The 72,089-nt window shown below is 37.7% G+C and overlaps 3 protein-coding genes across 5 annotated transcripts in view; all 3 read right to left on the reverse strand.

The window, feature by feature from the left end:
- Positions 1-8,992: 8,992 nt before the first annotated feature.
- Positions 8,993-15,197, reverse strand: LOC127969555 (pancreatic secretory granule membrane major glycoprotein GP2-like). The gene is made up of 11 exons (XM_052571607.1): positions 15,070-15,197; positions 14,258-14,344; positions 14,136-14,162; positions 12,994-13,056; positions 12,631-12,744; positions 12,359-12,543; positions 12,082-12,236; positions 11,743-11,988; positions 9,646-9,805; positions 9,388-9,490; positions 8,993-9,272 (listed from the first exon to the last, which is right to left on the reverse strand). Exons 2-11 carry the CDS (start codon positions 14,301-14,303, stop codon positions 9,163-9,165), a joined length of 1,209 nt encoding a protein of 402 aa, XP_052427567.1. The 5' UTR covers positions 14,304-14,344; positions 15,070-15,197; the 3' UTR covers positions 8,993-9,162.
- Positions 15,198-15,299: 102 nt separating this feature from the next.
- On the reverse strand, positions 15,300-53,488 carry LOC127969286 (IgGFc-binding protein-like). The gene is made up of 54 exons (XM_052571137.1): positions 53,440-53,488; positions 51,992-52,369; positions 51,819-51,890; positions 49,791-50,183; positions 49,243-49,629; positions 49,031-49,129; positions 48,381-48,761; positions 47,490-47,897; positions 44,514-44,903; positions 44,359-44,427; positions 43,137-43,523; positions 42,945-43,034; positions 41,352-41,591; positions 40,394-40,660; positions 40,271-40,282; positions 40,129-40,194; positions 34,695-35,090; positions 34,141-34,542; positions 33,455-33,576; positions 32,917-33,195; positions 32,630-32,725; positions 32,389-32,542; positions 31,947-32,200; positions 31,692-31,838; positions 31,032-31,611; positions 30,337-30,920; positions 29,655-30,219; positions 28,967-29,565; positions 28,278-28,833; positions 27,976-28,172; positions 27,678-27,813; positions 27,454-27,501; positions 27,189-27,233; positions 26,987-27,108; positions 24,572-24,850; positions 24,060-24,393; positions 23,713-23,966; positions 23,399-23,545; positions 22,739-23,318; positions 22,042-22,625; positions 21,358-21,922; positions 20,664-21,268; positions 19,981-20,536; positions 19,687-19,883; positions 19,400-19,535; positions 18,972-19,019; positions 18,805-18,852; positions 18,415-18,528; positions 18,136-18,320; positions 17,877-18,031; positions 17,545-17,790; positions 17,213-17,375; positions 16,826-16,925; positions 15,300-16,568 (listed from the first exon to the last, which is right to left on the reverse strand). The coding sequence occupies exons 1-54, from the start codon at positions 53,486-53,488 to the stop codon at positions 16,465-16,467; spliced, it is 14,370 nt and encodes a 4,789-aa protein (XP_052427097.1). The 3' UTR covers positions 15,300-16,464.
- Positions 53,489-59,630: 6,142 nt separating this feature from the next.
- LOC127969356 (cholesterol transporter ABCA5) overlaps positions 59,631-72,089 on the reverse strand; it is a 22,879-nt gene continuing 10,420 nt past the window's right edge. Inside the window, exons 20-39 of one of the 3 annotated variants that reach the window (XM_052571239.1) lie at positions 71,959-72,089; positions 71,740-71,867; positions 71,394-71,531; positions 71,199-71,312; positions 70,460-70,630; positions 65,140-65,181; positions 64,754-64,891; positions 64,588-64,656; positions 64,413-64,504; positions 63,979-64,108; positions 63,773-63,890; positions 63,598-63,689; positions 63,341-63,516; positions 63,015-63,090; positions 62,834-62,928; positions 62,619-62,738; positions 62,369-62,521; positions 62,126-62,205; positions 61,991-62,046; positions 59,631-61,726 (exon numbers count right to left, since the gene is read on the reverse strand). The exon at positions 71,959-72,089 is cut by the window's right edge and continues 36 nt beyond it. In XM_052571239.1, coding sequence (XP_052427199.1) covers positions 61,586-61,726; positions 61,991-62,046; positions 62,126-62,205; positions 62,369-62,521; positions 62,619-62,738; positions 62,834-62,928; positions 63,015-63,090; positions 63,341-63,516; positions 63,598-63,689; positions 63,773-63,890; positions 63,979-64,108; positions 64,413-64,504; positions 64,588-64,656; positions 64,754-64,891; positions 65,140-65,181; positions 70,460-70,630; positions 71,199-71,312; positions 71,394-71,531; positions 71,740-71,867; positions 71,959-72,089 — 2,260 coding nt within the window. In that variant the 3' untranslated portion in view covers positions 59,631-61,585. Of the gene's footprint in view, positions 61,727-61,990; positions 62,047-62,125; positions 62,206-62,368; positions 62,522-62,618; positions 62,739-62,833; positions 62,929-63,014; positions 63,091-63,340; positions 63,517-63,597; positions 63,690-63,772; positions 63,891-63,978; positions 64,109-64,412; positions 64,505-64,587; positions 64,657-64,753; positions 64,892-65,139; positions 65,254-70,459; positions 70,631-71,198; positions 71,313-71,393; positions 71,532-71,739; positions 71,868-71,958 lie in introns of those variants that run through there. The other 2 variants (XM_052571238.1, XM_052571240.1) reach the window with 2 other exon arrangements.

Consider the following 72,089-nt stretch of genomic DNA (forward strand, 5'->3'; position numbering starts at 1 on the left):
AACAACAACAACCACCACAGATGTCAAGCTCGGTCCCAGAGACCTCTCAAACTAGCGACCTTCCATATGGTCCACAGACAGTTTGTCATAAAGCTCAAAACATTTGATTTTACCTCAGAGTAATCCAGAGCTCATTCCCATTTCCACAACCCCCTCGGAGCAGTTCACAGTCCGAGAGGCATCTGTTGAGTTAGCCCAAAAAACTCTCCCAGCTCTCAACAAAGATGGAGGGTGAGCTTTAGGGCCTATTGCCATGCCAACTGGGGCTTTCCAAGGATAAGCTTAGCATCTGGACCGGTCTGTGATCAGTCATAAGCTTATATTGCTCTGAAGCCAACAACTCCCTCTGTTAAACTAGCTGAAGTCTTGAAGCACAACACCTCATTCACTAAGGAATGGAGTAATTATACTCAGAGCTAAATAAAGTATTATAAGAATGAAGTAATGAATCACAACCAAATTTTTTAATCTATTATATTTGTATTTGATATAAAGCAAATTGGTAACACTTTACAATAAGGTTCATTAGTTAACATTAGTTAACTACTTTAGTTAACATGATGAACAACACTTGACATTCTCAAACAAATCCTATGCAGCGATGCCGACAATTTCCCGATGAAGTGCGTTGATGTGTGTGGTCTCGCTCTCCTCTGGTCAATGTGTGCGCGGACGCGCTTTTCCGAGAGAAATGCTCATACAAGGAGTTCCACCATCGCCTACGTCATTAGAAAAAAAGTCGAAACTTGTACCAACCCAGAAATAAGATTTTCAGAACAGAAATTCTCTGTCATTCGTCCAAATTATTTTTTTTAAACTTTGGCCATGTTTAGCATGAGAATCCATCTCTTTAACACTGTGAACAACTCTGAATACATGAAACACCATTGTAGCCCCCCTTTAATGCACTGTGAATTAACATGAACTAACAGTGAACAACTGTATTTTCATTAACATTAATAAAGATGAATAAATACTGTGACAAATGTATTTCTCATTGTTTATTCATGTTAATTAATACATTAACTAATGGAACCTTATCGTAAAGTGCTGCCAGCAAATTCATCGTGAAGGATTCTTTTTGTTAATCGCTGCCTATACGTGAAGTCTCAGGCATGACAACACTATTTTCATAAACCGTTGCCTCTTGACGGAAAGTATAGCATAGTCTGACATATGCCTGCCCACTCTTGCCTTGCATGTCTTCTTGCTTGCTTCAATTGTCAGAACAGACAGAACAAAAACCAGTAGCCGTCAGTTTATGACACAATGCAAAGAAAACACGAAAGAGGAGGAGGATGAGAGGGAGCAGGAAAGAAGTACGGCTGGCAGCAAAGAGCAGGGTATATGTGCAGCCTTAATAGGAGAGTCAAGCTAGTGAGCCGTGTCACATCAGAAAGAGATGGAGTGCAAGAGATGGAGACGCAGGACAGAACTTCACCTAAGTGAAGTTCCATTCCCTCGGAAAAGAAAAGTCTGTCATAATTCACTTACCCAATTTTACTAATCCTGAATGAAAATAAAAAATAGGGAGTGAAAATTTGCTGAGTATGTACTCATCCTTTGGGTCTCCCAGTATATAGATGATTTTGGTTCATCATCAAAACAGATTCTGAGAAATTTAGCAGTACATCACTTAACCATCTGCAGTGAAAGGGTGCCGTCAGAATGAGGGTCCAAACAGCTGATTAAAAACATCACCAAAATTCACAAGTAATCTATGTGACTCCAGTACATCAACTAGTGTCTTGGGAAGTGAGAGAAAAATAAAATAAAATAAAAAACATTTTGTTTGTAACAAACAAATCCATCGTTTAGACATTTTAACCTTAATCCATCACGTCTGGTTAAAATGTGTGTCCATAATCAATAACACTTCCTCCAAGTTCATCGCCTGTTGTCCTTTCACAACAAAATCCACTTACATATTTGTTTAGAACAGTTTTGGGTAGCTTTTGTTTGTAAACATTGTGCATATTTTGATTTCTTTTCCACTGGAGAAACCAATTTTTTGGATGGATATTTTAACCGGAAGCAAATACACAGTTCTTGACTTAACAAAATGTTATGGATAGGAGTCATGTGGATTGCTTGTGGATACATCAAAATAGGATACATCAAGACAACAGTGGCACATGATGATAAATGATGGCAAAAAATACTTTGTATATCTTGTATCAAGTTACTGTATGAAGCAGAGATTTTAAATATGCACATATTCAACTTGTATGAGATTTGAAAGAGCAAGGGGAACCGTAAACAACAATTTGCATACGTTTCTGTGCCTTTCAAAAAAGCTAACATACAGTATGGCTTAAGAAGAAAATATAGTGGATGAGTCATACGGTATATAGTATTATTTTCAGGTCACCATTCACTTTCATTATATTGAAAAGAGCAGCATGTACATTCTAACATTTACTTTACAGTATATTGGATTTTTTTTTCTTTCTTTCTTTTGGTGAACCATTCCTTTAAAGCACCGACAATGTTAACACATTCATATGAGGATAGGGGACGCATGAATGTAATTACGTGCTATTACGTGAGAGGGAGCAGGAAAGAAGTACGGCTGGCAGCAAAGAGCAGGGTATATGTGCAGCCTTAATAGGAGAGTCAAGCTAGTGAGCCGTGTCACATCAGAAAGAGATGGAGTGCAAGAGATGGAGACGCAGGACAGAACTTCACCTAAGTGCTGTAAGCTGGAAAAGAGACAGCTGATGGTGAATGACAACTTTTCTGTCGCACAAAGACAAGTGAACGATGAGCACACTTGCAGCTGAGTGTCCATATCAGGACGTCCAGTTTTGAAAAAAATGAGAGGTCATACATCAAAGCAGACACTGAGAACTGCAAGTTATTTCAGCAAGACTGAGATTGCATGGCATCTGAAAGACCATTTACCAATACTACTAAAGTAGTTTTATTACTGTACTCTGGTATAGTTTATGCATTGCTTATGAACTTACACTAGCTAATATTTTCACTACATTTATAAATCTAGGTTTATGTAAATTTCTACATCCAAAGAGCTTAATTTTGGTCTCATCTGACCAGGATATATCCTCCAAGTATTTTACAGGCTTCTCTAAATGTTGTGCAGCAAACTTTAAGCAATGGAATCTTGGATGGTGAGCATACATAAAGGCCACAGCGGTTGAGTGCATTTCTTCTTCAGTTGTACCTGCTAATTCTAGGTCTTTCTGAAGCCCTCTACAAGTGGTCCTTGTGTCTTAGATTAGCATTCTGATAATTCTTTTCACTCCTCTTTCAGAAATCTTGCGAGGAGCACCTGGTCGTGGCCGGTTTATGGAAAAATAACCACTTCCAGATTATGGCCCCTACAGTGCTCACTGGAACACTCAGGAAATCCTTCTCTAACCAATGCCATCAGTGTTTTGCAAAAAATAAGGTTGCGATTGTCTTGAGAGAGCACTTTGCTTTTACCCATCATGAAATGTTTCTTGTGTGACACGTAGGTAGAGAGACATCTTTTATAGGCCATCAGTTGAGACTGAAGCAATGCTGTGTAATGTAGCTGTATAATGTAACACACACACACACACATATATATATATATATATATATACACATATATATATATATATATATATATACACATATATATCAAATACAGTAAATTATTGTTTATTATTAAGTCATGGTACACAATTCAAATCCCAACATATACATTGTTTCTCATATGTTAGTTGGTCTATAAAAATTAGTTAAATTACTGTTACCATTATTTTTAAATCCAGTAAAAACGAAATTCTAAAAAGAAAAATGTTTTACGTAAATTGCACCAGTGCACAGTGTATTATAACAAACATGAACAAGACCATTGCAGCAAACAAAATTAATTATATATATATATATATATATATATATATATATATATATATATATATATATATATATATATATATATATATATATATATACTGTATGTACTGTCACTGTACATGATCAGAGAAATCTGGAAACTAGGCCTGCATTAACTTAATCAACTACACTCAGTTTTATTTTGCATCCTCAGAGAAAATAGCACTAATTTTGTGCCTATGAATCACTGCCAAACAAGAGAGAATCAGAGTTAATTCAAAAAGGGTTGTATCTTCACTGGGATGGTTAAATACAGCAGCACAGGCCATTATTTCATGAATCATTAAAGCATCATTAACTTGGATTCCTGTTTACGACACTGTTTCCTAGATAATTCTGCTCTCCGGAGGACACAGGTACAGGTAATGTCCTATTGGTTTTCCTGATATTAGTTTCTGCTATTTTAATGAGTTCTGCGTAGATCACATTTCTGAGCCAGTGATATCAATGTATGCCAAAATCATTTAAATCAAACATGTCACAAAGTCAGCATTTCATTATGGAGAAAATCCACATAGAAAATCCACACAGACATATGAATAAATGGCCAGGCCAAAAGTAATCAGCAAATGTCTGTGCTTGTGTGTGAGTGCGTGTGTGTACATCTGTGACACGGTGACTTATACCGCTCGTTCTTCCACGGAACATTTAATTATCATTCATAAATCAGTATCTTTGGAGAGAGATGTATATTGTGAGAGGTTATCATCTGTGATGAGACTTTCACTGCATCTCTGATTCCTGACTGAAGACGTAGACAACGAAATGAGAAACTGAACTCAAGAGCTAAACTTTTTTTTTTGTCTGTCCATTATCTGTGTTAGCAGCTGAGTAACAACATATATTAAAATTTCCAAAGCTTCAGCGAGTTGCAGACTAACAGGCTTTTGTAGAATCACAGACGCTTGATATTAATCTTTCTCTCACCCTCTCTTTTTCTCTCTTATGGCTGGGTAATGGCCCTTGTCCTCTGTTTGATTAGTTCATCTCTCTGGCCTTTAAATAATAATTCACCCAGTATAGGTTTTGGCATGCCCAGTCAAGTCGGATATATGTGTGTGTCTGTGTGTGTGTGTGTATGTTCATTTGCATTAACAGAATCATTCCCTCGGAAAAGAAAAGTCTGTCATAATTCACTTACCCAATTTTACTAATCCTGAATGAAAATAAAAAATAGGGAGTGAAAATTTGCTGAGTATGTACTCATCCTCGGGTCTCCCAGTATATAGATGATTTTGTTTCATCATCAAAACAGATTCTGAGAAATTTAGCAGTACATAACCATCTGCAGTGAAAGGGTGCCGTCAGAATGAGGGTCCAAACAGCTGATTAAAAACATCACCAAAATTCACAAGTAATCTATGTGACTCCAGTACATCAACTAGTGTCTTGGGAAGTGAGAGAAAAATAAAATAAAATAAAAACATTTTGTTTGTAACAAACAAATCCATCGTTTAGACATTTTAACCTTAATCCATCACGTCTGGTTAAAATGTGTGTCCATAATCAATAACACTTCCTCCAAGTTCATCGCCTGTTGTCCTTTCACAACAAAATCCACTTACATATTTGTTTAGAACAGTTTTGGGTAGCTTTTGTTTGTAAACATTGTGCATATTTTGATTTCTTTTCCACTGGAGAAACCAATTTTTTGGATGGATATTTTAACCGGAAGCAAATACACAGTTCTTGACTTAACAAAATGTTATGGATAGGAGTCATGTGGATTGCTTGTGCGTACATCAAAATAGGATACATCAAGACAACAGTGGCACATGATGATAAATGATGGCAAAAAATACTTTGTATATCTTGTATCAAGTTACTGTATGAAGCAGAGATTTTAAATATGCACATATTCAACTTGTATGAGATTTGAAAGAGCAAGGGGAACTGTAAACAACAATTTGCATACGTTTCTGTGCCTTTCAAAAAAGCTAACATACAGTATGGCTTAAGAAGAAAATATAGTGGATGAGACATACGGTATATAGTATTATTTTCAGGTCACCATTCACTTTCATTATATTGAAAAGAGCAGCATGTACATTCTAACATTTACTTTACAGTATATTGGATTTTTTTTTCTTTCTTTCTTTTGGTGAACCATTCCTTTAAAGCACCGACAATGTTAACACATTCATATGAGGATAGGGGACGCATGAATGTAATTACGTGCTATTTGAAAGCCTTGGCGAGCATTTGTGCATCCGTGTGCCAGACATTGTACCATAGAGCAAATGCTGGGCTCGTTGTTGGCATCCTTTAAACATGATTCTGTCAAAAGAACAACATGGACTCTCATTTTCCTAATGGAGTATGGTGCACCTAGCATTTTAAAAATACAGAAATCACAATGCATAATGAATGAAAGTGTTTCATCTTTATAGATAGCTAATTAGGACACATTACTCAAAGTAACAGAAGCACAGATGGAAAAATATCTGCTGTTGATGTATCGAAGAGAAGGTGTGGTTTGGTAATAATCCTTGTTAGTATACAACAAACCTTGACACGTCCAGAAGTCTCAAACAAATCATCATGACCCTTTTATATCCCACATACTTGTGTCATTGCAAACAAATGAGCTGCATCACAGGGTGGATCTTTTGAATAACACTGTTCACAAATCAATTTCAATTTCATAACCAGCTTGACAAAGTGATATGCATATTGATCATGTAAGACAAAAATGATTCTTTCAGTGCCAGAGACACAGTTACACATTGCAGCATTAAAATACAAATATCCGCTCTGCAGAGAACTGAGAAAATTATGCTGATACAAATGTAACTCCCTGCCACTGAGTGACTACAGGCTCCACCAACTGTTTGCATGCAGTGCCATCTAATGTCCACTGCCCAGAATGCAGATTATACATATATTTTTAGGGACAATATCTATCTATCTATCTATATATATATATATATATATATATATATATAATATCTATCTATCTAATCTATCTCTATCTATCGTTACAAAAACATGTTTTTATAGAAATGAAATCGGAAGAAATAGTACACCTACCTGGAGCACACTCACTTCATCAGGAGCCCAAATATCTGTGGGGCAGGACATGGCTTCAAGTAGCCTAAAGAAACTATCATCTGTGAAAACAAGAGAACTGAGCCTAAAACTGAATATCCATCACTCCATGGAAACAAGCAATGTGCCTCACCTTAGATAATGCAGAGATAATGCCACCAAAGACTCAAAAATTAGAAACGGTCATAAGTTTTAAAAGTTGGCCTTATTTGATAAATTTATTCATAGTCAATTAACTACTTTATGCCAATATTCTGTACGATCTACTTAAGCTTACACATATTTAGGAAAAAAAGCAGCTCATATCGGTAAGTTTTTGTAACGATTCTTTGCTCAGAAGTGAAGCACACCAAAATGCAGTGGAAAGATCAAAACAACTAGGACGGTCATTAATTAGAAGTACAAAACGAGTATTTTTAAAGAAGAATGTTGGAGGATTTTGATATAAGGAAAAAATAGGCTGGTTTCCCTTTGCTAAAGTAAGGAAACTTTGCATCTTTTGATCCTGTAAACAAACGTTGCTTTTCACGTGACTTACCAGCGCATGCGCAACGTTGACGTCATGCTCTCGGAACTGCCTCGGTAGGCTTGGGTAGATTAAGTTGGTTATTAAGTTTTGAATATTGGTTATTTATTTTTCTTACAAAAATGCATGAGTTGCTACAGGAGGCCTTTGTTCAACCCCCGTATCTGTGTGAGAAACTTTTATTTTCTTTTATTATTATTTATTATTATTATTATTATTATTATTATTATTATTATTATTATTATTATTATTAATATTTATGGAAGGGCGCTTTTTATTTCATATCTTTTGGACTGAAGCAATGCGACACCCGCTGACAGCAATGTTAGAGCTCGAAAGCTCAAAGACAATTTTTAATATAACCCTGGATTCATCTTAAAGAAGAAAGTCCTCCATTGGGAGTGAGTAAAACAAAGCCTAATTTTCATTTTTGGGTGAAACTAACCATTTATAAGCACCTCACGTATAAACAGTTTGCATTTATCCAAAGAACCACAAGGTGGAACACTTTCCTGCTAAAAAAATCAATCTTGCTTTAGGTTACAATATTCGTGCTTATCTGTTTAATAACCCTTTTAATGAGAATAAATAATTTAGTGCCTGATATAGCCTAACTTGAATTAAGAATAAGAGAGAAATAGAGATGAATTAAGAAGAGATATAGCATCCTGATAAATGTGTCAATGAGCAAACAAACCTGAAACTGAAGGAAAGTTGGGAAGAAACAGGACTAACAAGTTTTGTGATGTTCAAGAGGCACGAGGTTGACATTTGATGCCACACATTTCTTTTAACATTTCATATAGCTACCCTTAACAGTTTTCTTCTTCTTCTTTCTTTTATTTCTTATTTTTGGGTGGAATAAACACATAAACAGCTATTTCAAAATCACATTACAAACTGTTTTGTGATATTGATAACTTCTGTATATTACAATTTGGAGAGAGGCAGATTCGCCATGTTTATACAAATGGGTATTTCAGTAGTTTTAGTGTGTGTGTGTGTGTGTGTGTGTGTGTTTAATGCACTGCTTGGTTTAGATTTGTTTTTTGCTTTGTTTTGTTTTACCAGATCCTCAGGCAAAATGTCTGAATGATAATCTGAAGGTTGCAAGTTCACGTCCACTAAAGAGCAAGTCATGAGCATGATTCATCACCACCACTATGTCTGTCATAAATCATAAATATAAGTTTTCCTGTAAATCCAGTCAAGCAATAGAATTACTTTGCTTAATTAGGATAAACTGTTGATTAAGTTTGTGTTTTATAAAATTAATTTATAGTCTGTAAGGATTTAAATGCAGAGTAATATATATGTATGTATATATCAATTAACTAAATGATATAAAATATATGTTTTCTTGGCAACTAGCTAAATTGAAATAAGTTACATATTTGGTTTATTTTTAAACTTGACATGAGATGAAGCCTAAACTAACTAATACGTTTAATTACTACTGGCTCATGAATAAAAACACAAAATGTTTTGAACTCACACATACTGTACCAAACACAAAGCAGTTCACTCTGTGTATATTCCATCTCATAAGAGTACTAGTTACATTTATCAGAATAAACAGTTCAGCAATGTCTGCAAACTGAAATTGTTAACATGAGGTTCAGATTACATACAGTAAAGTGAATATGTCACCAGTGCCGAATTAATCAAACACAGGTTACAGGGAGAGTCCTTAAAATGATTATTTAGTAGGAAAAGTCTAGAAGAATACTTATCATAGAAATGAGTAATATCATCAGAGAAGAATACAGACTTGGAGCCCTAGACACCCACACTTGGTTTGAGACCTGCACACCTATCAAGAGGGGATGTAAAATATGATTTGTGATCCATTGCAGACATAAAATATGTCAGATATAAATGAATCACAGACAACACAACTGTTTTGTTATTCAAATTCCATAAATCACCTTTGTTACCATCAGACCACATCAAAGGACCCACAGATAAGGAAGTACTGTCACGGAAGTCCAGAGATCTGACCTCTCTGTGATGGTGTTCAGAGTCACAGCGCTAAAAGTAACGAAAACAGGACATTCAGGTCATATGTCAGTTTATGTCATCAAATAAATGTCACAAACATCATCAGCAGAGGACAGCCACAAGTATCTTTAGGGGTAAGTGTGCTCCTTAAACATTTGATGTTGTGACAGGATTTGCACACTCACCACTGAGCAGTGATTGTCTGTCAGAAGGCAAAGGTGAATTGCGCAGTGCAGGTAAATCTTTGTGGAGTTTGAAACAAAGATAAACATGCTGAAGGAGAAACGGCTGGATGTAGAAACACCATTCTGCAGAAGCTCCACTTTGTCATTTGGACTGGGACACCTGAGAATATTCATAATGATAATCATTTAATAAAAAAATGAATCTGAAAATATACCGTAAAACAATAACAGTGAATCCTTTAAGAGTGATTGCCTCTGTTGTTGTATGCACTGCAGAGTTGTTTAAGTTGAATTAATATATTACAGCTTTATTTAAACATTTTATTTCTTTAAATTAAGGTTGAAAAGTTTTGTTATGGGTTTGGCAGTTTTAATTTTTTATTTCAATGCAGTTTTTTTATAAGAAGAGGAAAATATGGACAATAAAGAAATCAGTGTTTGTGAAAATTGTAAGTTTCCAGTGTTGTGAAATTTTAAACTGATTAACAAATAGTAATGAAAAAAAAAACATTAACTTCTAATGTTTTACATTTTTGCTTTAAAGAGAAGTTCTCGTGAAAATTGTAAAAACATTAATTCATGAACACTTTTAAACTTACTTGTTATTCAGTTTTTTTGAATTTCACAACACTGGAAACTGAGAATTTTCACAATTTTATTTACTTTGCACACCAACGCGTGTTATATACACACACAATTAAATAGAATTTTACATTAAATCAAATTTCATTAAGTTTTCAATTAAAGGGTTGGTTCACCCAAAAATTAAAATTATGTCATTAATAACTCGCCCTCGTGTCGTTCCAAACCAGTAAGACCTCCATTTATCTTTGGAACACAGTTTAAGATATTTTAGATTTAGTCCGAGAGCTCTCAGGCCCTCCATCGAAACTGTGTGTATGGTACACTGTCCATGTCCAGAAAGGTAAGAAAAACATCATCAAAGTAGTCCATGTGACATCAGAGGGTCAGTTAGAATTTTTAAAAGCATCGAAAATACATTTTGGTCTAAAAATAGCAAAAACTAAAACTTTATTCAGCATTGTCTTCTCTTCCGTGTCTGTTGTGAGAGTTAAAAACAAAGCAGTTTGTCATATCCAGTTCGTGAACTATCATACAAGAACCGTTTCTGTCAGACATGTCCGATTCGAGAACAGAGGAGCTGATGATACTGCGCATGTGTGATTCATCGTGAAACAGACCGACACACAGAGCGTCTGAACCAAACTGATTATTTTGGTGATTGATTCTGAACTGATTCTGTGATAGTGTTATGAGCGCGGGTAAACCGAAGGCTTGAATGAAGGGCAATCGTCACCAATGACGCCATTACGTTGAGCGCAAAAGAACCGGTGAACCGTTTTCTTCAACCGGTTTATTGAATCGAACTGTCCGAAAGAACTACTGGTGATCCGAAAACCGATGCAACAGATTCTTGACTCGTGAACGAGTCATTATCTGGCTTGGCTCTGTGTTCATCTTCAGTTCTCTCTTCACAGTAGTTCAGTCAGTGTACTGTTTGAGTCAATGAATTACTCCGGGATATTGGTTTGTTTTAACTCAGAACGAGTGTCAGCCACATTAAAAAAGTTAACAGCTTAAGTCATTTGTGGATTAATGCGTATTAAAGACGTGAACCATTTAAAACGATTCAGTTTGATTTGGTGAACTGGTTAAAAAAGAATGATTCTAAAAGAAAGAATACATCGAATGATTCGTTCGCGAACCGGATATGACAAACTGCTTTGTTTTGAACTCTCTCACAACAGACACGGAAGAGAAGACAATACTGAATAAAGTCGTAGTTTTTGCTATTTTTAGACCAAAATGTATTTTCGTTGCTTCAAAATATTCTAACTGACCCTTTGATGTCACATGGACCACTTTGATTATGTTTTTCTTACCTTTCTGGACATGGAAAGTTTACCGTACACACATTTTCAATGGAGAGACTGAGAGCTCTCGGACTAAATCTAAACTATCTACTCTGTTCCGAAGATAAATGGAGGTCTTACTGGTTTGGAACGACATGAGGGTGAGTTATTAATTACATAATTTTGGTTTTTGGGTTTTAAACTAAATTAACACACAGCTTACATGTTAGTGATGAGGTCCCAGCGGAGAGGGTAATGAGGATCGTTCACAGGTGTAGCCCAACATGTGTCGATCACTGAAGCAAACTGATGGCTGTCAACTCCATCAGCATGAACTTCCACAAAAATCTGTTCTTTCAGCTCTACGTTCAAACTACCAGCGAAGGGGTGAGAGAATTCAGCATCCCGATATGGAATCATCCTGACCCGATATGTCCCTTGACCAGCAGGAAGGGTCATGTGCACAGCACTGTTGAAATAACAGACAAATAATCCAGCAATTTCGAGACAATTCAAAGAAATATTTACAATGTATTTGTTCTTCACAATAGGTGAGTCCCACCTCTCCAGAGGGTTGATGTTCATGGAGATTGTTTGGGTTTGTAAGTAAACACAGCTAAAAGGAAGCTTGAGAATTATTTCCCTGCTGATGAGGTGTCCAGATGAGTTTGTCTCTCCCACAATAACGTTCTTATAGATGAAATGGGTGCCATTGGCCTGTTGGGACATATTATTTGAATTTGTATATTTTAAGGGACTTTTTAATGTATGATTTACAAAAAAGATAAAATAAATTGTAGTTCTTTTGACCATTCAAGGATGTACATAATGAATCCTACCACAAGATTTGTGCCACAGATGTGTTCATTGTTGTCAAAATAGAACTCCACTCTGCCATTCTGGACTGTTCCTCTGCAGCTGGGGTCATTGAGGTGTAAGATGTCGGAAGGAAAACCAGCCTCAAAAAGCTGACAGCGAGACAGAGACATGGAGCCAGAGCTGCTTTCACAGGTTTCAATTAAATCTGAATGAGAAACATCCAAGAGAATGTCAAAAACAAAAGTATAATCACTGAAACAACATTGACATGTAGTTGTAGAATGAGTCCAACCAAAGGAGTCATTCAGAGATCTGTAATGGTTTTCCATGCAGGAACAGCCGTAAACACCGTGTTTCTCTTCACACCGTTCAATCTCAGTGCAGTTGAGCTCTTGACAGGGGTCTCCTTCACAGAAGAGAACAACAACATTGAATAATGACCAAAGTTGGAGCAAACTTCAAGCTTGTTTAGAAGTTTTTGATGCTATGTCTCCATAATTTAGCCATACTTTTGTGAGAATGTGTCATATAGCCACACAAATGTTCTCCAGCAACTGAAATAGTCCTACATCTGACAGATGTTTCACAAGCATTTACAGTTTATAGTACCATCACAAGCTAAAATCATGTGAACATAAGACATGAAATACTTTACCAACAGATTCTGTGAGGGGGATTGCCTCCGTTCCTGTCGTGTACACTGATGTCTGGGTAAGGTCTGGGACAAATAATTATACAGTAATGTCAATCGTTTTAAAATTAGTATTATGTTGTTGTAAGCTGCTAGTTGTCACATGGTGTATGTATCAGTAGTGTGGTTGTGTGCACAGATTTGCTACTGTAGTGGTTTTGTAAATTTTTAGACACCTTACTTTTGTACATGCTCGATGCATTTTTACATACTTACAAAAATTATATGCTTGTTTTTAAAAATCAGGATCAAATATGCATAAGCTAGAAATGATAACATGCACAAAGTAAAAGATGTTACTTTAGTACCTTAGTTTTATATAAAATTTTATACACTTCAGAATTAACAATATTGGTCAGAACAATGGACTGATATTTACTTTTTATATTTTGGTGTTTCCTGAATTCTTGTGTGTCTAAATAGTTTTACTGTAAAAGTCAGCATTTCTTTTGTTAACTAATTGTTACAGTATTTTCATTAATTTAAATTAAAGGAATATAACTATAATATAAATACTTAAAAACTAACATTACTATATATATGTACTTCAACTATGTGTATATATAAACAACTAAAATGTGAGAAAAATTGAAAAAATACATAAAATATCTAAAACTGAAAGTATATAACAATAATAATTAATTATTTATTGAGCAAATCAGCATATCAAAATCATTTTTGCAGGAGCATGTGACACTGAAGTCTGGAGCATAAACTGCTGAAAATTTAGCTTTGATCACAGGAATAAATTAATTTTCAAAATATTTCATTATTTCAAAATCTATTTTCAATTAATGAATGATCAGAAGGCATATTGACGATACAATTTTGATTAAAATTGTTAAGATTACTGAGCATCTTGACTTGCATTTTTGAGTTTTCCGTGGTTAAGAAGAAATACATCCACTTAAATAAATGGACTGTTAATACATAAAGACAGCAAAACTAATCGGAGGTTATGTTGAGCATTTTGTAAAACCAAAACCCTTATAAAGTACCTTGAGCAGCATTTTTTTTTTTTTTTGGAAATAATATATATTTACTTAAAGGGGAAGAACTGTTATAATTCATGACGAAACAGACCCCAAGTATAACGATTAGCCTACCCGATGTTTGTCCTCCGATTCTATCACCTGTTGAATACAAAAGCATTTTGTCAATTCACTTATTTAATTGTGCAACTAATTCTTGGCCATAGGCTGGCATTTTTTATAGATGTGAAACTCACAATTTTTCAGCAGTAGTGACACACTGAATAAGATTAGAAACCTCATTTTTTCATTGAGGTTGTACGTCAAGATGACGTAAAACTGATCTGAAAAAAAAAAAAATATATATATATTTTTTTATTTTGATTAGTATTGATCTGATAGTATTGATAAAAGTAATAGTATCATAGTACCGAGACACTGATTATATTACTTCTGATGAATTTATAAAATATCTACACTGAACTTATAAAATATACCAATATTATAATTATTTTTATAATTTTATTATTCTGCCAAATGTTGTGCTATTTAGAAAATGATTTTTAAACACAGACAAGGGGTAACACTTCATTTTGATGGTCCCTTTTGAACATTCTGTTGATAATAAGTCATGTTGCAGCTACATGTCAACTAACTCTCATTAAAATATTAGTAAATTGTCTGCTTTGTTTCTGCTAACTGTTTATTGTGCTGGCCAAAATACATTCTACTGACCATTAGTAACTTTGCAAGTACATGTCTACTTAACCCTAACCCTACCATGTCTACTAATACTCTACTAGAACTCTAATGAGAGTTAGTAGATATGTAGGTGCAACAGTACTTCTAGTCAACAAGAATGTGTTAAAAGGATCATCAAAATAAAGTGAAACCCAGGATGTTATTCTTCTATTAAAATCGACATCTTCTATGCATCAGTAATGGAATTTGCCGAATAATTCCTAGATATACAAGGATTAAACTAAAGAAGAAGAAAAAAACAATATCAGAAAACCATTGCTGCATAATAATTTATATCAAAAGAGGAGTCAGATGAGATGAACTTTACCTGAGATGAAATGAAGCTGCAGAGTATTTTTGAGTGTTTGTCTCTTCAACAGTTCAAACTAAATACAGTGATGTTGAACTGCAGGTTTTAGATTCTTATAATCTTTAAATGGTAGGCGGAACATGGTTGGACCTAGGAGTTATTCTATTTTTTTTTTTCTTTTCTTACAATACTTCAAAAAATGTTTTTGTTGTTGTTTTTTTCTTCATATATTATGCATACCATAAATTCTCCCCACCCCACAGCAGATTATGGTATGGTTTGGTATGTGTTTCTTCAGTCGACTAATTAACCTTTCTGAGTTTAGAAAATGGTGACTTTTGACATTTTAAAGTAGGATGACGCATATGTACACTGTGCTTAATGCAAGAGTATGCTTGATCTCTTTGTTTGTGAATTCGATTGTTGTTGTTGTTTCCTCAGACGTGCAGTGCTGGTATAAGACACTTCATTTCACAATCTAGCTGGTGTTTTTCTTTTATGCTAACAATAGGCATGTATTGTTTCTACAGAGGCCTATTTTTCTCATACAACAAGTGTGTTTGCAGCAGTTATTATTTTTTTATGGCACTGCTGCAGTTTAGATTGAAATAGTTCGATTTATTGAGCAAATGTTTTTAAAGGCAAATAAATTAGAAAATCTCATACAATCTAACATGTATCAGGAGCTAACAGTATTCATCAGTAGACAATTCAAACTTTAATATAACTTTAATGTGTAAGCGAGAATAGCAAGAAGGTCCCTTTCAATATTTGTTCTATTTAAATTCTTCATGTTAGTATTAACAAATGAATCTGCTAAATGATTAAATCATTATAATGATTAATTCTAAATTCATAATTTTTATGTTAAGGTTTCTTATGTACAGTGCATTTTTCAGTAAAAATCCAAATATACACAAAATCAGTGAAAACATGTTTGTATCAGTAAAGAATGAAGAGAAACCAGTCATCTGTTAACACAATTATCTGCAAAACAGCATTTGACCCATATAATGTCTGTGTATAGCTGATTTGGCTTGAGATGGTTCATTATAGGATGAAGCCTAAGCCTGACTAAGAACAGAAAATAGCTGAAGTAACTACATTGTGACAAACAATAGTAAAAACAAAATCACACACACAGAAATGAAAATATGTACCCAAAACACAGAGGTTGTGATTTTTTTTTTTTTTTATCACGTTATTCAATATGCTTTATCCTAACAAAAGTAATAATAATAGTAACAAGATTGTTTGATTTAGAAAACATTTTCAACATTCACCCAAAGGTCACATTTATAGAAAGCTTGTAACAGTCTGGCATCAGCGTCACATTCATCGGGAAAGAGATAATAAAAATATATTGAAGAACAGATGTGTTAAAACATTAGGTTGATTGTCAGTGGAAATATTCTAGAAGATAATCAGAAGACTCAACAGCGAAATAAGTGATATAGTCAGAGAACCCAACAGAGATGGAGCCCTGGATGCTAGCACTTGGCGTGGCATCGGTGTATCTGTCAACAGAAATCACACAGCAGTCAGTTGATTGCAGCACTTCACGAGTGTATATATATATATAAAAATTTTTTTTTTTTTTTTTTTTTTTTACAGCGCGTTATTTTAATCATTCTTATGCATCCACTTTGCTCCAGAACAGAGTATGTGAAGGTTTTAGAGCTACAACACTTTTTTTTTTGTCATATCGATTGCTGAATTAAAATATTCATAAAGAGTATATCTCTTTTTGTTGTTGTTTTGTTTCATAAGTTACCTTTGTTACTGTCAGACCATATCAATGGACCAATAGATATGGAATTACTGTCATGAAAATCCACAGATCTGCCCACTCTATGGTGTTCAGAGTCACAGTGCTGAAAAACAGATGAAAAGACAACCAATTTGTATCATTTTAAGTTATCATCAGTTGGTTAAGCCAAAGGAGTTGAGGTTTTTCTAGTCAGCATGACCCCATCTGCTCCTACTTGTGGTTTATAGCAGTTAGAAACAAAATAGCATCTTTCTCCATTGACTGTCACTCATAAGTATCTTTTACTTAAAGAAAATTGACAACACTTACTAATAGTGACGATAATGTCCAAGTCCATAAGAAAAAAAAAACATCTGAAAGGTTTTATTACTTATTAATTTGTTCACTCACCACTGAGCAGTGATTGTCTGTCAGAAGGCAAAGGTGAATAGCGCAGTGCACGTAAACCTTGGTGGAGTCTGCAGTGAAGATAAACATCTCGAAGGAGAAACGGCTGGATGTAGAAACACCATTTTGCAGCAACTGCACTGTATCATCATTAGGATTGGGACACCTGAGCATTTTGGAAAAGGATAATAAATATATTATAAAGATATATTTATATTATAAAAAATGGTTGTACAATTAGAGTTTGAAAAGATATGAGGGCAAATAATGAACCAATTTCTTTATTTGGTTTGTGCTAAGTAAAGAGAAACAATCAAACAAAAACATGGACTTGCCTGTCAACTATTAGGTCCCAGCGGAGAGGGTAATGAGGATCGTTCACAGGTGTAGCCCAACATGTGTCAATCACTGAAGCAAACTGACGGCTGTCGACTCCATCAACACGAACTTCCACAAAAATCCGCTTGCTCAGCTCTGCGTTCACACTACCAGCGAAGGGGTTGGAGAATTCAGCATCCTGATATGGAATCATCCTGACCCGATATGTCCCTTGACCAGCAGGAAGGTTCACGTGCACAGAGCTGATGAAATTTAACATGATATGTATCAACTACAAATATCTATTAATAGTTAATTCCATGAGTTGGCTAAAGTCAGTGTGCCTCACCTCTCCAGAGGGTTGATGTCCATGGAAAGTGTTTGGGTTTGTGAGTAAACACAGCTGAAAGAAAGCTTCAGAATTTTCTTCCTGCTGATGAGATGCCCAACTAAGTTTGGCTCCCCCACAATAAAGTTCTCATAGATGAAGTGGGTGCCATTGGCCTGTATGGAAATATTTTTTGAATATATTTGTCGATTGAGGGATCTTTTGAAGAGAGCATTTGTAGTTCTTTTGACCATTCAAGGATGTACATAATGAATCCTACCACAAGATTTGTGCCACAGACGTGTTCATTGTTATCAAAATAGAACTCCACTCTGCCATTCTGGACTGTTCCTCTGCAGTTGGGGTCATTGAGGTGTAAGATGTCGGAAGGAAAACCAGCCTCAAAAAGCTGACAGCGAGACAGAGACATGGAGCCAGAGCTGCTTTCACAGGTTTCAGTGAAATCTGAAAGAGAAACATCCAAGAGAATGTTAAATACACAAAAATACTGTATAATCAATGAAACAACATTGACATGTAGTGGTAGAATGAGTCCAACCAAAGGAGTCATGCTGAGATCTGTGATGGTTTGCCATGCAGGAACAGCCGTAAACACCATGTTTCTCTTCACACCGTTCAATCTCAGTGCAGCTGAGCTCTTGACAGGGGTCTCCTTCACAGAAGAGAACAACAACAGAATCAATGACATAAATTGAGGCATTGATAAAACACATATTAATATTATTACATAACATTTTGTGAAGATAATATCATGGCTTCCTTTGAAATAAAACAATCTTTGCGATAACAGATTGAGCAATAGGACTTTTTGTTTTACTGAACTAACTCAAAAACACCATTAATGATATCAGTTCACTTTACAACTTTTCATTCAATGTGTAATTCAAATATGTGTTGTTGTTGTTTTCTAAATTGATTAAAAAAATACTTGAGGGAATAGTTGATCTGATGGTGGTCATGTAGGTGGTGCCCTCTTCTGTGGAGACAGAGAAACAAATGCAACAGTGAAAAGGGAGGCAACAGTTCTAGAGTTCTAAACCAAGTCAGTCACCTCTGAGACAAATCGTAAAATTACAAAACGTATATAGAAAATACCTGAGGGAAGGGTTGATGAGGTGGTGATAATGTGTGTAGTGCTCTCTTCTGTAAAGAGAAAAATACATTAAATTATTTTTTTACAATATACCAACTATCATCCACCTTTTCAGTGGCCTTGGCTCTGGAAGTAGCTTTTCTAATGATTGCCTCCATAAGGATTTGAAACATCTTGTCAACTGAGACAAATTACAAAAAAACATTACAAAATACCTGAGTGAATAACTGATTTTGTGGTGGTCATGTGTGAAGTGTTGTCTTCTAAGAAGGCTAAAATTAAATAGCTCGTTCTATCAACTTGTTCAGTGGTCTTGGTTCTGTTAGGGCTTTACCTATTCATTTTCCCCACAGGAACTCAACAATATTTTCTTGGTGGGTAAACACAAACATTTAGGTGATGCAAAGAGATATCAAAAAGGTTTACTGACCATAACAGCCACGAAGTCCATTTCTGACCGTACACTCCATTGTTGATGGGCATGATGAATAAGAGCAGCGCAAATCATTTGGCGCGAAACATTCACAGAGTTGGGAACATTCTTCATCTCGGAATTGCTCACCAACCTAAGAAATTATACCACAAAACAATCAACTTTAAACTTCCAAAACAGTGTATATATAAGTTGTTTTAGAATGGCTATACTACATACAATGCTCTGATATCTTATAGAAGAAATTGAATAAAGATTTGTCAAAAGAGAGCTTCAGTCTTTACATTAAAGTAGAATCCGTGATGCGAGCAGCCACATTGCTCCACTGATACACAGAGTCCTCCACTCCTCACCAACCCATCATCACAGAAGCATCCCTCTGAGCATGTGTGTTCACAACTAGCATCAATGTTGCTGGAGCAAGTATGACCACAGTCTGTGCCACACAACTCATAGTGGCTGTTCTCTGGGCAGGTTATGACTGGGAATACAGCATGTATTTATGTCAAGCATCTCTTAAAAAAGGTTTCCAAGTTAATTACACATTAACAGAAATAACAAAAAATGATCTCGCTTACCACATGATGCGATTTCTCTCCAGGGATATATAACGACATTGTTAGATTGACAGGCAATTGCATAGGTTTGGATCGAGCGACACAGGACATCATTACGGTTTCCAGAAAGGCACACATCGAACACACAGTCTTCAAAGTAGGCTTGAGGATCTACATAAACATGGCAGAAACTAAAGGGGCCTTGACTGGACCTGATGATGTCACACACAGAACGGGCAGTTGTCTGATCCTGGCACAAAGGACAATTGTTTCCACACCCATCATTGCATGGCAGCTCGTCCTCGACCTTCCAACTTGCTCCAAACTGGTCTGCTGAGCGCACCAGAGCACCTGAAGGAGTCATGAAGTCATCATTACTCTGGCCGTTGAAGTTGCCACAGATGCCACACGTAACCCCACTGTAGTTCGCTGGTATGATGATGTTCAATGTCCATGAACCACCATAACTCACGCTCAAACCAAAGTTAGTTGATACAAATATGTACTGTGCACTGGAGTACACAGACACCCGTCCAGAGTCAAGCAGGATTGGGAGGTTTCTGGTCTCTCCATCAACCTGATTGGAGAGTGGAACTGTTCTAAGAATGCATTTTCTGTATATCATGGCCTCATAACTACAAGAGTACATCATTAATCATTATATTATCTATGAAGTCAAATTACAGTGTGTGATGTGTGGTTACCTCAACAGTAGAATGACCATTCATGTCTTGTGACATGTGCACAAGATGCCCAGAGACATTGACAAAAACTTCTACAGTAATTGCTACTGAGAGTCCATGCCATGCCTCATTCCTTGCATCCACCTGGAAGTGCGGAAGGCCAGTAGTGTCATTACATACTGTGGCTAGCACATAGCGGCATGTGCCCTGGAAGTCAAAGTAGGTGCCATCAAAAGACATGTAGTGGGGGTCTCCTGAAGCAGAGCAACGAGCATGCGGTTGAGGATGGCAGCCGTACTCGCCATCCAACACATGGCAGACCTCCCCCTCACTGCAAGAAGATTGTGTGCAATGAACATTTCCAGTGATTCCATCACAAACACAGAAGTACTGGCACTCTTCACCATGCCAGAACGTCTCTCCAGCCTGCCGATAACGCCCAGAGTGGAGGCAACCACAACCCACGGGAGGCACACAACGATCTCCATTCAACACATTACCATCATTACACTGGCATCCCTCCTGGCACTGCAATGTGCACTGAAATGGGAAGGAGAGGCTGGGACAGGAAGCAGGACAGGATGTGCCACATACTTCATAATGAGTATCAGCTGGACAGCTGGGATCTGGAATAACAAAAGAGCATTGACAAAAGGAAAGCTTTAGCTTAATGAAATCAAAATTTAGGTCAGCAGGTATAAAACTAGATGCTTACCACAGTGGGTGGCACTCCTCCACTCTTCGACTGCAATGCCATTCTGCTGGCAAAGTAGCATGTAACCTCGCAGGGCCTCACATAGAGCCTCTCTGGCACCTTGTGTCTGCTCCAGCAGCTGGACACAGTCTGCAATGCGTTGCTGAGGATCTATTGCTCTGCTGCACTCAGCAAATGGTCCATCATACTTAGTCATGATACTACAATGTTCAATGAACTGACTGCTGTTCTGATAATGTCCTGGTTCCCAGCTGTCATTTGGGTCTTCGCAGTGGGCTGATAGGGAACCATCACGCCAGCTGTCCGCAAACAGCTGAGTGTCATTTAACAGGACGGCATCTGGAGTGTAAAACTCATCGGCAATGTCTCCATTGAAGTTCCCACACAGACCTCCAAGTGTGCCACTATATGTGCTTGGTGCTGTAATTCGGACAATGTGTGGCCAGTCGGCTCTGACAGTCACCCCAAAGTTTGTTTCCAAGACAAAACCCCTCACACTGCTGTGAAAAATGTGGATTCGACCAGAGCCGACACTGACAGGCAGACCAACCATCTGTCCATCCACCTGAAGAGAGTGATAAACAGTGTCAGAAGACTTTTCCAACTAGCATATGAATTAGAAAAATAAATGTAATTATGCTCTTGAATGGAGTAAAAGCTTAGTTATTTAATATTTTGTCTAACCTTTACATTGCTGCCCTCTCCCAATTTGATGGAGACCTGAATTCCTTCCGCCTCAAACTTCAGGAACCTGGAAAAGTCTTGAAGGCCTCTGGGTACTTTCTCCACCGTCAACGCAAAGTGTGGTAGCGGGGACAGTCCCATCACCCTAGCAAGGATCAGTCCGCAAGCTCCGGGGTATCTGAAACTTAGTCCATCGAAGGTGTGATATGACCCGAGGTCTTCAACTGAGCAGGTAGCATAGCCGGTGGGTCTGCAGCCTCTCACACCATCATGGACTCTACACACCTCTGCTGGACCACACTGGTGCTGATGGCAGGTCATCGACATGCTGCTGCACACACACTGTCTCCCACAGTCACCATCCAACACCACTGACTGTCCTTCTGTGTAATAGAAACCCTCAAAATTGCAGCCACAGTTTGCTTCAGGCACACACGCTCCAGCACTCAGGATGTACCCAGGATCACAGATACAGCTTTCCTGACTGGGCAAGGGACAATTCATTGGGGCAGATGGATAACTGCAAGTCGCAGGACAGCCTGTTCCTTGAGCCTCAAAATGACTGTGTTCAGGGCATTGAATTTCTGAAAATAGAGGAAGAAAATAAAGAATGTGCATAAATTATTGTCATTATTGTCAGTTTGGACTGAGATCTAATTTGCAATATTGAAATCATTCATTACAATACAATGCCTACCACAGAAGCCCTGCTGTCTCCATTGACCAAGTTGTACACCCTGCTGTTGGCATTGAGTAGCGTACACATTGAGAGCCTGGCACAGAATGGGCTGGTACCCTCCTCCCAAGCAAAGGTCATATACACAGTTCTCTTTGTAGGTCTGTGGCGCATGCACAGAGTGGCAATTGGCAAAAGGGCCAAAAACATCTTCCAGGATTCCACAGTGGTTGCTGTCACTGTATAAAGCCATTTCATCTGAGGTACAAACAGCACAAGCAAGACCTGTGCACCTGACATTATGACACTCAGGATCTGTGTCACTGTCTACTTTCCAACTATTGGCAAAGTCCACATCTGAGCTCAAGACTTCACCACTGGGTGAACGGAAATCATCTTCAGGATGCAGGTTAAAGTTTCCACACAGACCACATGTGGAATTAAAATAGTCATGTGGTACAGAGATGCTAACGTAGCTGTATGCATCATATGTAACAAGTAGACCAAAGTCTGTGCTGATGGCCACGGAAAAACCTGACTGATAAACCTGGATGGAGCCATTGTGAAGGGTGAATGGTGTTGCTGCAAAGCTTCCATTAACCTGTACAATGTTGGAAAAAGAGGAAATTAGGAAAATGAACAGCATTCAAGAGAGAATTAAAGAAGTATAGTCACACTGACCCTTGCTTCATAATTGTGATCCTTGACCAGTTCAATTACTTCATCGTAGACAAACACCCTGACCATTCGTGTCCATGACACATGCGTGCTGCCCCGATGCTCATTTTTGCCCTCAATGCGATAGTATGGCAAACTGTTGCCACAAGCCTAAAAGTTTTAATGATTAACAACTGATTCATTCTCATTATATAATAAACAGAAAGTCATAGAAACTATAAAGCATGGGTAGCCAACAATGCTAATGGAGAGCTGTCATGGAGAGTTAGCTCTCCAGCTCTCGCAGCTGGCTAACCCTGCATTGGAGAAAGACCTACCTCAGATAGAACATAAGTGCAGGTCCCTTGAAAGTGAAAAACCTGATAGTCAAAAGTGTAGTAGTGAGGATCACCAGAGATGGTACAGGTTTGCCGAGGAATGGTCTGGCAAGAGTATTGGAAGGCTGCTGGACGACAGGCTTGGGAGTAACTGCAGGGCTCATTGGTACACTGGAGGCCGCTTCTGGTGCAGGTGCATCTCTGCTGGCAGTTTGCATCGCTCCAGAAAGAGTCTCCGAGCTGCACTGGAGCACCTACAAAGCAGCAATTGCACATGGCTTTCAACTTGAAATTACTGAATGTTTAGGGAATAAAAAGTATAGACCAGGAGAACAGAAAAATGTTACCATTAAACTGACAACCCCGTGATCCATGATCTGTCCTGAAAGCCCATCTGCCTGGAACATTGACATTGCTGCTGTATGTCAAGTTTGTGATGTTATCCGAGAATGATCCAGGAATTGAGAAATGGTATCTGGAGTTGATGGTGTCATAACCAGCCTGTGATAAATTATGATAAAAAAAATTCAAAATCTTATTTAAATAGTCTTCTAAATCCCGAAATATTATTTGCCACGTTGTGCACACCTGTACATAACGTTTTGGAGCAATTGTTCCATAATTCATCAAAATAAATGTGTAATGGCCATCGGAAATCAAAACCACTTGGAAAGATGTTTCCTGAAAAAGACCATAACAAAAGTGCTAGTCAGTACAAGTTTTCAAGATGACACAAATCACAATAATCATAATGTACAGTATATCAACTCTTCTTTACGTAGTTCATACATTTTGTTTCCTCAAATTAGTTTTTGATCAAGGACAGGGATATTGCACAAAATCAAGTTAGGATTCTTACTGTTCCTGAATATGGATAATATGCAACTCTGTCCCATGTTGCTACAAAGACCCAAGTTGCAGAAAAGCTCAGGTCAGGGAAGTATTGGTTAATGTCTTGTGTGGCATCTGTAAGGACGCTGCCAGACGTGTACTGACGATATGAAATAACACCATTGCCCCGGTTATCAATATCTGTCCAGAATGGAGCGATGAGGTCAATTCCACCATAACCTGGGAACTGATATGGAGTGTAGCTGGAAAATGATCCATCAAAAGTCAAGTGTCCATTGTTGTTGACCTAAAATAGATAAATATGTTTTATCAAATACATTTTATTTTAAAATATGCAAGATTCAGTCATGTGGGAACAGGACCATCATTTATTATCAAATCGGCTAAAAGACTATTAATGAAACCATAACATTCTCATTCAATAAACATGTGCATGCCCAATTTTGTGCATGAAACCTTTTGTGTCACGAACATATCGTAATTCACTTACCCTGTGTTCCATTCAGAAAAAGATCATTCCTACGCCCTAATCCCTTCAAATGGTTTACTCTCTGGAGTGAGAGTTTAGGACATACGTTTGAGTCCTTCTGAATGGAATGAAGGGTGTGATGCCATACAACATCCCTGTGCAAAGGATCATGGGGGCCCAAAGTGCCCATCAGTTGTACCCTTTGAAATCCTTAATTCAGAAGGGACCTTTGTAGTAGCCAGTTTTGAGCACTTTGGTTTGGAATAACCCTTTAATGCAATGCCAATTTTTTGTACCAACATTTATTCTAAATTTAATAAAAAAAAATATAGGAACAACTGAAAGCACACAATATGCAAAAATCACACTCTGTCTGGTCTATATATTGGCTATATATTATGTGATTCATCTTAAGATAAAAATTAAATATTATATATAATTACATTATATATTGTTTACTATATAATGTATATTTCATCTTAAAATTGTTTCATCCATGACGAAAGGCTCTAAGGAAAGCATGTGTGGAAAGCCCTTAAATGGAGATGGGCTGGGCGTGTTTTATGCAGATGACCAACCTCATGCATGCAGCCCCTTATTTTGAATACTCCAAATTCACTAACATTAGGATAAGGTTAAGAACAAAGCACATGCTGTGAATTAGGCAGAAAGTTTTCATTAGAAGTTGAATTTGTACGAATATGTTACGCAATTATTAGTGAATGAGACCCATTGAGTTTTATATATTTTTTTAAATTTTTTATGTAAAAAACAAAACAAAACTATGTTAACGTTATACTAACTTTCATTATTGAACGTTAACAAACATATAATGTTTAACTTATTACTTAATATATATTCACATATCTAATGTTTATTAATGAACTTATTAAACGTTACCAAATGATTAATATATCTTATTCTATTTAATGTAAATCGAAATGCAATTTTGCAAAAATTTTGCATTACCCAATCTAAAGTGGAAACTATTTATTAATTGTAAATTATAATAAACCTTTACTAATCAATAGTAGTCAATGTCAACGAGTCAATGTTTCGCTCATTATCACAAACTGCCTTGTTTTGAACCCTCTAACAACAGACACGGAAGAGAAGACCATGCTGAATGAAGTCGTAGTTTTTGCTATTTTTGGACCAAAATGTATTTTTGATGCTTCAAAAAATTTTAACTGACCCTCTGATGTCACATGGACTACTTTGATGAAGTTTTTATTACCTGTCTGGACATGGACAGTAGACCGTAGACACAGTTTCAATGGAGGGACTGAGAGCTCTCGGACTAAATCTAAAATATCTTAAACTGTGTTCCGAAGATAAACAGAGGTCTCACTGGTTTGGAACGACATGAGGGTGAGTTATTAATTACATAATTTTTGTTAATTGGGTGAACTTACCCTTTAATTTATAATTTATCTAAACAATACAACATATTCCGATTGAATCGTGTTCCCTTATAGTAACCAAGTTCACCCCGAATCACTTACCCAACCTTAAACCTACCCATACACCAAGCCTGAGCCTAACCCTACTCGTATCACACCTCAATAACAGCAAATGTGTTGTGCATTGATAAAAAGCTTTTTGTAACATCTGTTAAAATCCTTTGAAGATTTTCAAGATGTGCTTGATCATATGAAATAGAAGTTTAAAGACATTTGTAGCCTTTTTAATGTACATAAAATGTAAATTATTAGGTAATGATTCATAAGTTTACTTGCAAATATTCACAAGCACATTTTTGTGAATATATATTAACTAATGATCCATTAAGCATTAAATAATGTTTTTTTAGCGATTTATTAAGTTAAGTCATTAATAAGTTATTGTAAAGATGTCACCAAAATGTTTTTTTTTTTTTGAGAATTCAAAACACAGCATAATTAATAAATACAAATAATAGTTATTTTCCATTCATCTCATTCACTGACTTACATATATTTGACTATATGTTTGTCCAAAAAATATGAATTGTTGCAGAATGTAGATCACAGATGAACTTCCATCATCAGAACGATAATTCTCTATGTCTCCAGCTCCAAATGGATAAAACACCGCTGTGGGAAATCATGTATTTACATGTAATGTTTATTGTTGTTATTCATTCATTTATTTTTCAAAACTGTTTAAAAAATACCTGGGGGGATTGGTCTGTTGGTGGTCAAGTTAACGGTACTCTGCTCTACAAGAGTGAAAAAAATACATACAGATTAAAAAGAGTTCTTCAAAATAAATAAATACAAATCTGAACCAAGCTAACCACCTTTGAGCCAATATTACAGATAAGAAAACTACATATCAATTAAATCACAGTGAAAAAAAATGAATACAAATATTTTTTTATTATTATTATTATTTTTTACTGATATCTCACAAAATCTGTTCACAATCTTTTTAAATACCTGAGGAACGGCTTAATATGGTGGTGGTCATGTATGTGGTACTCTCTTCTGTAAAGACAAAATGACATGAAAATATTTTACATGGTACATTCCAGATGTACATTTGATATGGTACATTCCAGATCTGATAGACACTACACAGTTGCAGAAAGATAATGCATAATACTATATATGTGTGTGTGTGTGTATAGTTAACATAAAAAACATTATATGCATATACTGACCGTAGCAGTCACGGTGTCCATTTCTGACCATACACAACATAGTAGGTTGGCAGTAGGAAGCAGAGCAGCGCAGATCATTTGGAGCAAAACACTCACAGTGTTGGGAACATTCTAGATTCCAGAATTGCTCACCAACCTAAGAAATCATACCGAAAGACAATGAACTTTATATTTCCAGAATCAAGGACAATACTATGCGTGAGTTGCTTTAGAAGTGAAATACTAAATACAAGGCTCTGTTTTTCAATATCTTGTGAAATCGAATAAAGCTTCATCAAAAGAGAGTTTCAATTCTTACATTAAAGTAAAATCCATCATACAAGCAGCCACATTGCTCCACTGATACACAGAGTCCTCCACTCCTCACCAACCCATCATCACAGAAGCATCCCTCTGAGCATGTGTGTTCACAACTAGCATCAATGTTGCTGGAGCAAGTATGACCACAGTCTGTGCCACACAACTCATAGTGGCTGTTCTCTGGGCAGGTTATGACTAGAAATGTAAGAATACAGCATGTATTTATGTCAAGCATCTCTTAAAAAACGTTTCCAAGTTAATTACACATTAACAGAAATAACAAAATATGATCTCACTTACCACATGATGCGATTTCTCTCCAGGGATATATAACGACATTGTTAGATTGACAGGCAATTGCATAGGTTTGGATCGAGCGACACAGGACATCATTACGGTTTCCAGAAAGGCACACATCGAACACACAGTCTTCAAAGTAGGCTTGGGGATCTACAGAAACATGGCAGAAACTAAAGGGGCCTTGACTGGACCTGATGATGTCACACACAGAACGGGCAGTTGTCTGATCCTGGCACAAAGGACAATTGTTTCCACACCCATTTTTGCATGGCAGCTCGTCCTCTACCTTCCAACTTGCTCCAAACTGGTCTGCTGAGCGCACCAGAGCACCTGAAGGAGTCATGAAGTCATCATTACTCTGGCCGTTGAAGTTGCCACAGATGCCACACGTAACCCCACTGTAGTTCGCTGGTATGATGATGTTCAATGTCCATGAACCACCATAACTCACACTCAAACCAAAGTCAGTTGATACAAATATGTACTGTGCACTGGAGTACACAGACACCCGTCCAGAGTCAAGCAGGATTGGGAGGTTTCTGGTCTCTCCATCAACCTGATTGGAGAGTGGAACTGTTCTAAGAATGCATTTTCTGTATATCATGGCCTCATAACTACAAGAGTACATCATTAATCATTATATTATCTATGAAGTCAAATTACAGTGTGTGATGTGTGGTTACCTGAACAGTAGAATGACCATTCATGTCTTGTGACATGTGCACAAGATGCCCAGAGACATTGACAAAAACTTCTACAGTAATTGCTACTGAGAGTCCATGCCATGCCTCATTCCTTGCATCCACCTGGAAGTGCGGAAGGCCAGTAGTGTCATTACATACTGTGGCTAGCACATAGCGGCATGTGCCCTGGAAGTCAAAGTAGGTGCCATCAAAAGACATGTAGTGGGGGTCTCCTGAAGCAGAGCAACGAGCATGCGGTTGAGGATGGCAGCCGTACTCGCCATCCAACACATGGCAGACCTCCCCCTCACTGCAAGAAGATTGTGTGCAATGAACATTTCCAGTGATTCCATCACAAACACAGAAGTACTGGCACTCTTCACCATGCCAGAACGTCTCTCCAGCCTGCCGATAACGCCCAGAGTGGAGGCAACCACAACCCACGGGAGGCACACAATGATCTCCATTCAACACATTACCATCATTACACTGGCATCCCTCCTGGCACTGCAATGTGCACTGAAATGGGAAGGAGAGGCTGGGACAGGAAGCAGGACAGGATGTGCCACATACTTCATAATGAGTATCAGCTGGACAGCTGGGATCTGGAATAACAAAAGAGCATTGACAAAAGGAAAGCTTTAGCTTAATGAAATCAAATTTTAGGTCAGCAGGCACAAAACTAGATGCTTACCACAGTGGGTGGCACTCCTCCACTCTTCCACTGCAATGCCATTCTGCTGGCAAAGTAGCATGTAACCTCGCAGGGCCTCACATAGAGCCTCTCTGGCACCTTGTGTCTGCTCCAGCAGCTGAACGCAATCTGCAATGCGTTGCTGAGGATCTATTGCTCTGCTGCACTCAGCAAATGGTCCATCATACTTAGTCATGATACTACAATGTTCAATGAACTGGCTGCTGTTCTGATAATGTCCTGGTTCCCAGCTGTCATTTGGGTCTTCGCAGTGGGCTGATAGGGAACCATCACGCCAGCTGTCCGCAAACAGCTGAGTGTCATTTAACAGGACTGCATCTGGAGTGTAAAACTCATCGGCAATGTCTCCATTAAAGTTTCCACACAGACCTCCAAGTGTGCCACTATATGTGCTTGGTGCCGTAATTCGGACAATGTGTGGCCAGTCGGCTCTTACACTCACCCCAAAGTTTGTTTCCAAGACAAAACCCCTCACACTGCTGTGATAAATGTGGATTCGACCAGAGCCTACATTGACAGGCAGACCAACCATCTGTCCATCCACCTGAAGAGAGTGATAAACAGTGTCAGAAGACTTTTCCATCTAGCATATGAATTACAAAAGTTATTCAATAATGCTCCTGTATTAAATACAAATTAGTGATTTAATATTTTGTCTAACCTTTACATTGCTGCCCTCTCCCATTTCGATGGAGACCTGAATTCCTTCCGCCTCAAACTTCAGGAACCTGGAAAAGTCTTGAAGGCCTCTGGGTACTTTTTCCACCGTCAACGCAAAGTGTGGTAGCGGGGACAGTCCCATAACCCTAGCAAGGGTCAATCCGCAAGCTCCCTGATATCTGAAACTTAATCCATCGAAGGTGTGATATGACCCGAGGTCTTCAACTGAGCAGGTAGCATAGCCGGTGGGTCTGCAGCCTCTCACACCATCATGGACTCTACACACCTCTGCTGGACCACACTGGTGCTGATGGCAGGTCATCGACATGCTGCTGCACACACACTGTCTCCCACAGTCACCATCCAACACCACTGACTGTCCTTCTGTGTAATAGAAACCCTCAAAATTGCAGCCACAGTTTGCTTCAGGCACACACGCTCCAGCACTCAGGATGTACCCAGGATCACAGATACAGCTTTCCTGACTGGGCAAGGGACAATTCATTGGGGCAGATGGATAACTGCAAGTTGCAGGACAGCCTGTTCCTTGAGGCTCAAAATGACTGTGTTCAGGGCATTGAATTTCTGAAAATAGAGGAACAAAATGAAGAATGTGGATAAATTATAGTCATCTTTCAATATGGATTGAGATCTAATTTGCTCTATTGAAATAATTCATTACAAAACAATGCCTACCACAGAAGCCCTGCTGTCTCCATTGACCAAGTTGTACACCCTGCTGTTGGCACTGAGTAGCGTACACATTGAGAGCCTGGCACAGAATGGGCTGGTACCCTCCTCCCAAGCAAAGGTCATATACACAGTTCTCTTTGTAGGTCTGTGGCGCATGCACAGAGTGGCAATTGGCAAAAGGGCCAGAAACATCTTCCAGGATTCCACAGTGGTTGCTGTCACTGTATAAAGCCATTTCATCTGAGGTACAAACAGCACAAGCAAGACCTGTGCACCTGACATTATGACACTCAGGATCTGTGTCACTGTCTACTTTCCAACTATTGGCAAAGTCCACATCTGAGCTCAAGACTTCACCACTGGGTGAACGGAAATCATCTTCAGGATGCAGGTTAAAGTTTCCACACAGACCACATGTGGAATTAAAATAGTCATGTGGTACAGAGATGCTAACGTAGCTGTATGCATCATATGTAACAAGTAGACCAAAGTCTGTGCTGATGGCCACGGAAAAACCTGACTGATAAACCTGGATGGAGCCATTGTGAAGGGTGAATGGTGTTGCTGCAAAGCTTCCATTAACCTGTACAATGTTGGAAAAAGAGGAAATTAGGAAAATGAACAGCATTCAAGAGAGAATTAAAGCAGTATAGTCACACTGACCCTTGCTTCATAATAGTGATCCTTGACCAGTTCAATTACTTCATCGTAGACAAACACCCTGACCATTCGTGTCCATGACACATGCGTGCTGCCCCGATGCTCATTTTTGCCCTCAATGCGATAGTACGGTAAACCGCTGCCACAAGACTGAAATAAAACTTCAAGGATTACCAGTTGATTCATACAAAATAATAATAATAATAATAATAATAATAATAATAATAATAATAATATAAATTATAGAGAAAGGCTAACCTCAGATAGAACATAAGTGCAGGTCCCTTGAAAGTGAAAAACCTGATAGTCAAAAGTGTAGTAGTGAGGATCACCAGAGATGGTACAGGTTTGCCGAGGAATGTTCTGGCATGAGTATTGGAAGGCTGCTGGACGACAGGCTTGGGAGTAACTGCAGGGCTCATTGGTACACTGGAGGCCGCTTCTGGTGCAGGTGCATCTCTGCTGGCAGGTGGCATCACTCCAGAAAGAGTCTCCGAGCTGCACTGGAAAACCTACAAAACAGCAGTTGCACATGGCTTAGAGCTCAAGATTGTTGTATGTTAGGAGATCAAACACCTAAAACTATTTTTAACAAGGATGTTTTTTTTATTTTTTTGTAAGGGTTTACCAATAAGCTAAAGTGACATTAAAAGTGGTTATCGAGGGTCACGGCAAAGAGCAAATAATTTAATAACCTTACCATTAAACTGACAACCTCGTGACCCTTGGTCTGTTCTGAAGACCCATCTGCCTGGCACATTGACATTGCTGCTGTATGTCAAGTTTGTGATGTTATACTGTAGTGATTCAGTAATTGAAAAGTGGTATGCAGAGCTGATGGTGTCATAACCAGCCTACAATAAGTGAACAAAAGTTAATGTTTTAGTTTCTATTTCAGTTAGTAAATTGGAATAGTTTCAACTAGTCATGTCGGTGCACACCTGTACATTTCTTTGAGTTAGAGTGATTGTTCCATAATTAAACAAAACAAAAGAGAAATGGCCATCTGAAATCAAAACCACCTGGAAAGATGTTTCCTGAAAAAAGACAAATTTAAAAATCATGTGCTGGCCAACAATTTGCTGAAAATCACAAAAACTGTAAACATACAGTGTGGATCATCTAAATCTATATGGTGGGTTACATTAATTTAGAATTATTTTGTTTATATATATACACTGTTAAAAAAGAACAAGAAGACTGTACATATCCAGACTGGATTTCTTACGGTTCGTGAATATGGATAATATGCAACTCTGTCCCAGGTTGCTATGAAAACCCAAGTTGCAGAAAAGCTCAGGTCAGGGAAGTATTGGTTAATGTCTTGTGTGGCATCTGTAAGGACGCTGCCAGACGTGTACTGACGATATGTAATCGCACCATTGCCCCGGTTATCAATATCTGTCCAGAATGGAGCGATGAGGTCTATTCCACCATAACCTGGGAACTGGAATGGATAGTAACTGAACCATGACCAATCAAATGTCAAGTATCCATTGTTGTTGACCTGAAAAAAAAGAAAAAAAAAGAATAATGTTAAAATTTGCCTAATATTTTAAGTAAAGTTTCAGTTTTAAAGATTAAGAAATAGACTAAATGTGAGCAATAAAGTTTGCCATGATAATGAGACAGCAAAACTATTTCAATAATTTAGAAGGTACAGTAAAAAAATAAATAAATAATAATAATAATAATAACAAAATGTGTAGCTCTGTGTGAATGCCCTTCTGATGTACTGTAAATAAAACTGTAGAAGATTCACTTACATATAGTTGGTTGTATATCTGTCCAAAAAATATAAATGGTTGCAAAAGGTAGATCACTGGTGAACTCCCATCATCAGAATGTTCATTCTCTGTATCTCCAGCTCCAAATTGATAAAATGGTCCTGCAACATATCAGACATGTTATGTACTGAATGGTACATTGTTTTATAATTATAAACCTCATGTAACACACACATCAAATCAGATTTATTGTACAGTGTAGTATACTAATTATCTCTTAATAGGTGATGTTACATTGTTATTGTTGTGTGTTAATTGTTTTAAAATACCTGAGGAGATATTTGAGCTTGTCGTGTTTGCAATGATAATCTCTGTAAAGAAAAAAAATAAATGCACATTGTAATATGTCTATTGGACCAAAGACAACCATTTTACACAACTCAGTTTAAAGCATACAATTACTGAGGATGTTAACTAATATTAACTTCTACTACTTCTCCTGCTCCTGCTACAACTACTAATAGATTTGCATGTTCTGACGGACATAACAGCATAATAGGATTCTGATAATGTGGCTAACCACTGATATTTTAGCACAGGAATAGCCAATAACTCTCATTACCCTCCAAATAAAGAATAATTGATAGTCAAGTATTAATTTACATTATATTTTACTACAAAAGTTAAATTTCAAAGGCAAAAATATGACTACAGTAATGTTTTACCTGCACAATAAGCTGAGCAGAATGTTGGCCTGACAAATTCATACACATAATAGTTTCCTGGACAAGCTTTGACTTGTATTGGATGAGATTTGTAACCACAGCATCCATTCCATGTTGAAGCACACACTTGCCGTGTGACCACTCCATCTTCCAGCTGTGGGTGAGGGCCATTGAGCCAAAGTGGTTTGTCTGTGCCACACATGCCAGAACCAACACATGAATCTGGCATCTGGACACTCTGACCATTGTAGAAGAGCCTGTACCAGCCGTTCCAGTTGACATAATTATCACATATTTGATTGTAATAATATTTATCATCAAATGAGCTGATGGTGGCTCTCAGGGGATCGTCTAGACTGTTGTAGTTGAAGCAAGGGTCAGCACTCGGAGTGGTGAAAGTAACTTTTTTGGGAACAGTAAAGAAATGCTAAGATTTCTTCAAAATCAAACATCATTTTCGTTGTAAATACATTATTCTTTGTATGCAGTCTTTATATCAAAGCTCAAAATTTAATTCATAATACGCATGTAACGATTTAGGAGAATTACTGTACCTGCACAATATGCAGGGGCTGGGATCAATACCTTTGGCCTTTTAATTTTGTAAACATAATAATTTCCAGGACAGGCTTTGACTTGGATTGGGTCAGATCTGTAGTAACTGCACTGGTCGTAATAAGAACCGTAGACTTCCCGAGTAACAACTCCATCTTCTGGCTGAGGATGAGGGCCATCAAGCCACAGAGAACTAAAACCTCCACATGATATATAGGTGAAACACCACTCAGGCATCTGAGCACTCAGTCCATTAATGAAGAGTCGATACCAGCCATTCCATTCAACTATAGTGTCATCATGTGCATATTGATACCAGAAATTGAGTGTGCTTCTCCATGAGTTGTCAATAATGTTGTAGTCATAGCATGGGTCAAAATCTGTGTTAATAGCAGCTGATGAGACAGATATTGAAAAATTAAGTGAATTATTAAGGCAATGTTCATGCCAACAGTCAAATGACTAATGCACTATTAAAATTTTAATAACTACTATTAACTAACAAGAAACTCTGATTAACGAATCAGTTATAAATAGCACTCAATTGAAAGAGGTAGTACCCAATTAGCTAATTGGTAGATACTGATTTATTTATTTTTTCCTCATATAGTGACTAGTGGGTAATGACTGGTGGGTTACCATGACTTTCAATTTAGAATGAATGGTAACACTTTATTTTGGTAGTCCACTTTAGACATTCTACTGACAGTAAGTAACTTTGCCACTATACATCAGCTAGCAGTTAGTAGAATATTAGAAGACTGTCTGCTTAATATCTTCTTACACTTTTTTTTGTCAACTTATTCAACTAATCTAAACTTTGCATCATTCATTTATTACGAAGCTGTATATAGTAGTTCTACTGGAACATACAGTATGAAAAAAGTGAACTGAGTGCTATTAATTACTGATTCGTTAATCAGAGTTCCCTGTCAAGGGAACTTCGAACTGCGTCCTCTGAAGGGACACTATGGGGAACACCTCGACGTGACCCGTGTCTGAAGCATACTTTGAAAAACGCCAACATGTTGGCCGGCGACAGCCTCTGACGTCGCTACCGGCGCGACTATAAATACGCGCCCGTAGGACCCGTCACTTATCTTCTTCGTCTTCATTGACTGTTTTGTTTGAAGCGTGCATCTGAGAAACGACCAAAACGGTAAGAGCGATCTATTATTGTTATACATGGCATCCACTAGCAAGGCGTTTAGACAGTGTGTGCATCCGTGTCAGCGTTATTTGACACCTGATGACACACACACTCTTTGCATCTCTTGTTTGGGCGAAGAGCACGCGCGCGATGTTCTTGAGGGGGCAATCTGCCCGCACTGCGAGCGTTTTTCTATGAAAAAGCTCCGTTCTCGTTTGTCTCTCTTTTCGAGGAAAGAGGGACAGCCATCTGGATCTCGCGGCTCAGGACCCGCCGTTGCCGAGGCACGGAGGAGAATGAGCTCGTGGGGATCACAGGTGGATCTCGCTGAGGAGTGTAGAGAGGGACTTTTCCTCTCACACTCTCCGGCACAAAACAAGAGCGAACTTCGGGAGGTAGATGCGTTGTCATTAACCCCTTCTGACACTGAAGTTAGTGCTCTGCTGGGTTCTACCTAGAAAAATTAGACTTGCCATGGAAGCGTGCCAGAAAGGTAACGTCACGAGGTCGCCTCGATGAGCGTTATTTGTCTGACCATAGCCCTCCAGCCCAGGTGAGCCTTCCATTCTTGCCTGACTTGCATGCAGAAGTCGAAAAGGAATGGAAGAGGCCGTTTTCCTCTCGCATCCATCGGTTTCAGCATACGAGTTATGCTAATATCGAGGGCATGCACGAAAACGGCTATGAGAGGATGCCCCCTGTAGAAGAGACGCTGGCTAACTATCTCTCTGTGGGTGAAACGTCTTCTCTTAAATCTCCCTCTTTGCCATCTAAGCCCCTCCAGGATACATCCTGCTTAAATGGCAAATCATACGCGGCACCAGGCCAGGCTGTGGCTTCGCTGCACACGATGGCAGTGCTTCAGGCTTACCAGGCTGACCTGCTGAAGGACCTGGATACAGGCGAGGGCCTTTCACCTGACCAAGTAGCCGAGCTGCGCCGCACCACAGACCTCTCTCTCCGGGCTACCAAGCAGGCCGCCTCTGCCATGGGCAAATCTATGGCGGCCATGGTGGTAACGGAGAGACATCTGTGAGTGAACCTGGCAGACATCGGGAGAGAAGAAAGAGGGTTTCTTCTCGATGCTCCGGTCTCGCCTTCTGAGCTTTCCGGTACCTCCGTCGAGACGGTGGACAAAAAGTTCAGGGAGGCAAGGGCGCGCTCCGCTGCCTTTAAATCCTTCATTCCACGAAGGTCCAGGTCCAGGTCCGAGCCCGAACAACAAAGGGTACCTGGCCCATCTCGATCTGAGGATCGTAGACGGGCGGAGAAGGCTAGTGTCGCGGCTCGCGCTCCTCCCCCGCCTAGGGGCAGGGGCAAGAGGAACCGCGGGTCACGGAGAGGTAAGCAGGGTCTGAGGGATGTGATTCAGATGAGGCAGCGTCCTCGCCCAGATCAGAGCGATACCTAGTAGCTCTGGATGTTTTTTACCTCTGTTTTAACTTCTGTTTTTATCCTCCCCTGCCTAATTCCCCTGTAGCCACCAGCTCTCCACCTGATCGAGGTTAGGTGGAAAGTTTCTCACATAACAGTCTCCTTTCCTGGACCTATGATGCTTTGGTTGGTTCTATGCTCATAGTATCCGCCTTACTGACGGTCCGGACCAGAAGGGGGCGCCCCGAAAGCGGGACTCCAGTACAGGAGGGTGGGTGAGTAAATAACCCTTGCTTTACCTGTTTATGGGTGTTATGTTGCTGGTGGTTATATGTCTACTAACAACTCTGTGAGTTTCCTTTACAGAGCCTGGCTGATCATCAGAATTGGCACAGCACTGCAGGGAATTTCATGGATGTCCAGCCAGGTCACCCTGAGGGGCCGCCTGGCCGCTTGGCGCATCCGGGGAGGTAGTTACAGAGTCCTTCTGTATGTGCTGCCTCAGGTGATGCTCCCCTCGCTTGAGGGTTGGAGCTCGCCTCTCCCGTGCGATCCAGCGCCTCTGTGATGCTTTTCTGTACACACGCTAAGCTTGTGTACTTTCTCAAAACCACATGGTGGTCAGTGTGCACGTGAACACTTTGCGCACTGTCTCAAATCCACATACGTGGTAAGTGTGCACGCAAGACTCTACGCACTTTCTAAAATCCTATACGGTAAGTTTACGCGCTCCGCTTCATTCCCTTTCTTAAGATGATTAGCCCCGGGGTTCCTTGGGCTTCATCCAACCAGTGTGTATTTGTTATACACCTCAAGCATCGCTTCCCTCAACATGAGGGGCTGTGTGGACTTCCACATATTGTGGTTATCAGGTAGTAGGCTTCACCAGGCCTCTCTGATGGTGAGCTCCCACATACTGTGGTTGCCAGGTAGTAGGCCTCACCAGGCCTCCCTGGAGATTTAGCTCCCGCATACTGTGCGTTTCCACTAAATAGCATATTGTGGTTTTCAGATAGTAGGTTTCACCAGGTCTCTCTAAAGGTGAGCTCCCACATACTGTGGTTGTCAGGTAGTAGGCCTCAACAGGCCTCCCTGGAGATTTAGCTCCCACATACTGTGCGTTTCCTCAAAAAAAAAAAAAACGAGCTCCCACGGTTTGTGGTTGTCAGGTAGTACGCCTCACCAGGCATCCCTGGAGTCGAGTTCCATATTACTTTCAGTTTCCACTGAGGTGGTTATCTGGTAACAGGTAGTAGGCCTCTCTAGGCCTCTCTGTAGGTGAACTCCCACATATTGTGGTTATCAGATAGTAGGCTTCACAGGTCTCTCTGAAGGTGAGCTCCCACATACTGTGGTTGTCAGGTAACCTTTCAGTACACACGCTAAGCCTGTGTACTTTCTCAAAACCACATGGTGGTCAGTGTGCACGTTAACGCTTTGCGCACTGTCTGAAATCCACGTAAGTGGTAAGTGTGCACTTTCTGAAATCCTGTTCGGTAAGGGTTAAGCGCTCTGCTTCGTTCCCTTTCTTAAGATGATTAGCCCCGAGGTTCCTTGGGCTTCATTCAACCAGTGTGTATTTGTTATACACCTCAAGCACCGCCCTCAACATGGGGGGCTGTGTGGGCTATTCTCGTGGTAGTTAGCAGCGCTCCCCTTTTCTGAAAGGGTCGCCTATGGGCATGCTGCTCGGAGCTCGGACTCCTCCTCTCATGGGAGACTGAATTCTCGTTTTTTTCTTCAGAGCGCTCCAGTACTACATACTGTTTTGAGACGCATTGTGAGAGCAGACATCCTGCTGAGGCAGGGGCTGAGGCTCGGGAATGGCACCTTCGCACCAAGGTGTTGAAGCAGAGTTGGAAAGGTTGGCCAGATTTGGGTGGATCGTTTTTTGCGGCTCGAGAGAGCATCGCACTATCCCCTCTGGCTTCCTCTGATTCATCCAGCTCCATTGGGACTGGACGCCATGGTACAGGGGTGGCCGAGGCTTCATCTGTACATTCCGTCCTCCAATTGCTCTGCTCCCGGGCCATTCCATTTACGAGCTGCTCTATCAGAGTGCCACGAGAGCCCCTCCTTTGTGACAGGCAAGACTTGGTAATAGACAATGCTAAGTTCTTAGCCGTATCCCTTTAAAGGAATCTTTTGTGATTCCAAGCCTTCAGCTCTACCCCGGGCTGAGGCCCCACAAGTAAGTTGGGTATGTAGCTTAGGCCTTTGGCCATAAGGGATAATGTCACGGACAGCCGTCGAACCGTCCCAGGGGCGACTCCCGGTGAAATGGTAGAGTTGGTACTTAGTGTTTGCCATGTTTCTGGCCTGCACTCCCCTCAGCATGGCGGCGTGGGTATACTGTTCCCCATAGTGTCCCTTCAGAGGACGCAGTTCGAAGTTCCCTTGACAGGGAACGTCTCAGGTTACTAATGTAACCATGGTTCCCTGAGAGGGAATGAGACACTGCGTCCTCTAGCTCCCTGCCATGCTTCGGACGCAAGCTTCACGAAGAAGATAAGTGACGGGTCCTACGGGCGCGTATTTATAGTCGCGCCGGTAGCGACGTCAGAGGCTGTCGCCGGCCAACATGTTGGCGTTTTTCAAAATATGCCCCAGACACGGGTCACGACGAGGTGTTCCCCATAGTGTCCCTTCAAAGGACGCAGTGTCTCGTTCCCTCTCAGGGAACCATGGTTACATTAGTAACCTAAGACGTTACTTGTTAGTTGATAGTAGTTAGTCGTGTTAATAGTGCATTAGCCATTTGTTCTAATAATATATGTGACAAATGCTATAATTAATAATTTTAAAACATTTTACACCTTAACAGTATAAAAAAACACACATTTTAATGTGTATTATCCTAATGAAACATGGGCTAAAAAAAATATTATTCTTATTGTAAAAAAACCTACTCATGCTGGACCCAATAAATGTAGCTGGGCTTGTAGAGGAAAACGTTGTTGATATAGTGCTGGTATCTGAAAGAGGGAATTATAAGAGATTAATAAAACAATATAAACATTTTAAATAAAAAAGCCATAAAGAATAATGTACCTGTGCAGTATCCTGAACACCAAAATGAATGTGGCTTGACAAGTTCATAGACATAGTAATCGCCTGGGCAGGCTTTGACTCGGATGGGTGTTGATTTGAAATCACAGCAGCCATAGTCTTTACCTCCACACACATCTATGGTCACCACTCCATCTTCTATCTGAGGATGAGGACCATTGAGCCACAGACTGCTATATGTGTTACAGCTGCCATCAGAAACACAGCTCTCTTGCATTCGAATGCCCATTCCATTGTAAAAAAGTCGATACCAGCCATTCCAGGAGAAGTTTTCATCACAAATGTAAAGTCCAGTTTCATTTGAAGCTCTCCAGGGACGATCCAGAGTTTCATAGTTGTAACAAGGATCATTATTGATGTTGTTGAAAACAACTGATATGGAGAGAGAGAGAAAAAGGTTGTAAGTAAAATCACTCCCTTATTTGGTTTTCTTATTTAGTGTAGCTTAATTATGGCGTTTTTTTTTTCTAGATTTTCTTTTCGTTTTAGTTAGATTAGTGGGTTCCTCCTTCTTTAGCTAGGTTGGGGAGTTTGGTTTTGTTTATTTCTCTTTTTTGGCACCACTCTAGTTAATTTGCCCCTATTCAAAGTGTATATTTTTCTTTATTAGTTTGTATTTATTTTTCCATGTGCAGTGTAAATTGACCACACACGTTGCTTTGTGGCTCTGGTTTCGGGCTAATAAACAAATTAACGCTGTTCTAAAGGTTTCCTTGGTTCATTCTGCTTATCCTTTTACCCAGTAGTAGAAAACAAATTAAAGTGTTGCCCTCTGTTCCCTAGATCCTTTTAAGGGTTGTAACAATGCTGTATTACAGGGTCATTTATAAAACATAGTGCATAATCATGACATCTCATGGCTGTGTGAGTGTGTGTGTTTGTGTGTGTGTCTAGTCTAGCTGGTTTAAAGCATCCATGATCCATAAAAAAAATGAACATTGTTACTACCTGTACATATTATACAAATGTATTGGAATATCAAAGTAGAGCTGTAAACAAGTGTAATTATTTCATATAGAGGATTAATAAAGTCATCCATAAAGAACACAAGTTAAAACTGCACCTGCACAGTATGTAGGAGAAGGGATTGACATGTCAGGTTTGACGAGTTTATAGACGTAGTAATCTCCTGGACAGGCTTTGATTTCAATGGAGGTGGATTTATAACTGCCACACTGGCGGCTGTTCCACCACCACCACCACCACGGCCAAGATGTCGACCCCAAGACTTCACGGCTCACCACCCCATCCTCAGGTTTTGGATGAGAGCCATTAAGATAAAGTCCAACTTCACCACCACATCCTGTGAAACTCGCACACCACTCAGACAGCTGAGCACTTTCTCCATTTAAATACAGCCGATACCAACCACTCCATTGAACAAATCTGTCATCATTGTAATAATATTGGTAGTTCTTGCGCAAGTCTCTCCAATCGTCATCAAGAACATTGTAGCCAGAGCATGGTTCAGAGCTGGGAGTTGGAGCTTTTATGAGAAAAGGGTAAAGAGAGAGAGAGAAAAAAAGTTACAACAAAGGGAGAAATTTATTTATTTTTCATAATAAAGATTCCATAATGTTCCAGTATGGTCATTAAATGTGGGGATGGTGGTATGTACATTTTAAATTATTTTATCCAGAAATTTTCCCTAGACACAAATCGATTCAAACCCCTATTGCATTATAAAGATCTGCTTATACATTCACAAATAGATCAATAATAGACATAGCAAATCACATTCTGAAATGGTCTGTGGCATGATTAATTATAATAAACAAAAAAATTAACATACAATTTAAGAGCTTACCTACACAGTAGGTCCCATAGCAGAAATTTGGTTGAACAAACTCATAGACATAGTAATTTCCTGGGCAGGCTTTGACTTTAATGGGATTGGATTGGAAAAAGCAGCAGTCATTGCCCCAGTGACCACAGATATTTCGGGTGACCACTCCATCCTCGACTTGTGGATGTTGACCATTTAGCCATAGTGGGGCGTGAGTGCCACATCTATACTTATCAACACATGTTTCTGACATCTGACCGCTCTGGCCGCCAATGAAGAGACGATACCACCCAACCCAGGTGACATAAGCATCACAAAATAAGTAGGAAGAATAATGATTGCTAGTGGATCGCCAAGAATCATCGAGCACAGTGTAGTTATAGCAGGGGTCAAAAGATATTGTTTCTTCTGTGGAAACATTAGCAATATAAATGTATCATTAGTTAAACAAACCAAGTAACAACATTTCTTTTACCTACATTTACCTAACATTTACCTACAAATGGAAGTTCATTAAAACATTTTGTCTGCTTAACTTGAACATTTTCTTGTTGAGCTACCTGTTACAGAGTGAATTTATACATACTGTAGCCAAAATAATTGTAAATTAGAGCATTTTCTTTTAAATGACTAGAGCTTAGTTTACACAGAGAACTAATTTTATTACCCAAGAGCATTCATTTGGACTACATATTCATTCAATATAAAATAGCAAAAATAAATGTCATTAAAAAAGAATATATATATATATATATATATATATATATATATATATATATATATATATATATATATATATATATATATATAAACATTTCTAGAACATGAGTGAAACAGTAATAATAATAAAGAATACAATAAAAAAATTACCTGGGGTAGTGACAGACAAAGTACTGGATTCTGTGGGTGGAATTGTCACCGTTGTTTCAGATGTTGTTGTAGATGCAAGCTTGGTTACATCTGTAATGTAAAAAATAATAATTTTAATTAAATGTCAATAATTGTATAACCTAAAATATGAATGATCAAAGCATGTAAAAAAAAAAAAAAAAAAAAAAATACCTGCACAGTAAGATGCACAAAATGTTGGCCTGACAAACTCATACACATAATAGTTTCCTGGACAAGCTTTGACTTGTATTGGATGAGATTTGTAACCACAGCCATCATTCCAAGTGGAACCGCACACTTGCCGTATGACCACTCCATCTTCCAGCTGTGGGTGAGGGCCGTTGAGCCACAGAGGGTAAGGAGTGCCACACATGCCATAACCAACACTTGACTCTGGCATCTGGACACTCTGACCATAGTAGAAGAGCCTGTACCAGCCGTTCCAGTTGACATTATAATCACACATGTAATTGTTGTAATAATTTTCAGTGGCTCTCCAAGGGTCATCCAGACTGGTGTAGTCATAGCAGGGATCAGTATTTGGAGTGTTAAATAAAACTATAGTCAAAATATAAAGAGTAAATGCATTTAAGATGTTTAAATCCATTTCAAATCAACATCAGTTGAAAAAAAACTGTCATTTTTAATGAAAGGTGACAATGCAATTAATAGTATGACTGTACCTGCACAATATACAGGCACTGGGATAGATGGTTTTGGCCTTAAAAGTCTGTAGACATAATAATTTTCAGGACAAGCTTTGACTTGGATTGGGTCAGATGTGTAGTAGCTGCACTGGTCATTAACAGAGCCATATATTTCACGAGTAACAACTCCATCTTCTGGCTGAGGATGAGGACCACCAAGCCACAGAGAACTAAAACCTCCACATGACATTTGACTGAAACACCACTCAGGCATCTGTGCACTCGAACCATTAATGAAGAGTCGATACCAGCCATGCCATTCAACACGCGTGTCATCATGTCCAGACATATACCAGAGTGTGCTTCTCCAGTAATTGTCAAGAATGTTGTAGTTATAACATGGGTCATAATCTATATTGATTTCAGAGAGAGACACAGAGAGGGAAAACATACATTATAAAATCTCAACAAAATTAGGAAAGAGCAAGCGGTTTCATTGTTCTATTTATTAGTCAAACACCCCTACTTTTAAGTGGGCAGATTTTGGCCTAGACACAAAAATAACTAAACTAAAAAAACATAATCTAGAAAACGATACTGATCCTCTCCAAAATGTTCATCTATCCCCTGAAAATGTCATTTATCCCACATACAGTATCACTTTGAAGAACATCCTTTTCATGACTTCTTGTAAACTAGTCTCATTGTACTAATGACAATGTTGAGTTTTCACTATATAAACGTACTCAAAGTCATGCTGAATCCAGGACTGGTAGCTGGACTTGCAGTGGAAACCAGAGATATTGTGTTGACATCTAAAAAGAGGAAATTAAACATATTACTGAAATAATTTTTAAAAAAGTGTTAAAATAAGATATTAAATAATATGAAAACATATTACCTGTACAATACCCTGAACACCCATTTGCTAGTTGATTCACAAGTTCATAAACATAGTAGTCGCCTGGGCAAGCTTTAACTCTGATGGGTTTTTTCATCAAATTATAGCTGGAATGCCATGTTCTTGTACAGACCTCCATGATCACCACTCCATCCTCTACGTGAGGATGAGGACCAGTGAGCGACAGACTGTAATCGGTGTTACAGCTGCCTGCATTAACACAACTCTCTGGCATTCGGATGTTCGTTCCATTGTAGAAAAGTCTGTACCAGCCGTTCCAGGAGAACGATTCATCACAAATGTAAAATCCGGTTTCATTTGTAGCTCTCCAGGGACGATCCAGAGATTCATAGTTGTAACAAGGATCATAACTGATGCTGTTGAATGCAACTGATATGGAGAAAAAGGCTGTTTGTGAAATCACTGATTGAATGTTAAAAGTGTCAGCTTATTAAAATAAGACTTCGGGTCTCATTGCTGTGTCTCTTAGAATATACAGAATTCATGAAATGGAAATTAAAAAGTTGACCCATACCAAAATATACACACAGAGAATAATCATGAACAGTAATCTATAGAAAGCAGTATACAAGTACCTGCACAGTATGTTGGCCTAGGGATTGACACATCAGGTTTGTCAAGTTTATAGACATAATAATCTCCTGGACAGGCTTTGACTTGAATGGGGGTAGATCTAAAATAACCACATTGGTTGGAGCTCCACAACAAGCTTGAAGATCCCAAGACTTCACGGGTCACCACCCCATCCTCAAGTTGTGGATGAGAGCCATTGAGATAAAGTCCGACTTCACCACCGCATCGTGCGAGTGTCACACACCACTCAGACAGCTGAGCACTTTCTCCATTCAAATACAGCCGATACCAACCACTCCATTCAACAGCAGTGTCATCGTGGTCATATGACTGGCTGTTCTGACGCAGGTCTCTCCAATCGTCATTGAGAATATTATAATCAGAGCATGGGTCAGAGCTGGGAGTTGTGACTTTTGAGAGACAAAATATGAAATAATGAAGGGATGGGTTTTGGCTATATTCATGTATGTATGTTTGTGTGTGTGTTTGTGTGCATTATATATATATATATATTAGGGGTGTAACGGTTCACAAAATTCACGGTTCGGTTCGATACGATACACTGATGTCACGGTTCGGTTCGGTTCGGTTCGATACGTTTTAGATACAGCAAAATGCAAAAACATCTCAACTTTTCAGAATGCCGCAAGCGCACCGCGGGTCATGTGACAAGAACCAACCAATCAGCTTCATCCTTTCCCGTAACAACGTTGAGAGCTCAGCCAAGATGAAGGAACAGCTGATCATAGTTGTATATGGATTGCAATTTTGAAATAAATTTAGTAGCAGAGCTACTGCAAGCGATTTTTAGAGCTGCAAATCCATTTATCCTTCGCTGAAATTTCCGTGTCTCATGGAGAGAGCACGTCATTGTTGCTTAGCAAAGACAGACGCCTCATGAGCGCTTCTGCCTGAGCGCTTTGGAAAGGAGGAGAAAGACGCGCTTAGCGTTTTCCATGCGTTTTTAGGCACGATATGTGAACGGCCCCTAAGGCGCTCGCTCACTCAGCACGCGCTGAAGGCTCGTTGCAAAATGTCGAATGCATTTAACAGACCAGAAATATAAGATCCTAAAATAACCAACAGGTCTGGTGTTTGGGTTGGATTCCCTGTAAGCTATAGTGTCTAAATGCTGCAGGGATAGTTTGCTGCGTGCATGTTTCTCCTTTTTTTCGTCTTTTCCCAGATAGTACTGACGCATATATCCCAGATATTCCCGCTGGTGTTTTTTTTTTTTTTTTTGTATTCCCGCTGGTGTACCCTGTCATGTTGCAGATGCGACATACCGTTGTTTTTTTTATCCACCACTCTCTTGCCATCACCATTATAGCTTAAAGGGAATCCAAAGTGCACCCAAACACCAGACCTGTTGGTTATTGGAGGATCTTCTCATTTCTAGTCTGTTCAACGCATTGGCTATTTTGCAACGAGCCTTCAGCGCGTACTGAGTGAGCGAGCGCCTGCTGAGTAGCCTAACATAAACATATAAGATGGTGTTTTTTTCTTCTTCGGGAGTGTCAGGGGCGTTGCCTGTTACGTTGTTTGGGTTATTGGGCTACCTTGTTGAACGCATATCATTATATTTCTCTCTCTCTCTCTCTCTTTTTTTTTTTTTTCAAATATAATTAATTACTCCAACGAACCGTTCGGTATACGTAATGCGTACCGCGTACCGAACCGAAAGCGTCGTACCGAACGGTTCAATACGAATACGCGTATCGTTACACCCCTAATATATATATATATATATATATATATATATGTGTGTGTGTGTGTGTGTGTGTGTGTGTGTGTGTGTGTAAAGACCTCTAACACTGGCTTGCTCTATTCTTTTTTATTCTATCTGTTTTTTTTTTTTATTATATTATTTAAAAGCCCATGCTACGTGTACTGTGTTAACCTGACTGAGATTTGTTATAGCACTTATATTTCATTGCTCTGTTTGTTGTTTTTGATTACTTCCACTGTCCTCATTTATAAGTCGCTTTGGATAAAAGTGTCTGCTTAATGAATAAATGTAAATGTAAATATTTACATTATATATATATATATATATATATATATATATATCTGTGTGTGTGCGTGTGTGTGTGTGTGTGTAAAAATATGGCATTATGAGTTATATATTAAATAATATATTTTCTGTAACAACAGCAAATCTTTTTGAAAGTAAAACATCATTAACATATATAAGGTTATTTTTTTGGCTAATTGTTTAGCTCTTTAATTATCCTTTGCTATTGTTAGTTCAACAAAATTATGTCAGAGGACAGAGAACATTAAATTACCAGTCGGGGTGGTGTGTGGCGTGACATCTATAGAAGTGATATTCGTCAGTTCTGTAAAGTTTTGGATGAATATTAGTTAAATACAAAAACACACTTATACAAGTTTGAATGTAAATATATTTACCTGCGCAGTATGCCACATAGCAGAACACTGGGTTTATGAACTCATACACATAATAATTGCCTGGGCATGCTTTCACCTTCATAGGATTAAACTCATAATTGCAGCAGTCATTGTTCCAGTGGCCACAGACATGACGGGTGACCACACCATCCTCGACTCGTGGATGCTGACCATTTAGCCACAGTGGGGCAATAGTGCCACAGCTAAACTGATTAACACATGTTTCTGGCATCCGAGCATCCTGGCCTGCAATGAAGAGACGATACCATCCATCCCAATTAACACTAGCATCACAATTGTATGAATAGTGACTGTCTGTTGCTCTCCAAGGATCATCCAGGGCTCTGTAGTTGTAGCAGGGGTCAGTGCGGAAAGCCTCTGTAACAAATAACAACAAACACACAAGATGTTTAAGTGTAAAGATTTTGTAAACCTACAATAAATTTCAGTACAGTGCATGTTAATTCAGTAAAATGAAATATGCAGGCATAAATATTGTGTAGCTCAACATGAAATTTAGCAAAGAAACTAATACTGCATTTGCAAATTTGTCTTAGCACAAATGGTGTGTTGACACACTGTACTAAATGTCATTTCCTGTCAAAACGTCAACAGTCAGTAGAGGGCATAGCATACTACATTACCAGCCAAAGTTGTCTCTGGAGTGAAAGTAGGAATGCTGATGCTATTGTTCCTAACATCTGTAAAAAAATAAAATAAAGTTACTGTTAATTCATAAACAGCCAAAACAATATATTAGTTACATAGTAAAAAAAAGCAACATGTATTTACTTCAACAGTACGCAAAAAAGCAAACTTATAAATGTAATGCATAACATGGGTGAATGCAGATATGCTTACCTGCACAGTAGGTCCCATAACAGAAATTTGGTCTAACAAACTCATAGACGTAGTAATTGCCTGGGCAGGCTTTCACTCTAATGGGATTTGACCGGAAACCACAGCAGTTATTCCACCAGTGACCGCAGACATCTCGGGTCACCACTCCATCCTCGATTCGTGGGTGTGGACCGTTTAGCCAAAGTGGGGCATGAGTGCCACAGCTTAGCCGATCAACACATGTGTCTGGCATCTGAACGCTCTGGCCATAAATGAAGAGACGATACCAGCCCACCCAGCTGACATAAGCGTCACACATTAAATTGAAGGTATATCGATTGTCTGTGGCTCTCCATGGCTCATCCAGCGCAGTGTAGCTATTGCAGGGGTCAAAGTGGAGGGCTGTGAAAAAAAAAATATTTGAAAATAAGTATTAATATTCATAGAAAAAAAGAAAAATAAATACTCTTGTGGTGTAAAATCAACCTAGAAATTGAGGTAAAAAAATTTTTTTTCTAGACTCCCCTACAAGTTATATCTGAAGTCGGTGATTATTCATGGCAAATTGTAAAGCTGCTATTTATTGAGAAGGAGGGAAAAAAAAGCAGCCAATGAGCTTTCCTGAAAAAAAAACCTAATCACACAACATTCTTTAGTTATGAGTTCAATACCTGTGTCTGTGTCAGGCGGAGTAATGGATTCTGGGAGTATAACTGCAACTGTTGTTGTAGGTGGTGTTGTAGATGTTGGGCTGCTGAGGCTTGAGACATCTGGTACCGGGAACATTTTTTTTTTTTTTACATCAAAGTCCATCATTTTCAATCATAACTAAAGAGAATAAAAACTCCAGACCAAAGCATGTACATGATGAAAATGTGTTTACCTGCACAGTAAGATGAACACAATTGTGGCCTGACAAACTCATACACGTAATAGTCTCCAGGACAAGCTTTGACTCGTATTGGATGCGATTTGTAATCACAGCAGTCATTCAATGTGGAAACGCACACTTGTCGAGTAATCACTCCATCTTCCAGCTGTGGGTGAGGGCCATCAAGCCAAAGTGGTTTGTCTGTGCCACACATGCCAGAACCAACACATGAATCTGGCATCTGGACACTCTGACCATTGTAGAAGAGCCTGTACCAGCCGTTCCAGTTGACATTATAATCACATATATTAGTGATATAATTATAGTCAGTGGCTCGCCAAGGCTCGTCGACATTGGTGTAGTCGTAGCAGGGATCAGTATTTGGAGTGTTGAATGGAACTGCAGTCAAAATATAAAGAGTGTGTTATAGGTATTGTGGACGAAGCATGCTCAAGACTACATGATTTATACCATTTACAGTATCAATAATAGTTCTGTAAATATATATATACATATGAAAGGTGACTATGATTTTGTAAATGATGAAGGAGAATAGCTACCTGCACAATATACAGGCAATGGGATCGATGGCTTTGGACTTTTAAGTTTGTAGACATAATAATTTCCTTGACAGGCTTTGACTTGGATTGGGTCAGATCTGTAGTAACTGCACTGGTCATTAACAGAGCTGTAGACTTCACGAGTAACAACTCCATCTTCTGGCTGAGGATGAGGGTCACCAAGCCACAGAGAACTAAAACCTCCACATGACATATGACTGAAACACCACTCAGGCATCTGTGCACTCGAACCATTAATGAAGAGTCGATACCAGCCATGCCATTCAACTAGAGTGTCATCATGTCCAGACATATATCCAGATTGATACCAGTAATTGAGTGTGCTTCTCCAGTAATCATCAAGAATGTTGTAGTTGAAGCATGGGTCATAATCTATGTCGATGGCAGCTGATGAGATCAAAGGAAAGAAGTTATATGTCTTTTCAAATCCTGACATTTTGGGCTCACTCAAGGTTCTTTTGAACAGGGTGGAATTTTTCTTTTTTTGCCTAAATATCTTCTTCTTCTTTTTTTTTTTTTTAAGTACTGCCCTTCTACAGAAGATAGATAGGCTACATGTTTCCAAGAAGACAAAATAAGTTAAATATATCTTATTATGATCTTCAAATTCAGAAACTTTTAATGCATGGGTTTCCTTCTGGAGCATCAGTGAATGTCTGAACCTTCTGCAATAGCTGCATATGATCCCTTGGTTGTCCTCAGTATGAAAATGTGGATCTTAAAATCATATTTATTGTTGGAATGGGTTGAAATACACAAATGCTGGAAAACTAAAGAATATGCGGGACCTGAATGATTTGTCTGCAGAGCAGCGGACAGTTTAAATGTTCAGGACAAGCAAGGAATAAGTGAACAACTATAAATAATAATAATAATAATAATAATAATAATAATAATAATAAAAACCCTGTGGATCATTCAGGTAACAACACAGTATTAAAAATCAAGGGGCTGTAAACTTTTGAACGGGGTCATTTGTATAAATGCAGCTAATATTTTCTCTTGTGCACTAAAATATTTAATGTGAAATCTCTTATTCTGATCAGTACTAAATGAACAATTACCTGCATTTTGATTGATCCCGCCTATTTTGGTAAAATAACATTTTGCAGGTTCTGAAAGGGGGATGTAAACTTTTGACCTCAATTGTATATATGAACATTTGACAAACTCGTTTGGTATAGTCTCTTGACTCTAAAAAGGCTAGTTCACCCCAGGCTCTATTATTATAATGATTTCTGTATTAGAGACTATACTACACTTTTATAAAATTACATATTTTATGTAAATATGAACCAGGGCCGGCCCGCGGCATAGGCGATATATGCAAATGCTAAGGGCGCCACTCATCCATAGGGGCGCCAGAATGAGTGAACGGGTGAATTTTTTATTTTTATTTTTTTACATATTTTTTTTTATTTTTTTTATAATAGGCTACTATTTAAAAACCATTAATTCAAAATACTCCGGCTCATGATCCTTTAGAAATCATTCTAATATGATGATTTATTATGAGTGTTGGAAACAGTTCTGCTGTAATGTGTGTGTGTGTGTGTGTGTGTGTGTGTATGTGTGTGTGTGTATGTATATATATATATATATATATGCTAAATCATGAACACAATGACAGGGTGAAATGGGCTGTGATGCATGGGCCGGCCCTGATATGAACTAAAATACAGCTGTAAACATAACTGCCACACACATTTCAAATGGATTTTGATTGGCTTCCAAAGTTGGTTTGGTTTTAACCTGTTAGAAGTCTGAACCATTTTATCTTAGATCAGAAAAATTTCTAAATCTGTAGAACATTAACATATTTTGAGATACACCTCACCTGTTTTTGTCCATAAAATGTAAAAGGTACAAAAATGAATTGGTGTTCCACAGATTAAAGAATGAAATGAGTGAGAGTAAATTATTGACAGTTAAAAGAAAAAAAAAAAGAAAGAAAAAAAGAGTTTCAAATTTCAATGTCTGCTATTAATTATTCATATAGCAACCTACACATGGAAAGGCTGGATCCACTAATCGTAGATGGACTTGAAGTGGAAGTTGTCAGGGATATTGTGCTGATATCTAAAAAAAAAAAAAAAAAAAAAAAAAAAATCATTTTAATTAAATTTGTAAACTAATTTTTATTAAAGAAAAAAAAAAATGAAAAGCTAGAAAACCAGTACCTGTGCAGTATCCTGAACACTCATACTGTTGATTGACAAGTTCATAGACATAGTAATCGCCCGGGCAAGCTTTGACTCTGATGGGTGTTGATTCGAAAGAGCAGCAGTCATACAATGTGCTTGCACAGACCTCCATGATCACCTCTCCATCCTCTATCTGAGGGTGAGAACCATTGAGCCACAGACTGTAATCTGTGTTACAGCTGCCTGTGTTCACACAGTGCTCTGGCATCCGGATGTCCATTCCATTATAGAAAAGTCTGTACCAGCCGTTCCAGGAGAAATATTCATCACAAACGTAAAGTCCAGTTTCCTCTGTGGCTCTCCAGGGACGATCCAGAGATTCATAGTTGTAACAAGGATCATTGCCAAATGCAACTGTCATGAGGAAAAAGGTTGTTAGTGAAAGAACAATGTGTGAGAGCAGTGTTCATTCTATACTAAGTTAGCTTCATTTGTTTTGAGTGTTCCTCTAATACAGTGCATTACTATAGTTCAAAAGTATGTCAAGTGGGTTTTTAAGAAATGTATACTTTTAATCAGCAATGATGCATTCAATTAAAAAAGACATTCATAATGATACAAACAATAAATTATGCTATTGTTGCAATACATTGTGCATGTGTATTTTTGATCAAATAAATGCAGCTTTGATATGCATAAGAGACTTCTTTCAAAAACATTAAAAAATCTTTTGAATGGTCGTGTACATATATAATTTCATACATGTCATACAAAAGTTTTACTTTCCACACTCACACACACACACACACACACAAGCACACACTCTCGCAACTCACACACTGCACATAGAAAATCTAAAGAATATCCATTGCTCAAGCAGTTTCAATTTAATAATTCAATAAAAATATTTTGTGTTCAGACTACATGGATAATAAACTTCAGTTTTGCACAATGAACAGAATAAAATGAGTTATGACCAAATGTTCAACAATTTTATTACTAATTCAGTAAATGTGGAGTAAAACCACTGATGAAAAAAAGTAAAATATTAATAATAATATTGACAAGCGAATTGAAATTAAGTCATGTTATAATAAAAAAATAATATGATCTGAGCAGGTTAAAGCATTGTTGCAAGAAGCGAATGACTCTACATGATGAGTGACAGCTTAACCTTTTCTAAATGAAGAAGATATTCTGGGAACTAATGATCTTTTATCATTTCTTTGAGATGTGCATTACATTAAAGTTTTACATTCCACATTTAATAGGCGCTTTTATAATAAAGTATATCCTAAGTTTGACAGACAATTTTTATATTATTATTAATATATATAAATTATTTAATTTATTAATTAAGTAAATTATGGCAAAATGTTTGGAACACATTTTACATTATTATTAAAAGTGAGAAATTGAAAGGAGAAATTGTCAAGAATCATTATAAAGCACAATGAAGGACCCTATTTGAATGAAACTATTACCGTTAATCAACAGGAGTTGTGACGCACACAGTGAGATTAGAAACCTCATTGTGGCAGACTGCTCCTGGGGATGCCAAAGTGTCAAAGTGATCTGTAAAGAAAAATGTGCATATGTTAATAAACATGCACAGATTTATGTATTTAATTATGTAAATAACTATATAACACACAGCGGGTAAAATAAGTATTGAACACGTCACCATTTTTCTCAGTAAATATAAGGTGCTGATTTTCACCAGATGTCGGTAACAACCCAAATAATCAATACAAACAAAGAAAACTAAACAAATAAGTTCAGAAATTAAGTTGGTGATGGAATGACACAGGGACACCAGAAGTATTGAAGTATTGCTAGCTTTAAGAAACCACCTGTATGGAGAAACTAGTGGCATTCATTGCTCAGGTGTGATTTTTGGCTCCTTCTTCCACGTGAATGGTCTTTAAATCATGAAGGTTCTGCCTCTTCTATGAACTCTGATGTGTAGTTCTTTCCATAGATCTTCTATTAGATTCAAGTTTCATTCTCTGAAACAAATTGAGGCTTCCTTGGCTGTGTGTGTGATTATTGTCCTGCTGAAATGTCCACTCTTATTTCATCTTCATCCTGGTTGGTCTTGGGACTAACCCAGCTAATGTTAATTTCCACTGACAGGGGGCAGCATTGCTTTCTGGGTCAATATCACCAGAGTGCCTTTCAACCCTCACATTACTACAAAAAAAATGTGTAATTTTAATTTCCCATTCGCTTTATGTCATGTCATAAATATTAAACACTTGAGTGAGTACTATAGAAACATGGATAATTAGGAGCCATTATTCGAAGCATAATGCATAAGATGTCCACCCTGTCATGGGCATAGGCCTATATATTACTGTTAAATACATTTTCACTTCAAAATTAAGATCCAAATTATTTTTTTCCTAAAGGTATGTTGTGCCTTTTACTAAACAGGGTTATTTGTTTTCTTTCAAATTATAAATACATAAAATATTTTATGTAAACCACGTGTTTTTAAATAAACTCAATTTGCACACGTATGTATTATTTATTTTTTTCTTATTTGGATAAAACTGATATTTAAATACATTTTGTGTGATCCCTCTTATTTTGGTAAAATAAGATAATTTTTTTAATGCATTTGTTGGTATGTTATTGTCCCCACACCTAGCTATTGAACACACTTGATTATATGGATATGATAACATTTTTTTTTTTTTTTTTTTTTTAAATATGCACATGACGGGATGAACACATTGCAGAACAGACAAAGTATGACAATGAAACATTTATTTAACTTCAATTTTTTTATATATAATAATAATAAATAATATAATTATATCCTCAATCACATAATGTGTATGCAAGTAAGCAAACTCACATGAAGAAAATGTGTCATCTGAAAAGTCACCAACTTAACCATTGAAATTCCCGCCACTGAAGACACACAAAAAATCTGCTGTCCTTATGTTACTCACGAGAAAAACTCTTCATTTTTCTTAAATAAAAATATTTTTTTTTATAACCAAATAATTAATACACTCAAATAGATTCATCTTTTATTTAACCAAATATTAATAGGATATATTTTAATTTTATTTTATGATTTGAAAATATTATATGCATCCTCTTACACACACACACACACACACACACAGAATAATCAATAAAAAATATATCTAAATAAATGCTTTTTACTAAGCCTAATATAACACACCCTTACAGTCATTTGTTGTTAAGTTATCATCGGAAATGAGTTATTTATGTACAGGACACCAAAAGGCACCCTGATATTGACCCTTCTTGACTGATAGATTTCAGCTGGTGTCTTGTCATTCAAAGCCTCTTTGCACCTCCCTTTCTTCACATCCTATACTATTTCCCCTGTGTCATTTCATTTTATTACACATAACTTAATTTCAGAACTTATTTATTTTATTTTTTCTTTGCAAGTATGGATTACTTGGGTTGTTACCGACCTCTGGTGAAAATTTCACGTCAACAGCAACTTTAGAAATATATTTACTGAGAAAAATGGTGACACTGTTCATTACTTATTTTACCCGCTGTTCAAGCAAACAAACAACACATGCACACTCAATAGTATTTGCAGACTCGAGATACATAGAATGTGTAAATATCTTTACATTTTAGGACAAAATATCAAGTGGCGTTTTTAGGAGAATTTGAAATATGAAGTAATACATATTCGAAATGAGGTCAAATGAAGTCAAATTTGTGAAACGTACACATTTTGGATATTTTTTTAATTTTTTTGTGGTGACTTGATTGCAACTGACTTGGTACATCCAAAAAAAAAAGTCACCATGACCAATTAGTTAAACACAATTGATAAAGGAACTCAGAAAAGTAAAATTAGTTCATTGAAAATGAGAAAATATAGCCCTCTCATAAATGCATTGTATTTCCATTAAACAACCGCGATTACAATTGCCAATAGTTGCTTTGCCTTTTTATATTTGCACTCCAAAATGGTGAGAAGCAACATGGATTTGTTAAGGTTATTTAGTAAAATATTTAAGACGTTAATTTGCAGTGAAGAAGATGCTTCCATCTTAAAAATTGCAACTAGTATTCCACAACTCTTGAGATTACCTCCAGAGCAAATTATTAAAATGTAGACAAAATAAGGTAAAATAATAAATAAATAAATAAATAAAAATCACAAAGCTAATATGCATGTAAAAAGCATTTGATTTGAAGTATAGAGTCAGATGGCAAGAATGCAAAAGTAATTTCACCTGAGATGAAATGCTGCTGCAGAGCAATTCATGGGTGATTCTCTCCCCAACAGTTCAATCAGAACACAGTGTTGCTGAACAGAACATCTCAGTCTTATATATTATTGATAAATGTGGGCGGACCATGACTGGAACAAATGTGCTTTCTCGAACTCAGTCTTAAACCAGTTCGTCTATTCGTTCAATGCATGACATGTTATGGGTCATAGACCTGCCATTTAATTCTTTCACTTCCTTGTATGGTTATATAGCTTTGTCTTAGACACGTGTCCCAAATACCATACAATATTACAGTATATACACTATGTACTCAACCATCTTGTTTATGACTCTTATAAAGTTATTTTATCATGCATTTTAATTATTCTTTTGGTTCATTAAGTGCATGATCTGGGTATTTAAAGTGTACCTTTTCTTTTTGGTGATAGACACACACACACACACACACACACACACATATATATATATATATATATGTGTGTGTATAAACACACACAACCTAAAGATCTGTGGATACAGGTCGATCTCTTATTACAAACTAACTCCTGGTCAAAAATGCTGCAAAGCAACTTTCAGCATAATGACAGTTACTTGGCAGTCATAAATGATTGTGACTGGCTGATCAAGATTCTTTTATTCATATTTTAAAACCAGATAAAGAAAAAACAAGACAGACACCCACCCACACACACACAAAGAGAGAAGAAAAAAAATATCTGGTTTTGTCCCGAATTAACTTTCTCTTTCAATATAGCATTATTATATTTGGTGTAGGAGGACATCATAGCTATAATGTCTGATTGTTAAAAAAAAAAAAAAAAAATATATATATATATATATATATATATATATATATATATATATATATATATATATATATATATATATATATATATATATATATATATATATATATATATATATAATCATAGAAGAAATATAAAAGTTGCCCTTTCAAAAATACAAAGAAAATAAATTGTGACTGGTGGCTGCCAAGCTCCAAAAAAAATAAATAAATAAAGAACATAGAGGAAAATTAATCATTGTAGTTATTCTGATAGATGTGGTTTGGAATTGCTAAAATTTAAAAACAGATTATTATGCACTCATATATAACATACTGTTCAATCAAGTTACATGGATTTTTTTTTTTTTTTTAGTAAGAAAGCAATTCAAAATAATTATGGAACAACATAATGTGTGTTTATAAAAAAAAAAAAAATAAAAAAAAAAACTTTTTACGGGTGAAACACAAACTTCCACAAAATCCACTTATTCAACTATTTTCCCTCTAGGTTGGAGAATACAGCATTCTGATACATAGGGAATAATTTTGAACCTGAGATGTGGCTTGACCAGCAGGACGGTTCATGTGCACAATGCTGCTGAAATACTGAGCAACCAGTGGAATGCAACACGTTTGTCAATTAAACCGTTTTTATTTATTTATTCTTTACCAACATTTTAACATTAGAGGTCTATTGTGGCAACTAAATTTGGGGCATTTTATGTTTTGGTTTAAGGGTATGGACTATAAAAAAAAAATACTAGTTTTGCAAAGCAGGAAAATATGTTTTTAATATTTAGGTCATTTTAAGTTTTGTTTTTGGTTTTGTGTAAATGAAAGGGCAATTGAGAGCAGCGAGCAAGCAACAAAAGCAAGAATGATGAACATCCAACAAAACAAGCCACTATGCAGAATGCAAGCTTAACTGTTGGTTGCATTTTGGATGCAGTACATTGCAAGTGAATGGCAGGTTTTCAAACTTCAAACCAAACAAATCACAACAAAAGGACCTGTTTCACAGGACTCGTCAATCAGTGCAGTGAACCGAGAGCTACAGTATCAGCACGTACAGAATGAATACCACATGACTTCCAGTACGTGATGAAATCTGAGATTTTTTTTTTGCCATTCCAGATTGTTGTGGTGCAAGTGTGAGGTGTAACATGTCATCAGGAAACTCCAGCATCACCTGTCCGAACGACAGTGACACAGCAAGATGCTTTCACAGGTTTCGGGAAATCTGAGCATTAAAAAGGATCACAGCGAGAAATCAAAAGGAAGGAAATCAAAGGAGAGCGAAGCAAAAAATTGTAGTGCTGAAAAAGTGGCATCTTTCTTCCCACAACATTTATCTTTGGAGTAGTTCTGATTTTTCCCGTTATAGAAATCGGTAATAGTTCAAAAGTTTACTAACTCTGATAAACCTGATCTAACAATGAACGATACATCTACAGCATTATTACACATTAATACGTACATTTACAAGTACATTTTAAAAGCAAGCTGTATCTGTTAACATTCATGTAAACAAAGAATAAGCGTTTAAAAATAAATAAATAAATGCTGTAGAAAATACACCAATTTTCAAAAGTTTGAGGTCAGTGAGATTTTTATTTTTAAAAATGACACTCAAGAATGCATTATATATAACTAAAGTGACAGTAAAGACACACATAAATAGCAATTAACAAACAGCACAGATTTCCATTTCAAATATTGCTAAATTAGCATATTAGAGCGATTTCTGAAAGATCAATGTGACACTGAAGACTGGAGTAAATTCAACTTTTGCATCACATTAATAAAATTACATTTGATAAAGTATTAAGATAGAAAATGGTTATTTTAATTAAATGTTGAAAAAATATCAAATAAATTCAGCTTTGGTCGAGACAAGTTTTGAAGCAAGAATAATCTTATTGCCTTATCTCAAAAGTATTATCAATTAATTAAACCGGATGACTGAAAACATAACTCCTTACCAGGTGTTTTTTTTTTTTTTTTTCTGTAGTGCATTATTGAAGCTATGGTATGCTTGTAGTCATTCACCTCTAATGCTGCCCTTAAGCAGGTTCTTCACTTTCTAACTTTGGAAATGGGTCATATAAGAATTTTTAGGAGTTGTACATTTTGCCTAAATTTAAGTCTATTGTTACAGAACACAAATGACTCGACTCACTGCTGCTATACAAATAACTCTATACAGGTATTAAATTACAGCTATACAATATTCTGTGCTGAAAAGTGGGTTTTACGCCACTTTAAAGACTAAACTCTGTTCTAGGAACAGCTAATCTCAAAAACAAATTCAGTTTATATTTCATAAAAATCAGCAAAACAAATGCAACTCATCTTAGTTTGAAGTACACAACTTATTCACACCCTCAGTGCGAAGATTAACAACATATATATAATATATAAATATATAATCACTTTGTACTCACTTTTCCAGAATACAATTTATTTTCAAACTGAATTTTTCCATACAAAAGGCACCTGCCTTTTGTATGCAAAAATTCAGTTTGAAAATAAATTGTATTCTGGAAAAGTGAGTGCAAAGTGATTATATATTTATATATTATATATTTATGGCTACATTGTACTGCAAGACACATCGGTGTTCACAAGAGAGATAACATCAATATTGCAGCTCGCAATGACACCGTCTATAATGCAATAAATACACACATACACAAGTACTCATATAATGCACTTTGGAGGAAATTAATCTCTTGGTTAAATAGATGTTAGATAGTGTTAAATATAATCAGCCCATTCCAACCCAGTTCAACAAAGACTAAACTGGTCAGTGTTAAACGTTACAGATAATGTTCAAAATATACATGCAAAAATTACAGTTAAATATCACACAAAATGCACTGTGTCTGCTCTGCATAATTACTAAGTCTTTTAATTACTCCATTATGAGGACAGCTTTTTATTTAAATTTTTTGCATCACTTCAGATGCCTTAGGTTGAATTGTGTGCCCCTAAAAACAGACAAAACAAGACAAATAGAGTTTGATTAGCTGTAAATCAAACTTTGTTGGGAAGATGAAGCCACAAAAATAAATAAATAAATAAAAATAAATAAATTGAATTAATAATAATGTTTAATAAATCAGAAAGTCAGCAGAAAGATGCACCAAAGTGAAAATGCATGTTTGTAGAGTTCTGAAATTAAAAACTGGACATCTTCAGTACTTCAGGTAACATGAAGAGAGATAAGAAGAGCAGCTCTCTACTGATAATGAAGAATAACTTGGTAATACATTATAATAAGGTTTAATTAGTTAACATTAATTAATGTATGTTTTGTCATGAAACAAATTAATCCAAAATGCTTTTAAAAACAACAATTGAAAAATATTAAGAAGAATAAACATGGGGATTAATAAAGTGGAATTCATTAAACTGGGTTTAATATAATGCAGTAAAATGGTATTTAATTGTTATTAGCCATTATATTTACTTATGTCCAATATCTTATTTTAAAGTATTACCCATTAATTAAAAAAAATAAATAAATACTGTGTCATTAGATTTCCCAGGTGCAGCTGAGACAGAAGAGGCTTCATGCACCGGCAGGGCCACTCAGCCCTAAAAAGGGTTACAAGAAAAAAAAAGATTAGCCCTATACATGCTGGTAAATCTCAATGTTAATGCTGCTTGAATGTTTGCACACAGCTGTAAGAGATTTTCCTGTCTGCAAACTTACCTTACAACAGTGCACATGGATAATAACGTAATACAGCCATACACACAGAGACGCAAGTTTATATCCCATGCTACAGACACCTAAAAGCACTGGTGTCAATGTGAGTGAGACTTTGGTACCATTTTGATAATGTGGAACCCACTCCATGCTATTCAATTCCCAGTGACTGACTCAATGTATATGGAAACAATGAACTGGTATGTTTGATATACATCAGGTGAACGGAAGATATAAGAATTTACAGAGTTATAATTAAAAAAAGTAAATCTCTTCATATAAATAAAAAAAGTGCAAAGTAAAGAAGTGGCAAGTCTAGCTCAGCGTTTACAGCTGACACTAAAGTCATGCGTCTGTTCCCATCTGAGCAAGTGCCAGTACCAGAGCTAAAGCGACTTTCCCAGCCCATACGTTTGTTTTTGTGAAAAGTGGGGACATCCCATAGGCGTAATGGTTTTTATACTGTACAAACTGTATATTCTATGGCCCTACACCAACCCTACACCTAACCCTCACAGGAAACGTTGAGCATTTTTACTTTCTCAAAAAAAAAAAACTCATTCTGTATGATTTATAAGCATTTTGAAAAATGGGGACATGGGTTATGTCCTCATAAGTCACCCTCTGCTTGCAATACCTGTGTCGTACCCATGTCATTATACAGAGTTGTGTCCTGATATGTCACAAAAACAAGAGCACACACACACACACACACACATGTCTTGTATGTGTGCTAGTGGCTGCTGGAGTCTCCACAGTCTATTGTCCTGTGAGTCCCATCAGTTTAAGGCTCTAAGGCAAATGATGGCACATGCAGAGCGATAGAGAAAGACACAGAGGATAAAGAAGACACAACGCTTCAGGGAAGGTTTAACAGGATTGGCTCATAGCTGGTGTACTATGCTGTCTGTGTGATTGAGAGATACAGGCCTGTCCTGTCTCAGTCTCTGCCATTGAAAAGTTGTGCTAAGCGATCCGACCTCCTCTTCTGCATTCTCTTGCTCTTTAGCGAACTCCATGAAAACCTGCAGAACAGGTATACGCTTTTAATTTAAATTAATTAGCCATGACAGATAAGTGCCGCAAAAATCCTTATTAACATCGGTTTCATTGCTTTGTTTTCTAATATGAAACAAGATTAATTTTATTTGAGAGGAAAAGCCACAGAAGTTATTAACTTATTTATAATATCATACTTGCATTATAATAATATAATTAATATCCTATTTTATATATTTTAAATACATGATTGTTTGCAGGCTTTTTTTTTTAAATACATTGTAACATACTTGTTCAAGCGTTGACTGGGAGAAATTGTACTCTTCAAAGTTAAAGTTCTGTTTAGCTGTAAAGAAATTAGGAGAATGGTCAAAAAATGTTATCCTTCACAAAAACTGTGTAGTTGTTGCGTGTCCATTTCTTACCACTTTCTAATTCGGCAAAGGACTTGGCTAGCGACTTCACATCTTCCATTGGAATTTTGTACACCATCAGAGTGGCAAAACTGCAAAGAACCAAGACACACATGTACAAAATGTAAATTTCTAACTCCCAGAGGTTTTACATTTTATTTTTATGCCAGACACTTACAGTTTAGTGCTTCATGGTTTAATCTGACATGTTTTATTCTCTCATTTAGTTTCTAAACGAATACAGACACTCATTACCTGTCCTGACGAGCAGCGTGGGGAAATATCTTCAGTATCTCTTCGTGCAACAGCGCTACCTCCTGGAGACCTGAGAGCTCCTCCCTGAGATTAATCTCGAGGCTGTAGCCTCTCCCAAACTTCCCCTTCAGGTGCTGAATAGAGCCAATACACCTGCAGGAGGCAACACTTGCTTGCTCAGAAAATCTCTTCATGTTCATGTTAACCCATGCCATTTTTAACTGAGGTTTTTATCCATCTCAAGCCTCACCTCAGCTGACCAGAAACCATGATGGCCACACGGTCACACACAGCCTCGGCCTCCTCCATGTAGTGGGTGGTAAATATGGCTCCTCGCTGTTTGTTCTTAAATGCAGCTCGGATCGCCCTCCTATTGGAGTGAACAAAAGAAACGTTCACTTTTGCACCTGTTTTATATGTACATGGTTCAATTATATCAAGTAACATCAGTGTAGTTAAATTTACCACATGCGTTGTTTCGATTTGGGATCCATTCCTGTAGATGGTTCGTCCAACAGAACTATCTGAGGATTTCCCAGCATGCTTAGTGCAAAGCACAGCTAGTATGAAAAAGATTTTAAAAAATAAGCCTAAAATACAAATGGCTGGTTTTTCATGATATTGCATTCTATTTATTTTAACTTGCCTTCCTCTTCAGCCCAGCAGACAAGTTTTTAGCCTGTTTGTAAAGATGATCCTTCAGCTCTAGAGCATCGACAACACTGTGAAGACACAATACTTAAGCCTTGAACTGTGGTGGTCACACTGTATAATGTGTTAGATAAAGAGTCACATTGAAAACATTTAATAAAATAATAAATAATAATAAAGAAGCTGTGGTATTTTTTTTCTCAAACAAATGGAGCCTTGGTGAAAGAGGAAAAAAAAAAAATCTTACTGACCCCAAACCTTTGATTTATTTTAAATGTAATTTTTTTTTTTTTTTTTTATATATATATAGATATATGGTACCGCTTAATGATATTTGACATATCATGCTGCTGTAGCCCCTTTATAGCAGCGTAGATCTCCAGGTGCTCCTGTAGAGTGATTCTAGGCCACAGAGAGTTCACCTGAGGACAGTACCCCACATGTTCCAAGGGGTTTCCCACTGGTTGGAAGTCTGTTCCATAATCTCCCATTAGAATCTAAAAATAAATATCAAACTTTAGTCATAACACACTGAAGACATCTCATATGATCAAAAGAACTCATAAGAGAACACAAACCTGTCCAGCAGTGGGTTCAGTGACTCCAGACAGCATGTGCATGATAGTGCTCTTTCCTGCTCCATTTGGTCCCAGCAGACCCAAAACCTCACCTGAGAACAGGCCATTGTTCATGAACGGCTTGCTCTCTTTAAAATCATTACTTACAGTGCATCAAATCAGAGGCAGACTCTACCTTTGCGAACACAAAATGAGACGTTCTTAGTGGCCACTTTCCTTCTTTTGCTGAGCGAAAATCCCTCCCTCTTGCATTTGTACTGTTTGCTGAGGTTACTCACCACTACCAACGGTTTCTGTAAAAGTTAGATTTTTCCATTTTTAATGAGTTATGGGACAATAGCGATTTGAGTCTCTTAAGATTACAGAGAAGTGGAGCTCTACCTCCTCACAGCTCTGACAAGTCAACGCCTCCTTCACTCGAGCTTTCTCCACCTGAACATCCTCATCCTCATCCTCACTCACGTTCTCCTCTGGGTTTCGCTGAGTTGTGCTCTTCGCTTGGGAGGAAATCCTGGAGATCAAAGAGAATATACTTGCTTATTTACTGATAAAAATAAAAATAAAACATATACATATACACATATATATTGTAATATAGTATATAGTAATTCTGAAACAAATTTGAATTATTATTTTATATTCTTCATTGTATAAATATGTCAATAATAAATATTCTGCATAAAAGATCATAAATAAACAAATTTGACTGTTTTACCCAATTCACTTCCATTCTTTATCCAAGTTGTTTCGTTTTATTCCTGATCAGAGACTTTATGCAAAAATTTATTTGGGTATTTAGTTTTAGGAAGACAGACCTGCAGAGCTGATCATTATTCATAGTTTTCCCTCCATATCTGATCTCAAGCCATCTAAGTGTGAAGAGCAGCAGAATACACTGGATATATGGCTATGGACGACACAACAAAGATTCAGTGTAAAAGACATTATAACACACTTTGAGATGATAAAATTATATTTAAAGTAACTTACAGACAAAACAGAGATGAAGAGATTCTTCCACAGGAAATCATCATCATAAGGAGACTGAAGGAAGGTGGCCTACAATAAAAAGACTTGTATTAGGTTAAAAAAAAAATAGTGATATTTAATTTATAACCTCAGACATCGAATATGAGTCCTGTAAGTAAAGTTTTACCATGGTAATGCAGTTAAGGCAGCCCATGAGAGGGTAGAGTGGACTGAAGAAGCACAGTGCACTGTGTAGGAGATGAGCCACAACATATTTCTTATTCACAAGAGCTATCTGGATTACGGTCGCAGAAACCACACACAACTACGGAAGAAAAGAAAAAATTACATTTCAATAATTTCAAATATAAAATAATTCACAACGTAAAATATTATTTCATTATAGACCTTTTCATGATTTTTCCCCCTTTTTTATTTTTTTGTTAATTTCCATTACCTTTCTGGTTGAAAATTATATTTCAAGGTTTTTCCACAGGAACAGGTTTATTGTTATTATTACGATTATTAATAAGGTTTTAATTAGATTATTAGGAAGGTTTCTTGAAGACTCACTATCATGGAGACCCCTGAGAAGTCGTCCCTATTGCTCTGGACCTTGACGAACATGAAGGATATGCAGTATGTGAAGAGAACCATGGCTGGAGCGAAGCCAATCAGACACAGAGCCTAAAATTGAAGTAAAGATAATGGCTGAGTTGTGATATAGGCTAGTGACAATGCCCCTAAATTTTTGAGATACCCCTACCGGAGGTAGAACTAAACCCAACAATGTTTTTCCTCATCTCTAAGGTCTCCCATATATGAAATGGATTCTTGGCTAAAAATATTTTAATGCTAAGATTGTTAAATTAACAGATATTGTTATACACCCCAAAACCAATAAAGGACTAAAATAAAGCCTGTCCGTATAGGAGTTAGGACACATAAACTAATGCAGATCAATCACACAAGCTCTGAGAGCTTTGAAACTCGGCATGTTTGTAGTCAGGAAGTTTATTCAACTACTAGAAAAGACTGGATGTGAATATCTTGATGTATGGAATAAATAGAGACATGTAAACACATACATATAATAAGCGGACATGCACAAATTTAGTATCTATGCAGAATGTTTTCATTTACTTTGTGCTTGCTTTGCCTGGGATTATCATAGTATCAATGTATGAGGTGTCCAAAATGAATGAAAATGGAACACTGACATAATTTAGTCCAAAGCCCATTCATTATCAGTGGTGAGAAGAATGTTGAGAAATTCACATATAAGATACATCTAATAATGAAATATTTCAAATGGCACCTTGTACTATATGGAAACAAAGATTGAAATCGAAAGATAACACCTTACCATAGCATAAACCAGAGACCAGCAGTCAGGATTGCAGTTTGAACTTAATAATAACTTCACTATAACTTAACTTCACACAATACAAATTAAATTACTGTCTTAAATAAAACAAATGGCAAACAAATGGTTGTGCTGAATTCAACAATACCAACTAAGTAAATATAGCATGACAAATAGGAGTGTTCTGTCACTCAATGTATGAGGTGTCCAAAATGAAAGAACACTGGACAAACTAGTCTCAAGTCCAAATCACATTATCAGAAGTGAGAAGAATCTTCACAAATTCATTGTTACTGCAAAGTAACTTACATTAGGTAAGTGCTGATCTATATTTATGATACATTTAATAATGATACATTTCATAACACACAGTATACTATACAATTCATATGAAACACAGATCCAATTGAACCAGGTTAACATTGGAATGGAACACCTTTATTAAAATATCGGCGCTGTCGGGCGGAAACCTTGCATGTCCAAATTATGTCAATTTCATATTTTTGTCACAAATTGATGCAAATTGGTCAGTCCCCACGTGGTTCTGTTATTTTTACAAATTATTAAACAATCTACAGTGTTGAAAATAGATTGAGAGCAAATCTCTTAACTCCATTGGACACTTCAACTGTCTGAGAATCCTCATAACTCCACCTCTTCTTCACTCTGCGACAGGAGCTACCGCGGCATTTTGTGTCCTCAAGATTTAAAGCCGCAAATCCTTGTTGAGCAACACGTAAAGCAAGCCTTAACTCAGATTTTATCTGTGTTAAACTATGATATCAGTTATTGATGTATTTTAAATGTCTACTTATTACTAGGCTTATTATACGTGTGCATTGAAGTTTTAAAATGTATCTAATTTATAATTCTACTTGTATTGAATTAAATGTTTTGGATACCAGCATTAAATTATAGTTTCTATTATTATTTTACTGACTCGAAGTTGGCACTGTGCATGTAAAATACCCCGAGTAGGCTAACAGATTTTATTTATGGGAGAAAAAAGGTCTGTCTACTGGCGCCAAGTAAGCCTATCTTTGCCTAACATAATTTTTTTTTTGACAATAACGAATGAAAATAGTTTGGTTAGATACATTTGAGTAGGCTTGTTTTGTTAAAAATCGATAGCTGTAATGCTTCGGTGCAGAAGGAAGCCTGTGAACCACGAAGGTAATTTGGGTGCAGATTAGGCTAATTTCCGCCTATTACAGCCTACTCACCTCATCGTTTTTTGTTCTGCTTCACTTTTATTGCTCTTAAAAATATAAAATGGAGTTTAGGAAGATGTATGTAACCACAGTTGGTTAACTATTGAAGTCTTTTCTCTTGTCAAAAGGCTCAACGCAACTGCCGACTTTGTTTGAGGCAGATTAATTTCCACCTTAATTTTTTTATTTTTCCTATTGGATGTTTGCGGTGGAACGTGACGTAAGCATTTACCAGCTCACCATGCCCTTGGTACGAACTACCACACCCTTGGCAGTATAAAACCATCTTGTTCCATCAAAATCACTGTAGTGAAAACGATCAGGATAGAGTATTTTAGCATCTATTTAGCATAGCATTTATATAGTTATTTAGATTATTTTGCGTAGCCTATGTTGTTAATTAGCATAGTTGTTAGTGTAACCTTAGTATTTTTAGAAGCATAGTTAGTTAGTAGCATAGTATTGCATCAGTTAGGATAGCTTCAAGTTAGCAGAGATTTATTTACAGTGGTCAGGATGGTACGTGCTGGTTGCTGGTTGCAACAGCACGGACTGTATAGTTTTTCAGCAGACTTGAAAATTAGGCGCCAGTGGTTACATGCACTTGGCCTGAAAGACTGCAAGTTCCCGCCTAGAGCTGGAGTGTGCCAACTGCATTTTACACGGGATTGCTTCTCCAACACAATGGAGGTGGAAATGGGCTTCTCCACACAGCTCACGCTGAAAAGTGACGCAGTGCCTTACTCAGAGACTGGCCCCATTCTCTCTTGCACGGCTGCTTCGCTAGCATCGCAGTTTGACCGCAGTTTGAGCCAGCGGCTTGAATTGATATGGCTCAGGCCCTGTGTCCACAGACGATGTCCCTCAACATCCTCCACTTCAGTTGAAGGTGGGGGAGAAAAGTCCTCTACTTCAAATGAATGCTCTGTTGCAAAGCTACTTGCGTCACTACAGTCACTCTCCATTTTAGAGACTCTGACAGCAGCTGTCAATTAATCCATCACACCCCACCCGCTCAGCCCCGCCCTAGGTTCGTCCCATCTATCTCCGCTGTGATCTGCCCACTTTTGAGCATTTTTCAAATATTGCCAGTGGGTGGAGTCAGGCTCTGACCAGGGGTTTAGTTACCCTTTAAAGCCTTATCTCTTGTCAAAAGGATCGATGCGACCGCAGATTTTGATGAACACTGCTGGCAGCAGCGACGTCTGTTTCCTTATCATTCTTATCAATGAGTGCGTAACCTCGTATCTCCCCGCTCCCAAGTCATAAATCTTGTATCTCCGATTAAACATGATTTTGGGGAAATGTTGTGTTAATGTTGGTATACAATAGTACATGAGAGCAATATAAGGTATAATACTAACTTTTACGATACAATGTTTAATACAGAAGATAATGGAAACTGTGAAGCAGAGGCAGAATCCCTTTGATCTTGATATCAAGTTGCAAGTGGTCAGGTTGCATCTGAGAAAGTTGCAAAAGAGCTCTCAAGCTTCCTCCAAGATGGTGCGAAGCAGAATGCCATCTTTATAGAACAACACCTGGCAAAATAAAAAAAGAACAAAAAGAGCTTCTGGGAGCCAGATAAAAGAAACCAGTGTGCAACCTTCAAGGACATGAAAGAATCAAGTTGGAGTCAGCATATATGGAAAGGTCCACATGGACTCAGACGTGCTCTTTCGAAGATTACTCCAAAACAAAAAAAATTGTCTCCAAACAAAGAGAGGTGTCCATGGAGACTGTGATATCTCACAAACTCGCAGCTGTCCCACCCTCTTTGTTTTTTGATGATGGAAGCATGAAGAAGACAACAAAACTGACCTGACCAAGAAACTCGAGGCTGTTGTTGAAGAGACACAGCAGCTGCCAAATGTTAAAGAACCATCAGCATATATCATTGATGGCATGGATCTTCTTCAAAGTCTCAATGATTCAGCCTTTCAAACGTTCAATGACCTGGGTGAGTGTGTCTGGAAAAAGATTGCAACTTTAATGGGAAAGGAAGGTAACAGCTGTGTCATTATAGTGTTTGAAAGATATGACCACCAACACTCAATCAAAGGTCTTGAAAGACAAAGAAGAGGCACCAAGATGGGCATCCTTGCACCAACCTGGATGAGCTGAGGTACACACTAGCACCTACCACAGATTTGTCAGCAGCAAATCTACCCCCAACAGAAGATGGCTTCCAGCAACATGTGCTGAGAGCCGTGTACCAAACAGCAGTGTGGCATCACAGCCACCTGGCCAAACCTCTTCTCTGGAACCCAGTTGGTAGAGGATGGAGGCTCAGAGAAGGTGGCTGCATTTAATCTGTGATGTTCCAGAAGGCACCAGCACCTAAAGGAGTTAGAGACCTCAGCCACCTCTACTGTAAATACGGAAACTGCACCGATGCCACCAAATGCCAGTGTTTTTCAGTGGGCTTGACCTGCACAGAGTTTTGCTCTTGCCCTTTCCCAGACTGTCCAAATGTGACCCACTTTGTCAATGATAACCATGTGGATAAGTGACAGTGGTGTGTTGCAGTTGTAACATCATGGGGGGTTGACCCCAGAATGGTTCAAGAGGGTCTGGCTGCAGACTTGCACTCTCAGACTTGCACTTCCACTAGTGACATCACTTGCAGTCTTTATTTTTAATTTTTTTATTACTTTTTGTTTGAATTTCCCAACATTTTATAACAGTAGCCAGGTGGCGAAGACAAGAAAAAAGAAACTAAATTACAATGTCACTTGCAATCGCTACTTGCGCTCTCCGCTACCTGTGACACTTGCAATCAACACAAATTGTGTGTGTTGCCAATGGAGACAAGACGCTGAGGTGGTGATTAAACGATTAAAACTAATTTAGTACTGTAACGTACAGGGTCCTGCAAGAAAAAGGCAAGACCGGCAAATCCTTGGCCAGAACACCAGAATATGTGTGTTAATAACCTTGGAAAAACATTGTTGGGTTTAGTTCTTCCTCCGGTAGGGGTATCTCAAGAACTAAAGCACTTTTTGACCATTTGTTACTAGCCTAATATGCCAGGGGCGGCGAACATCTGCCCTGAAGAGCCGCAGCCCTGCAGAGTTCTGCTTCAACCCTAAATCAAACACACCTGGATAAGCTAATCAAGGCCTGAAGGGTTTCTAGGAAGCTACAGAGAGGTGAGTTTTTATTAGGGTTGGAGGACTCTGCAGGACTGTGGCTCTCCAGGACCCGAGTTAGCCACCCCGTCATATGCTAATGCTAACATCTGCGCTGCTCTTTATGCTTAAATAACTTCTATTTTCATAAAGTCTAGTGGAAGCTGGGTGAAGCATTTTCTTACCACAGACAAGGTATTATATAAGGTTAGCAGGTTTGTAGAATGGAAGGCAAACAGGGTGCTGGTCATACAGATTAAGATAAGATAATAGAAAGGGACATCAATAGATGCCTGACCGCACCAGTACGCTGAAGGAACAAGACCAGAGATCCTCAGGATCGAGTGACACTTCAACTGATAAAAAACAAAACAAAACAAAAAACAGTGAAGATAGAGAGGTTGCATTCAATGTAAAAACAATCTTAAAGCAATACTGACATATTGTTGTAGAGACATTCTGATATAATCAATTTAAGGCGACCCCGTTTAGATGTTTTAATGTATTCGAAAAGTCTCTATCAAGTCTACATTTATTTGATAGAAAATAAAGTAGCGTGAAATATTATTACAAAATAACTGCATTTAAAAATATATATATTTAAATAGAAAACCATTTATTCCTGCGATGCAATGCTGAACTTTCAGCATCATTTCCAGTCTTCAGTTTCACATAAACCTTCAGAAATCATTCTAATATGAGGATTTGCGGATCAGAAAAGTTCAAAAGAACTGCATTTATTAAAAAATAAAAATAATTGCAATGTAAAACACATTTGTAAGTTTTGATCAATTTAATGCATACTTGCCTAATAAAAATAATGAAGTTAAAATAAGTAAAAAAAATATATAATAATAATTATAATAATGATAAATGTTTTTAATTTAAACTATCATTATATGAAGTAACAATCCACATATATACCTCTTTGTCTCTTGTGTGGTCCATTGCAAAATAGGCTGGCATCCCAGCGGCCAGCATCCCAAGAATCACAGTCTTAATGTAAACCAGTGCATAGGACACCTTACCTGGGATTTGCTAAAAATGCAGACAGAATATAGCTGTAGACGCCCACAAGAAACAACAATAGCAGTGTTTTAATCAATGCACCACACTTACATAGTAGAAGGGTTTAGTCCATGTTTTAATGTGTCCAGTGCCATTAGAGCCTCTCAGGAGGGCGTTACTGAGCACATTGACAGCCATAGGCAAAGAGTGCATAGTGGTAATGTTAAATGCTAAAATGTAGGTAAAATTCTGGAATTGAGGAACAAGAAGAAAGGACAGAATGGGTTAAATAAATATATTTAAGAACAGCCAGTATTTTAATTAATTTTCAACGTAGAAACAATCATTTCAGAGCAATCCACTGTTGAGAAATTAATTCCTAGAATTCAAACTATGGAGTGTAAAAGCGTAGAGAGGTTAACCATTTGGTATGAAAACATGCAATTCTCCTTCTCACCTCACTGGATCCTGTCACGTTGATGGCAGCGCTGACAGGAGCAGCAGACATGTAGTCCAGTTCTTTCATCATTTCCACTTTAATATCCTGAGACTCCAGATCGTGGATGAACCCTGACAGGTCAGAGTCTACCACAGAATACAGATGCCAATTAACCAAACTGGCTAATGTGAATTGCCAACAATATTCAGTATAATACACACAAGTACTGTCACAGACCGGTGGAGTTTTGCACAAGCAGGCTGATGGTGTTTTTGCCAAGGGTCTCGTTGCGGTGCAGCAGGTATATAGGTGAAAACAGTCTTTTATCAGAAAGACTAGGAAAGTTTCTCCAGGTAAAGGATGCCATA

The sequence above is a fragment of the Carassius gibelio genome, chromosome B12, assembly GCF_023724105.1.
Source record: "Carassius gibelio isolate Cgi1373 ecotype wild population from Czech Republic chromosome B12, carGib1.2-hapl.c, whole genome shotgun sequence".
NCBI lineage: Eukaryota > Metazoa > Chordata > Actinopteri > Cypriniformes > Cyprinidae > Carassius > Carassius gibelio.

Bases quoted from the DNA above. Each gene is read 5' to 3' on its own strand.
- LOC127969555 (XM_052571607.1), bottom strand. From the start codon at position 14,303: ATGAGGTTTCTAATCTTATTCAGTGTGTCACTACTGCTGAAAAATT. The intron at 12,745-12,993 runs GTAAAGTATTTC...TCTTCTGTGAAG, and splicing joins CCCCCTCACAGAATCTGTTG to GAGACCCCTGTCAAGAGCTC. The intron at 12,544-12,630 runs GTTGGACTCATT...TTTCTCATTCAG, and splicing joins ATCTCTGAATGACTCCTTTG to ATTTAATTGAAACCTGTGAA.
- LOC127969286 (XM_052571137.1), bottom strand. From the start codon at position 53,488: ATGAGGTTTCTAATCTCACTGTGTGCGTCACAACTCCTGTTGATTAAC. The intron at 27,502-27,677 runs GTCAGTATATGC...TTGTCTTTACAG, and splicing joins TGGACACCGTGACTGCTACG to AAGAGAGTACCACATACATG. The intron at 23,967-24,059 runs GTAACATTTTTC...GCTGCTTTGTAG, and splicing joins ACGGGGTTGTCAGTTTAATG to GTGCTCCAGTGCAGCTCGGA.